This window comes from Lycium barbarum, chromosome 8 (assembly GCF_019175385.1).
Source record: "Lycium barbarum isolate Lr01 chromosome 8, ASM1917538v2, whole genome shotgun sequence".
Classification (NCBI taxonomy): domain Eukaryota; kingdom Viridiplantae; phylum Streptophyta; class Magnoliopsida; order Solanales; family Solanaceae; genus Lycium; species Lycium barbarum.
The window spans coordinates 6,203,252-6,275,340 of NC_083344.1; the positions used below are offsets into that span (position 1 = coordinate 6,203,252).

General features: G+C 36.6%; 3 protein-coding genes and 1 long non-coding RNA gene across 5 annotated transcripts; all 4 read right to left on the minus strand.

Moving 5' to 3' along the window:
- Positions 1-11,949: 11,949 nt before the first annotated feature.
- LOC132605812 (uncharacterized) lies at positions 11,950-18,637 on the minus strand. The gene is made up of 2 exons (XM_060319055.1): positions 17,331-18,637; positions 11,950-12,223 (listed from the first exon to the last, which is right to left on the minus strand). The coding sequence occupies exons 1-2, from the start codon at positions 18,349-18,351 to the stop codon at positions 12,189-12,191; spliced, it is 1,056 nt and encodes a 351-aa protein (XP_060175038.1). The 5' UTR covers positions 18,352-18,637; the 3' UTR covers positions 11,950-12,188.
- Positions 18,638-19,274: 637 nt separating this feature from the next.
- Positions 19,275-22,005, minus strand: LOC132604967 (uncharacterized). Its single transcript, XR_009568945.1, has 3 exons — positions 21,433-22,005; positions 20,490-20,555; positions 19,275-19,548 (listed from the first exon to the last, which is right to left on the minus strand). It is a non-coding gene; the product is annotated as an uncharacterized LOC132604967 (long non-coding RNA).
- Positions 22,006-29,569: 7,564 nt separating this feature from the next.
- Positions 29,570-38,311, minus strand: LOC132605813 (uncharacterized). 2 transcript variants are annotated; one of them, XM_060319057.1, is made up of 9 exons: positions 38,022-38,309; positions 36,380-36,584; positions 36,205-36,295; positions 35,815-35,960; positions 34,617-34,860; positions 33,125-33,229; positions 32,855-33,037; positions 32,238-32,439; positions 29,570-30,464 (listed from the first exon to the last, which is right to left on the minus strand). In XM_060319057.1, exons 1-9 carry the CDS (start codon positions 38,170-38,172, stop codon positions 29,977-29,979), a joined length of 1,815 nt encoding a protein of 604 aa, XP_060175040.1. In that variant the 5' UTR covers positions 38,173-38,309; the 3' UTR covers positions 29,570-29,976. The 2 variants fall into 2 exon arrangements, with proteins under 2 accessions (XP_060175040.1, XP_060175039.1); XM_060319056.1 differs by having other exon boundaries at positions 36,205-36,584; positions 38,022-38,311.
- Positions 38,312-69,325: 31,014 nt separating this feature from the next.
- LOC132607626 (uncharacterized) lies at positions 69,326-70,897 on the minus strand. Its single transcript, XM_060321718.1, has 2 exons — positions 69,757-70,897; positions 69,326-69,636 (listed from the first exon to the last, which is right to left on the minus strand). Exons 1-2 carry the CDS (start codon positions 70,895-70,897, stop codon positions 69,326-69,328), a joined length of 1,452 nt encoding a protein of 483 aa, XP_060177701.1.
- Positions 70,898-72,089: the final 1,192 nt, after the last annotated feature.

Genomic DNA, 72,089 nt, shown 5'->3' on the forward strand with positions numbered 1-72,089 from the left:
GTAAAAGAATTTAAGCGAACTTGTGTTAGTGGGTGAGGCACAAGGTAAGAATTTTCATTAACCTTTGTCAAAGGGTACTCCCTCCGGTTTAAAATAAGTGTCCAGTTACTCTTTTTCACGCTCTTTAAGAAAACACTGCTAACTCCTACGAAAAAAAAAATGGTATTTTGATGAAACTATTCTTAATTAATAAGATTCTTACTTATTTATCGTCTTGAGTAAATAAGAATAAATATGAAAAAATTAATTCCTTCTTAATTTTGTAAGTATACACTTATTTTGAATAAAAAAAAAGGCTAGATAAAAAATTATTTTGAGCTGAAGGGAGTATATATGTAAACAACATCGTAGAAACCGTGTCACTTACCAATGATGCATCAATGCCCATCTCTCCTTTGCAATTTCATATCGAAACAAATTCAATTATGAACAGCTATTCCAAGCTTTACCATAGCACGGGTGTAACTATTGATAACGTCCAAATCCACCCTATTAATTAGAATGAGCACGGTCGTATGCAAATATAATTTACCCAACTATGAGTCGGGGTCGATCCCACAGAGAACAATATATAGGCGATTAGGAAAAGTAGGAATTATCACCAACAATAGCTATGTCAAACACTTAAACGTTATCTAGAGATAAAATTATAACTAATTGTGAAAACGTAAACTAACCTAGAAAGCAAGTAAAACGATCAATGACCACAAGAATGGATACAAAGGAAACTACGCTCAAGTAACGATCCAATGTATTTCATGATTTACAAATAATTGTGAGTTTATATTACTTAGCCTCGGATAATGACTCTAAATTAGCTTCTTCCGAAGACTAACTAGACTACCTAATTGAATATCCCTAAAGCAATTAGGAGCATTAAGAACACCCGAATATGGCTACAAGTGATGTCGCCTATCCCTAGGTCGATTTCCATTAGATGAGGGTTAACGCCCCAAATTCTTGTTAATTATTCTTTCCCAATCCCGAGTTTGCCTCTTTCGAGTTTAAACCGAAATAAATGGGCGAGTCCTCAGGTTAGCAATTCCCTTAAGACACATTAAAGAGCGAGAATAATTAAAATAACATTAACTCACTTCATTAGGAATAAAAATCATTCAATACATAAGCAAAACAAGAGTTTCAATTCAAACTTTAACAACGTATACTTCCATAAACAAGGTTCAAGTATAGAAATGAAATACTACATACTTAGATATTCAATACATAGTAAGGAATTGAAGAAATGAGTAAAGGGTTAAGAAATTTCTCATCAAAACTTCAAATCTTCAATCCCCAAGTATGGGTGTTGGAACCCTATCTCTCCAAGACTTGTGTTTTATGCCAAAGATGAAAATAATTTCTCCCAAGTCATGCTCTTATAGCTCCCAATATTCCCACATTAAAATATGACCAAAACAACCCCATATTTTCAGATTTGCATATCTGACCCGTTTTTGCACATTTAGCCACTTTTTTCGTTTTCTTCAAGTTGGCCTCATTTGACTTGTTTTCACTTAGTTTCTTTTCCGATCCCTTCTAAATCACATAAACCTATAAAATAGAAGTAAACGACATTAAATGCACTACTTTATTAATCAAACATAGCAAAAATCTAAGATTAAAGAAGAAATAAGTTGGTAAAATTCCAACTTATCAACTATCTAGTATGAAAATAAAGATGGATTGTGCACACAGTTTGATGCCCTCAACTGATTGTGTTGCAATGAACCTTTCATTTGTAACTTTCTAATAAAGTTTTCATTACCATAATTTTGGAAATATTGGCACTGATGAAGCTCCTTCATTGGCACATGACAAAGTTTTCTCATATAGCAATGGAGAACTTGATCCCTGTGTTGTCCTATTTGCAAATCACCAACGCTTCTCTTTTGGCTTAAATGTGATAGTGAACGGAACAAACAAACAAAAAGAAGGAGATTAAAGGAGACATTTTCACGTATGGCATCAGTGGTTCTAGTTTCCGTCCTTTTCTTTTCTCCTATAAGGGAAGCTTGTTCTTTCCTTGCAGTGCAAAAATGAATTACTAAAGAGTTCAGTTTGCAGGTTCACCCCATTCGCTGCAAATAGCTACAAAAGGCGTGGCGAATGAGCAATATTTGAAAGACTGAATGAATTCTTTCTTATTTTTGAGGATGCAAAAAGAAGAAAAAAGACAAGTTTATTAGAAGGGGAATATTTAGGAAAGCTCACATTGTTACGCACCTATATAAGCTCTTAGAATTAAGTAATTAACTACTCATGCATTTTAGTTTTCAAGTGGTTTTTGCTTGTTTACATACGGAAAGGCGAAAAATCATACCAAAGGGAAGAAGAAGAAGAAGAAACCAGGAGCAATAGAACATAAAGATACATCATACGCAGCTCTAAAAGTGAATATTTTCCTTAAAAAATAAGGTTCTTGATATACAGAAAATTTAATTATGTACAACAACAATTATGCTTCAACCCCAAACAAGTTGTGGTTGGCAAAAAAAAATTCTCTCTGTACACAAATTCGTTTATAATTTGAAACAACAGATGTGTTTCAGATCAATTGTGAACGCGATATTCTTTCCCAGTAAGAGCTGAATGAGATCAAAGCCAATGCCTACGTGGAACTATGGAAGTCTTACCATCGTCCTTTGGACTTCATGGAGAAATCAATGCAGAGCTGCTTGAATTGTTTTCTACAAGTGTTCAGGAAGAGGCTGTTTCTCTTCAGATTCTGCCATAGCAGCATTAAAATTATTACGAAAATGAATAGATGTATCAACAAAACAAGATTACCAGACTTCCTATTAGAGAAACTTCATACCATTACAAGTTCTGCAAAAAGGAGAAACGTCAGAAGACTACTGTGCCACAAGCTACGAAATTTCTAATAAATTAATGTTTAACGAGTCACAGTAGCATTCCGGCTCATGCGTCAGTCAACAGATTGGAAAGTGCTTGAATCAATGATTTGGGATCAAAAAGCACACCCGCTTTTGAATCATGGATGGAATCTACAGTGACCGACAAGAACTCAATTTGTCACTTAAATTGAAGAGGATCACCAGCAAAGCTATCAATTGTTGTGGATCTAACGACATTTATGAGACAAATTTCAAAGGAGCACTTCAACAAACAACAACAAACCCAGTGTAATCTCACAAGTGAGCTCTAGGGATGGTAGTGTGTACGCAGACCTTACCCCTACCTTGAGAAGGTAGATAGGCTCAAAGGAGCACTTGGTTTTGGAAATTAAAACGAGAAATCCCATGAACAATAGAAACTGATCAAGTACATAATTGATTTACCAAGACGCATTTCTGATAACCATGAGACAGGAACATACCACATTGAAAATTCCTTGAGAAGCCAGGCTTTCTTTATCAACATGTATTTGGCCATTTTTCGGCACCAGAAGGGTGTTGATATATTTGTTTGGCTGAAAAGAAAAATTAAACCATAATAAAATAAAAAAATTGATTTTCATGACAGAGATTCAAGGTATTGTTTGAGCAAGTACATGATATCTACTGTTGTACATTCAGCTAGTTGCCAAATGAACTAAAAACAAATTAAAATTACAGTGATGAGAACCAAATGATTTTCTGATCAAATAAAAAACAATATGAATTAGTAAGTTTAGAAGAAACACTTGAATGCTTAGCTACTTACAGGATTTTTAAGACAATTATGAGGACCTCCATAAGTTCGATTTAATGCATCAGTAATGGCAGTCACAAGGCAAGAAGCACTAAAGCCACTAGTTTATCGATCATGAGTACCATTCAATAGAAGTACCTGGGAAGAGGAAGAAGAATTGTTGGGGAAGGAAAAGAAGAGATTAATATAATTGATATGAGAAAAACATCAATGACATGAGGAAATCAGTGACACAGTCAAACGAAGTTTGTCTGAGCAAGCAGCATTGCAGCAATCAGTTATTATTTGCATGGCCTAAATTACCTTTGAACAAGACCGCAAAGAGATGGTTTTTCCCCCACTCCAAGTAAAACCTTCAAATGGAGAAAATCACTAAGTAAATTATTTTCCTTCCTTTCTTTTTCAAATATGAGAAGAATGCTAATATAATAGTGATGACAATGTCACGCTTGAGAAGATGAACTCCACTTGAAGAAAACAAATTAGTTTGCCACTATTAGATTGTATCTTCGACCTACATTTTTTAGCTTGTCGTACAAGCAGGATCGACTCGACAAAACCAGATGCTTGCACATGCTTTAATAATGGGGGATGAACAGTATAATATCAAAAATCATAAGAGAAACAACAAATCCTGAGTCATAATAATGCACAATCCAGTGCATTTCATGTCTGTGAACTACTGTGGAAGAACTAATGTTGCACGCTTCTCAACTGTTCCAAGACTGTGGGATTTACAGTGGGTAAGACCTGTACATAGGGCAAAGAACCAGTAAATATTAGCAGTCAGGAGATCATCGACAGAGCTAAAATAAACTTTCCATTAATTTATATATACTATTATTAAAGCACAAAACTCCAACATGAAATGTTCGATTCACCTTCGCTATTGTATTCCATGGTGGATAAAACTGTAATTATAATTAATCTTTAGAAACTTCATTATTTCTTTGTATTCATTATTTGACCTTTTTAATTAAAAAACTACAAAATATTTCCTTGTACGGTGATATTAGGAATGCCAGTAAATCTCCTTTCCCATTTTCCAAGTTTTTGTTTTAGTTTCTCAGGTTACATTTAATTTTTAGTTCTCCAGCAGAGGCCTTTCTTTTACCATCATAATATATATTACCTGTTAGGATATATACTATTAACCATGCGTTTGGATATAGTATTTATTATCGAACAATTATTTATTCATTTTTTAATAAAGAGTTAAATAGATCATGTACTAGTATGTGTGTCATTTACTTATATAGTAGATGATTTAATGTATAGAGTTTAGCTTATACATGGAAGATTAAATCATCAGTTCTTATAAGTATAAAGTTTATGTTCACAATCTAAGATGGAAATTGGACAAAGTCATCAGTAAGATTGTAGCACAAGATTAAATATAATGTATCGTCATTATGAGAACGGTATAGTTCCGACTTCTTGTGCTAGTACATTTTGTATGTATTGAACGGACCAAGTAGAGATAAGTGTTTTTGTATTGGATATATAAAACAAATTCTCTAGTTCATTAAATGTACTTATACTCTTAATCTTGATATAATTATTACGATCAATGTGATTTGTTCATTATTTTGATTTATTAAAAGGTACGACTCAATTGCGAGTCTATGTATTTGTCACGACCCGACTAGGGGCCGTGACGAGTACCCGATACTTGTACCGAGCACCCCTTATCTATCGTATTACCTGTACCTCTTAGCAAGCCGTGTAAACCGAGCCATTTTTTTTTCCTTGAACATAAACTAATAAACTCCGTTATTACCTTGTACAACAATATTAACATGCCAAAACACTATACATATATCTGTACCTGACTGACTGTACGTATCTGTCTACGAGCCTCTAGACATAGTACACTTATACATAGAAAGGGCCGGGGTGCTACCAAGCCCGAATGTATATGCATAAAATAGTACCGCTGGAGTGAGGCTCCGGAACAACTGGAGCGCTGTCAAGTGCGGCTGGTAGAGCTTCTAAGGATCACGTCCACATGTCTGCTGACCTGCGCGGCATGAAACGCAGCGTCCACTAGAAGGGACGTCAGTACGAATAGTGTACCGAGTATGTAAGGCATGGAAGACAATTCAAGCAATAACATAGAGTGCGATTAATAATATCATGGAGTCACAGGACATATAACGAGGCAAGAAAGTAACCTGTACATAGGAAGGCCCCTTTTTGGGCGGCTATCATGCATGGCTTGTCTTTCCCTTTTAAAAACGTTTCCCCTCCATGAACGTAGAAAATAGAACTTATATTATGTCGTATCTTGTCGTATCGTGTCCTATCGTGCCCTATCGTATCCTATCGTGGCATATCAGGTCGTATCCTATCGTGGCATATCAGGTCGTATCCTATCGTGTCTTATCATGGCATATTATATCGTGTAATGTCATGTCTTACTACAGCATGTCGTATCGTGTTATATCATGTCAATGTCATAGTATAGTGTGCCATAGTGTATCATGCCATAGCGTAACTTGTCATATCATAGCATAGCTTATCATATCATAGCATAGCTTGTCGTAGCGTATCATATCATGGCATAGCGTATCATATCATAGCTTAGCTTTCCGTTGAAAATCTTTTCTTGTTCATATATATATAAAAATAGAACATGTCATATTGCCGAGGCGTCGGCAGCCGATCCATTTAGCCATAAATACACATCCCGCGTCCGGGACGATATCATGTCATGTAATGCCAACTGATCAGGTGGATATGCGTGTATAACGCTCTGCCCTTATTCCCATCTTCCCCGTATACATATGCATACATCATGTACATATATCAGCGTCTATAGCGCTCTGAATCTTTTATCATATACATATACTGGTATCATGTACGTATATCAGCGACTATAGCGCTCTGGATCTTTTATCATATACATATACGTGTATCATATACATATATCAGCGTCTATAGCGCTCTGGATCTTTCATTGTATACATATACGTATATCATGTACATATTTTATAAACATATATATATATATATATATATATATCTTATATACATATACATGTCTTATATACTTTTACATATCTTATATACATATACATATTTTATATACATATACATATTTCCATTAGAATGGTACAGTACTTATCGTTTGATAATCAGAACGAGGATCAAAAGTTTCCTTTGGATTCTACTCCCAAAATAAGTCAAACGGAGCAATAGGGAAAATCCGGGAACAATGGGCCCACCTCGGGTCAAATGAGGCGGCGTACCAAATTTACGTACATTATATTTCATGACGTCACTGGTGAGGGTTTTAAGGTAGTCGGGTCATATTTATGCCAGTTCTAGATGTTTAGGAAGTTTCTCCAATATTTTACACAATTTCTAATTCAATTCTACTGAATGAAAAAGGGGAAACTTTAAGTGCGGATTCCGGGAAATAGAGTTGTCCCCGAGGCTCGTACCCAACTTATTACGTTTAAGACATGCCATAGAAGGAAGGGTGAAGCCTTACATACCTTTTCCGCTTCATACACGTCTCCAAAATCAAGTTTCAAGTTCGCCAAAATCTACAATTTGGTCACAATTACCAAATGTTAATTGTAAGACTTTAAGATTTCAATCTTAACCAATACTTGTCTACAAAAATTTGGGCAGCATCTCCCCTATAAATACACCATCCCCAAAATTCAACTTAGCCAATTTTTTTATCAACAACAATCCGGGAATTCAACCCGGCCAAACTATCAACACAATGACAACAACCATGACTACAAAACACAATATAACACAACTAGTCTTCTTTCCAACATAATGCAATAGCTTTCATTCCAACTTCACATTTCCAAACCAATCTCAATGTTTTTACATTCATTACTAATCAAGATCATTACAATATAATTCGGAAGCATTTCGTATCGTTTCTACCAAATATTCACAAGATATACAAAATATACAAACTTTCCACCAAAACCATAATCCATCCAAAACTTCTAATCTTCAATCTACATATTCATAACATATTTCCATCTTCCAATTTCATCAACCATAATCATAATTTGCACCTTAATAATTTCATTTTCATAATTACATAAATCTACCATAAAATCACAAAACTTCTCATAACCACTTAACAACCAATCTTTCATGCCAATATGGACTATTATCCTTCCAAATTCACCAACTAACATAATAATTCACATTTAAAACTCCACTTCTATAATTACATAAAAACTTCATTAAAATCACATAATTTCCTATAACTATTTCCAATAATTTTCCATGCCAACTTGAACCATTTTCTTCCATTTCCAATATAAATTTCACCATAACCACAACTAGAATACAACATAAAATTCAACTCATACTATTTATACAACAATATACATATATGTCCACTTACATATATGCACACCCACTTTGTAAACTTCCATATTTCCATAAATTCTACTCATTTCTACATACTACAACATAAACCAACCTTCATAACATAATAAAAAGGGATTAATTCTTACCTTTTTCTACAATCTTTTTCACTTGACCAAGTTGTCAACTTGAAGAAACAAGTGCTCTTTCTTCCAAAATAATTACACCAAGTTGTAAAGGACCCTTGAATTAGTAGAAATACCACAAGAAAATAATTTTTGGAGAAAGATTTCAAAGGGCAAAAATTTGCAAGCTATGGCCGTATGGCCTTTAAGCTTTTGTTCTTCTTTTTGTTGTTTTTCTCTTTCTCAAATTTTCTTGAAGTTTCTAAGACTAATGATCCCTTCTAGTCTTATTTATCACATGAAAAATTAATTAAGTGACATGGGTTGGGCCAGGTATGGCCGGCCACCCTCACTTTTGGGCCTAAATTCGTTTTTTATTTTTTTGGGCCAACTCGGTTGATCCCGAGTTGGGCCTAGCCCACTGACCTTTCGACCTTAAAACGTTCATATCTCCTTGTACCGACGTCACCTGAGAACCCACGACCTATGGTTGGAAAGCTAATTCAATTATCTACAACTTCTATTTCTTGGTATTTTTCCAAATTCCAAACTTATAATACCTTTTTTGCCCCTAAAAGTCAGATCATCCGAAAACGTTTTCTTAAAAATATTCGTTTGGAGGACTTCCACTTTGATTTGGCCCAAGGGTCCTTCTTGAGTTGTGTTTAACTTCACATATGTGATTCATATGACTTTTCAGATGTCCAAAAAAAATCTCGATGTGTGGGCCCCACCTCAGCTTACAAATAATTCGACGTAAGAAAATACAGGATATAACAGTATTCCTGGTAAATTGGATAATGACAAAATACATTTGTGAAATAATAATTAGTTGATAGAATCTATTTCTCGACTTTGAGACTGATGATATCCCTTTATGAATGCTTATAAGTCTCATGTGAAAACCCTGCAGGTGGATTTAGTATCCGTCACATGATATAAGTTAAGCGGAAATATAAAGGATTCAATTAGTCAATGAATTAAATTGTCAGTAATTTAATTTAATTGATTGGTATCTGTAATCTTAACATGGGGAGTTAAATAAGATTTAATGAAAGATTTCAAAATTAAACTGAGGAGTGCAATTGCAGTTTTTTAGTGGAATAAACTGTAATTTATTGTGGTAGAATTAATTCATTCATATTCCGAATTAATACCACAATTGGAAGTCTCGTTATTAAATATGTGGTCCCTGCTATGCCTAATTATTCTTGAACTTGGAAAATAATATTCTTTGGGGAAAAGCAAGCCACGAGTTTGGACTAGGGTTTGCACCCTAAAACGTGGTTATATATAGTATGCTTTTCAGCCCTAAGAGGGATAGATTTTCCAGAGCCTTAATGTTTGCCCACACAAATATTCACTGTCTAAAGGCTAGTTAGGTTACATAGCAGAAGACTGTTGTTACACCTCGTGAATTTTCGCGTCATCGTAAGCAAACTAACGTGAGTTCAGAGAGGCCATGATACCCCTATAAGGTCAAGGAAGTCTTTTAATAAGTGTTAGACAAGTATTTAAAGGTTTCGGGATCAAGCGAATCGAAGAAAATAGGTTCGTTGAAAATTTGGAAAAAACTTGACAAAATTTTTGACAGAAATTTTGGCCCAACTTGTCAGGGGAATATCTCCTAGAATATGAGGAGTTACGGAATCCATAACCTATGTAACTTGAAGTTCAGCGAGTCTTCTTTCCAATGCAACTAACAGATCGCATTTCTGTGAAGTACGGAGGAAACTACGACCCGTAAAAAAACGTACGTCCCGTACTTTTTGGGCGTATTTTGCAAAAAAATTCCAGAACTTAAAATTTTTGCCCCCCAAAGTACGTGATACTGTTCATCACGTACTTCAAAGTACGTGATGAACAGTAACACGTACTATTCCCGAGATTTCCAGAAATTGGGTCGGTGGAATTTTTTTTTCCCAACTTTTATATACCCATTTCCACGACTTGGGCCTCATTTTTCACCCAAAATCAAACCCTAATTTCTCTCTAAGCTCCCCTTAACACCCATAAACACACCAAATCATTCCAAATCAAATCAAGAGAAGATCAACCTTGAAAACCTAGTTTAATTTATGGGAGTTGGGGTGTTCTTGCTTTCACTTGGAGTTGTGGGGATTAAGTATTAGAGCAAGTTGTGTGAGTTGAAATTCTTCAAAATCAAGGTATGTTGATGTGAAGGTTTAGCAAGTCTTAAAAGTGGAAAGAGTTAAGGAAAAAAGTTCAAATATGAATATTGATAATATTTTGAGTGTAAATTAACTTGAGTTATAATTGTTAGCATATTATGAGTATAATCTTGTTATGAGGGGTAATAATGATGTTGAGAAAGTGTTGTATACAAGAGTACAAGGGGATGTATTGAATTTGTTGTTATGGATTGTTTATGAAAAGAAATTTTGGGATGGAATTGAGTATAATTTGAATATAATCTTTTGATTATGGAATTGTTGCTATCGATATTTGGGAGTTGTTTATCATATAGAGGAAGTGGTTGGAACAAAGGAAATGCTGCCCAATTTTTGTTAGCTCGTAGTCATTTTAGTTTAGACTCAAGTATGCTTCCAATTATCTAATTTTAGTACAAAATCTCTTGAATGTAGAATCGTGAGCTTGGAGGGGGAAACGTTTAGTCGATAAAATTAAAGAGACGTAAAGGTATGTAAGGCTAGCCCCTTTCTTTCAAAGGCATGGCTCCTATACTATGATCCTTTATATTTCCATGACTTCCTCATATCCCAAAGTTGAAGGCTAAGGATTTCTAAGAGCTTCCTATGAGAAAGGGATGAGATATGTTCTATGATAATGACGATGATTATGATGATTTTATACATCGAGATTCTAAACTTATGAAATGATGCTGTAATGAGACTAATGATCATATTGCATGATTTTCTTGATATTACTCATTGTTGATAGTCTCACCTCATAATACTAGTTCCTTCAAGGTGAGACATGGCGATCATGATTATTCCATAACATAATCGGAGGTTACCGACCTTACGTTACTCTGATAGAATTATAGCTTTTAATTGGACTCTCATGCATGCTTATTTTTATGTATGATTACACCGGGCCTAGTTGGCCGGGCAAACACCACTTCGGTGGGCGGCTTATGGATGATGATAGTTACACCATTCCTAGTTGGCCGGGCAGTCACCACTAGTGGGCGGCGTGAGATGATTACCCCGGACGCGGGCTAGTGATGATATTATGTTATGTTTATAAAAAAATATTTTCTTAAAAAGCTAAGCATGCATGATATTCGCCTTAAGGGGCAGTTTGATATACATGTTATCTCTTTCCCTCATGTTTCCTTATTGCTTTACTACATTATGGTTCATGCCTTACATACTCAGTACATTGTTCGTACTGACGTCCTTCCTTTTATGGACGTTGCGTTCATGCCCGCAGGTGGACAGGGAGACGGACCGGATACCTAGGAGCTCTATCAGCAGTCGGATAGGAGCACTCCACTTCTCCGGAGTTGCCGCTTGTTGGTATATTTTTGTGTACATATTTGGTGTCACGACCCAACCCCGTAGGCCGTGACTAGTGCCCGATCTGGGCACCCGAACCCATCTATTAAATATTATCTCAAATTTTATCAACTCATTCTAGTATATGGCGGAAGCCGACAAGGCTTTATTTCAAATTTAGGTAATTTCCAGAAAAATTTCGGCAGAGTTTCCTTTGTTTTACGGACTATCCAATATACCCTGCACGCAGAAAATACCAACGAAAGCCACACAGGGCTAACCAAGCAATATATAAACATATGCGGACCGGCCGCCTCGGCGTATAGGGTCGCCCAAACAACATATGCGGACCGGCCGCCTCGGCGTATGGGATCGCCCAAACGACATGTACATACATTCATACAGAAAGACCCTAACCCACAAACATGTCCACAGACCTCTAAACAGACCGACAGAATCATATGACAGGACAGGGCCCCGCCGTACCCATGAACGAATATGTATAAATGCACTAACAAGTATATATACCAAAAATATAAGCTCCGGGATGAGAGGAGCACTCCGAATAGCAGAAGGGGGTGTCCTAAACAGGTGGATCACCAAGCTGTGCGTCTGTACCTGCGGGCATGAAACGCAGCCCCCGGAGGAGGGGGTCAGTACGAAATATGTACTGAGTATGCAAAGCAGAAGGTACAGAAATAAGTCTTGAACAGTAATTGAATCAGAAGTATGGAAAATAATACATATCCCAAAAATATCAAAATGTTTATTTCCAAAGTATAAATTATGCATAGGGCACAGGAAAATATGGTCGCCCGCCTGTCGATGGCGCCATAACACAGCATAACACCAGAAAGTTTCAAATCTCCGAATCCCCGGCACACATCACAACACAGCATAACGCCAATCACAGCATAACGCCAAACATATGTGGAACCCGGCCCTCGAGCGAGGAGCTCGGTGAACCATAAACACAGCATAACTCCGGAGTATATCAAAGCGCGCACGATAACAGAACCGGCCCGGGAACCGGCGAAAGATATCATAGGGCACGAGCGGAGTAGTGAGGAATCATATGCATAAAATCATTATCATAAATCCAAAGATAAGTAAAATAGTCATATTTGAAATCGGAACAATAATTACAACGTTCTCTTCCCAAAGTTACCGAAAATACATAAAGGGCGTCGCGGTACCCACGGACGAGTATAGACCCGAACTGAGCCCGCCTATGAAAAACATACTCATTTTATATCATACGAACTCCTACGAAAATTTCAAAGCAATCCGAGCTTTTCTGAGGAAGTTATGGGCGTTTGAACTTTTGGAATCGCTAAAGAACAAGCTTTGAAACCAAAAATCAACTTTCATGAAATCTTTACAAATTATAAACTCCGAGGATATAAGGATCAATGTTATGTCATATGCGCCCAAGAATACCAAGGAAACAAATACGAATCATAGACAAGCTCGGATTTGCGAGAATAGAGTTTCCTAGAGGCTCGTATCATGGCCTACTTTAACTAAGGCATGCCAAAAAGAAAGGTTACTTTACATACCTCAAACGCTCTCCAATATGATCCAACTCAAGCTAAGTCCAAACTAGGCTTCGGGCTCCCCAAGGTCTACAAATACGCCAACGAATACCAAACATTAGATAAGGGCATTTAGCCATTCATTCCAACTAATCATTAGATTCTACAGAAAATTCGGCAGCACTTCCCCTGTAACTAGGCCATCCCGAGAATTCAACTCGCTCAAAATCAACAACAACAACCACAATAACCAACCTAGCAGCATCGATAAACAATTCGAAAGGCAAAATAATAATAGTAGCTCTCTTTTACGCCATTCGACAACTTTCCAATTATTCAATTCTATGGCTTACATTCAAGTCACAATATCGTTCATACATTCGATTATCAACCCAAATCCATACTAACACATTTTTTTTTTATGTTGGCCGAAAACAGCCCCCTTAGTCGTGAGCAGCCCCTAAAACCGAAACAACCCTCTTTTCACGTTCCTCGATTTCAATTCATGTTTTGTATCACAATCCACAATATAACGATATCATTCTCATAAAATATACGAATTACATCAAACGTAAAATAATCCTTAAATCAGCCCCTACATTTCTAACATCATTTTTGAGTCATTAAATGCTCAATTCCAACTAAAATTCATAACGACGACAATTAAAATGCTAAGAGATATTAATTCATTCTTTGACACACATTGGGACCATATATACGGCTACACCCACATCTATAAATATACACATTTAGATTGTTCTAATCTATCTCTTCACCCTACAACAATCAACAAGCTACAAGGAACTAATTTATCAACTCAATCACACAACACAATCATACTTCACACGGCCAACACACCCATCACAAAACCCACTTCCAACATACAATATTTCATGATTTCCATCCATATTAACATGCTACCACATGAATAAAATGTTCACAACACAATAAACAAGATCAAACTTACCTTTCTTCTTCAACTCCACAAAGGGGTTAGGGTTTGCAATCTATTGAATGAAGGACTTGATCACTCCAACAATGCTTCCAAGTTACTTAGGGACCTTAAATTAGTGGGTTTGTACCAAGGAATAAATTTTGGAGAGGCTAAAAAAATGATCTTGATTTTCCATGTGCTAGCCGAGAGCCATGGTTGGTTCTTCAACTTCTTGCTTTCTTTTTTTCTAAGTGTGGAAAAGAATAAAGATGACTTAGAGGTCATCCTTTAAGTGTCCATAAAATATTTATACAAGTCTTTGGCCCACACAATGTGTTGGACCAATTAAAATTGGCCACACAATGTGTGGGACCAACCCATTGCACACGGCCACAAAGCTTTATTTTTTTGCAAGATTTTTAATTCCAATTTTATGAATTGTGGTCCCAATTTTCCCTAAGTGTTCAATGCCATCAATTTCATATATAACTTATGTCTCAAAAGAAAATCAACGGTCAAAAGTCCCGACTTCAAATCCCGAAATAATTTTGTCCTTAGCTTATCATAAATAAATCCGGATTATTCCACTGTACAAAAATACGGGTTCTAACATCCTCCCCCCCTTTAGAACATTCGTCCTCGAATGTCAGATTAACCTTACCGGTCATACGACAATTTGGGGGAGTTTCCTTACCAACTATCACAACAATACAATCATTAATCAACGATTCATTTATCAAACAACATAGTTAAATAGAGAATTGGATTACCTGTAGGCTCTGAAAATAAATGAGGATACTTCTTCTTCATATGCTCCTCAGCTTCCCAGGTCATTTCCTCCCGGTTATTGTTCCGCCACAGCACTTTAACAGAAGCCATATCTTTGTTCCGCAACCTTTTTACCTGGCGATCCAATATGGCTATAGGCTGCTCCTCATAAGATAGCTCCTCGGTGACCTGAATGTCCTCTACAGGAAAAACTCTGGAGGGGTCACCAACACATTTACGAAGCATAGAAACATGAAATACCGGGTGTACCGCTCCCAAATCAGCTGGCAAATCCAATTCGTAGGCCACCTTGCCTATTTTGCGAATAATCAGATAAGGCCCAATATATCTCGGACTGAGCTTTCCTTTCTTGCCAAATCGCATAACACCTTTCATCGGTGACACTTTCAGGAACACCCAATCGCCAATCTGAAACTCTAACGGTCGACGTCGCTTATCGGCATAAGATTTATGTCGGCTCTGGGCCGCTAATAGTCGCTCTCGGATCAGTTTCACCTTATCGACCGCCTGCTGGACTACATCTGGGCCAATTAATTGAGTATCACCCACGTCAAACCAACCGATCGGAGATCTGCATTTCCTGCCATACAAAGCCTCATATGGTGCCATCTGAATACTGGAGTGGTAGCTGTTATTATAAGCAAACTCAACAAGCGATAAATGGTCGTCCCAGCTACCCCTGAAATCAATAACACAGACACGCAACATATCTTCCAATGTCTGAATAGTGCGCTCGGCCTGTCCGTCGGACTGGGGATGGAAGGCTGTACTCAGGCTCACCTGGGTCCCCAATCCCTCCTGAAATGATATCCAGAACTTAGCTGAAAACTGGGCACCTCTATCGGAAATAACAGACACAGGAACTCCGTGCAGTCTCACATTCTCCTTAATATATAGCCTGGCATAATCTTCAGCTGAGTATGTAGTCCTAACTGGAAGAAAATGGGCTGATTTTGTCAGCCGATCAATGATAACCTAAATGGAGTCGTACCTCCGTGGAGTGCGAGGTAAACCTGTAATAAAGTCCATATTAATGATCTCCCACTTCCACGTCGGTATCTCCATCTCCTGCAATAGCCCACCGGGCTTCTGGTGCTCAATCTTAACCTGCTGGCAATTTGGACACTGAGCAACGAACTCTATTATATCTCTTTTCATACCGTCCCACCAATATAGGCATCTGAGATCATGGTACATCTTCGTCGACCCTAGGTGAACAGAATATCGGGCATAATGTGCCTCGCCCATAACCTGTCGCCGCAACCCTGCAACGTCAGGTACACACAATCTGCCTCTGTGAAGTGAAACCTCAAACAGAGTCTTCTCCTGTGCCAGAGCTGCATCTCTGTACTGTGCCAAAATAGGATCCTCAAATGGTCCGCATGCTCTGCTTCTGATCGAGAATAAACCAGAATATCATCGATAAATACAATCACAAACATATCCAAGAATGGTCTGAATACCCGATTCATCAGGTCCATAAATACTGCTGGGGCATTTGTCAGCCCAAAAGACATGACTCTGAATTCATAGTGCCCATATCGGGTCCTGAATGTTGTCTTGGGAATATCAGCCTCTCGTACCCGTACCTGATGATAGCCTGACCGCAGGTCTATCTTCGAGAAGTACCTGGCACCCTGCAGCTGATCAAACAAATCATCAATCCTGGGGAGGGGATATTTATTCTTGATGGTTACCTTATTCAACTGCCGATAATCAATGCACATCCGCAGCGAGCCGTCTTTCTTCCTCACAAATAATACTGGAGCTCCCCAGGGTGACGCACTAGGCCGAATGAAACCCTTCTCCAATAAATCTCTCAGCTGCTCTTTCAATTCTTTTAATTCTGCAGGTGCCATTCTGTACGGAGGAATAGAGATAGGTTGAGTGTCTGGCAACAGATCAATAGCAAACTCTATCTCCCGTTCGGGAGGTAGACCCGGAAGCTCATCTGGGAATACATCTACAAATTCATTAACCACTGGGACTGACTGAAGAGTCGGTGCCTCTGCCTCTAAATCATGAACACGGACCAGATGATAAATATACCCCTTTCTGATCATTTTCTCAGCCTTGAGGTATGAAATAAACTTACCCCTCGGCGATACTGTATTACCTGCCCACTCTATAACTGGCTCCCCTGGGAATTGGAATCGGACTATCTTCTTTTGACAATCAACATTAGCATAGCAAGAAGCTAGCCAATCCATACCCATAATCACGTCAAACTCGATCATATCTAACTCTACCAAATCCGCCTTAGTGCAGCGGCCACAGATAATCACGGAACAATCTCTATAAATCTGACTGGCTATAACAGAATCCCCTACTGGTGTAGCTACCTCAAAAGGCTCTATCGGTTCGGATTCTATCCCAATTTTATCAGCAACGAGTGGAGATATAAATGACAATGTAGAACCAGGATCAATCAATGCATACACATCACGAGAGAAAACCAGTAATATACCTGTGACGACATTAGGCGAAGCCTCCTGGTCCTGTCTGCTGGCTAAGGCATAAATGCGGTTCGAAGGACCGCTAGAACCCGAAGCTCCGCCACGACCCCTGCCGCGGCTTGCTGGTGCTGGAGTACCTTGCCCCGCAGGGCGCATCGCCACTGAGGCTGAAGATGAACCACCGGCTGACCCGGTAGACTGAGCTGAACTGCCTGTACCACCTCTAGCCGGACAGTCTCTCATCTGATGGCCCTGACGGCCGCACACAAAGCATGCACCCGTAGCTCGGAAACACTCTCCCGGGTGCTGTCTCCCACAGTAGGAACACAAAGTTCTGGGTGGCCTCATCTGACTGCTGGAACCTCTGTTCAACTGTGAACCTGAAGCCCTGGAGCTCGGGCCTGCCCCTGAATATCCGACACCCTCAGATCTCCTGCCGGTAAACTGTGGGGGTGTACCCCGGCCTGACGGAGGAGGATGTCTGCCTGACTGCTGCTGCTGAGGCTGTCCGCCTCGAGAATTTCCAGAATAAACTGCGAATCTGGCCCTCTTGGGCGGCCTCCTGTCCCGATCTCTGCTAGAATAATCAGCTCTATGTCGGTCCTCCATACCCAGGGCATAAGCCTGTAGTCGGGCAATATCCATGTCTGTCTGCAATGCCACCGCCATACAGTCATCAATCAAATAGCGGTCTAACCCCATCACGTATCTGTGCATCCGATCGGCCATATCTGCTACTATGGCAGGTGCATACCGGGCCAAAGAATCAAACTCCATATTATACTCACGGACGCTCCGACCCCTCTGCTGCAGATGCAAAAATCGGTCAACCCGCGCCCGCCGTAACTCTGGGGGCAAAAAGTGGTGAGTGAAAGCAGTCACGAACTCGTCCCAAGTAGCTGGGGTAGCACCGTCACCCCTGGATAGCTCCCAGGACTCATACCAGTGAGCAGCAACATCCCGTAGTCTATGCGAAGCCAACTCAACAGACTCAGTCTCTGAAGCCCTGACCAAATCTAGTGAGCGCCGCATCCCCCGAATAAAGTCATGGGGGTCCTCGTCGGGCTTAGACCCGTAAAACTCTGGAGGGCCACATAATAGAAACTCTCGAACCCTCAGGCTGTCACGCCTATCGTCATCATCATCATCTCTCCGCCCGCGTCTGCGAGCCTGTCCCGCTACCAGAGTGGTCAATAACTGCACAGCCTCTCTCAGTGTCCTGTCCTCCGCCCCTTGCTGAGGAGCTGGAGGCGCGGGAGCTGAAGCCCCTGGAGCTAATGGTGAAGCTGCTCCAGACTCCTCTGACGATGAAGACGTAGCAGAGTTGGCTGGCCGGGACGTAATATCACGCATCATCTGAGCAAGGGTCCGAGTACCCTTCTGAGCCCGGCTGGTCTCTCCTACTATGCCCTTTTTCTTCTGGGCGGCCGTCGCCTTTTTCGGAGGCATCACTGAAAGAAAAACAACAACAGATCAAAACAGAATCATCCTAATAGCACAGTTCTATCGCACGATCTAAGATCAGAAGAAAAGACAACATCCTAAATGTCCTGCAACCTCCTGTTTATAGATGTGGTGCACCACACACCGATAAACAAGACTCTACTAGACACGATCTGTGGACACTCCGAGGACAAACCGCTCTGATACCACTTCTGTCACGACCCAACCCCGTAGGCCGTGACTAGTGCCCGATCTGGGCACCCGAACCCATCTATTAAATATTATCTCAAATTTTATCAACTCATTCTAGTATATGGCGGAAGCCGACAAGGCTTTATTTCAAATTTAGGTAATTTCCAGAAAAATTTCGGCAGAGTTTCCTTTGTTTTACGGACTATCCAATATACCCTGCACGCAGAAAATACCAACGAAAGCCACACAGGGCTAACCAAGCAATATATAAACATATGCGGACCGGCCGCCTCGGCGTATAGGGTCGCCCAAACAACATATGCGGACCGGCCGCCTCGGCGTATGGGATCGCCCAAACGACATGTACATACATTCATACAGAAAGACCCTAACCCACAAACATGTCCACAGACCTCTAAACAGACCGACAGAATCATATGACAGGACAGGGCCCCGCCGTACCCATGAACGAATATGTATAAATGCACTAACAAGTATATATACCAAAAATATAAGCTCCGGGATGAGAGGAGCACTCCGAATAGCAGAAGGGGGTGTCCTAAACAGGTGGATCACCAAGCTGTGCGTCTGTACCTGCGGGCATGAAACGCAGCCCCCGGAGGAGGGGGTCAGTACGAAATATGTACTGAGTATGCAAAGCAGAAGGTACAGAAATAAGTCTTGAACAGTAATTGAATCAGAAGTATGGAAAATAATACATATCCCAAAAATATCAAAATGTTTATTTCCAAAGTATAAATTATGCATAGGGCACAGGAAAATATGGTCGCCCGCCTGTCGATGGCGCCATAACACAGCATAACACCAGAAAGTTTCAAATCTCCGAATCCCCGGCACACATCACAACACAGCATAACGCCAATCACAGCATAACGCCAAACATATGTGGAACCCGGCCCTCGAGCGAGGAGCTCGGTGAACCATAAACACAGCATAACTCCGGAGTATATCAAAGCGCGCACGATAACAGAACCGGCCCGGGAACCGGCGAAAGATATCATAGGGCACGAGCGGAGTAGTGAGGAATCATATGCATAAAATCATTATCATAAATCCAAAGATAAGTAAAATAGTCATATTTGAAATCGGAACAATAATTACAACGTTCTCTTCCCAAAGTTACCGAAAATACATAAAGGGCGTCGCGGTACCCACGGACGAGTATAGACCCGAACTGAGCCCGCCTATGAAAAACATACTCATTTTATATCATACGAACTCCTACGAAAATTTCAAAGCAATCCGAGCTTTTCTGAGGAAGTTATGGGCGTTTGAACTTTTGGAATCGCTAAAGAACAAGCTTTGAAACCAAAAATCAACTTTCATGAAATCTTTACAAATTATAAACTCCGAGGATATAAGGATCAATGTTATGTCATATGCGCCCAAGAATACCAAGGAAACAAATACGAATCATAGACAAGCTCGGATTTGCGAGAATAGAGTTTCCTAGAGGCTCGTATCATGGCCTACTTTAACTAAGGCATGCCAAAAAGAAAGGTTACTTTACATACCTCAAACGCTCTCCAATATGATCCAACTCAAGCTAAGTCCAAACTAGGCTTCGGGCTCCCCAAGGTCTACAAATACGCCAACGAATACCAAACATTAGATAAGGGCATTTAGCCATTCATTCCAACTAATCATTAGATTCTACAGAAAATTCGGCAGCACTTCCCCTGTAACTAGGCCATCCCGAGAATTCAACTCGCTCAAAATCAACAACAACAACCACAATAACCAACCTAGCAGCATCGATAAACAATTCGAAAGGCAAAATAATAATAGTAGCTCTCTTTTACGCCATTCGACAACTTTCCAATTATTCAATTCTATGGCTTACATTCAAGTCACAATATCGTTCATACATTCGATTATCAACCCAAATCCATACTAACACATTTTTTTTTTATGTTGGCCGAAAACAGCCCCCTTAGTCGTGAGCAGCCCCTAAAACCGAAACAACCCTCTTTTCACGTTCCTCGATTTCAATTCATGTTTTGTATCACAATCCACAATATAACGATATCATTCTCATAAAATATACGAATTACATCAAACGTAAAATAATCCTTAAATCAGCCCCTACATTTCCAACATCATTTTTGAGTCATTAAATGCTCAATTCCAACTAAAATTCATAACGACGACAATTAAAATGCTAAGAGATATTAATTCATTCTTTGACACACATTGGGACCATATATACGGCTACACCCACATCTATAAATATACACATTTAGATTGTTCTAATCTATCTCTTCACCCTACAACAATCAACAAGCTACAAGGAACTAATTTATCAACTCAATCACACAACACAATCATACTTCACACGGCCAACACACCCATCACAAAACCCACTTCCAACATACAATATTTCATGATTTCCATCCATATTAACATGCTACCACATGAATAAAATGTTCACAACACAATAAACAAGATCAAACTTACCTTTCTTCTTCAACTCCACAAAGGGGTTAGGGTTTGCAATCTATTGAATGAAGGACTTGATCACTCCAACAATGCTTCCAAGTTACTTAGGGACCTTAAATTAGTGGGTTTGTACCAAGGAATAAATTTTGGAGAGGCTAAAAAAATGATCTTGATTTTCCATGTGCTAGCCGAGAGCCATGGTTGGTTCTTCAACTTCTTGCTTTCTTTTTTTCTAAGTGTGGAAAAGAATAAAGATGACTTAGAGGTCATCCTTTAAGTGTCCATAAAATATTTATACAAGTCTTTGGCCCACACAATGTGTTGGACCAATTAAAATTGGCCACACAATGTGTGGGACCAACCCATTGCACACGGCCACATAGCTTTATTTTTTTGCAAGATTTTTAATTCCAATTTTATGAATTGTGGTCCCAATTTTCCCTAAGTGTTCAATGCCATCAATTTCATATATAACTTATGTCTCAAAAGAAAATCAACGGTCAAAAGTCCCGACTTCAAATCCCGAAATAATTTTGTCCTTAGCTTATCATAAATAAATCCGGATTATTCCACTGTACAAAAATACGGGTTCTAACATTTGGGGCATGGCGGGGTCCTGTCCCGTCCTTATGATTCCAGTATTCTAGTAGAGGCTCGTAGATACATGTGTGTGGGTAGTAGATGTCTTATGATCTTATTAGTGCATATTCTGTGCATCATTTTGTAGCCTTAAGGGCCTATGTATATATGTATATATATATGTGTGTTTGGGAAGTAAATGAAGGTTGTCTCGTAATGGGTTTTATGATGAGAACGGTGTATGTTCAGATTGAATGTGATGACAAGTGAGTTAGGTGGTGCTCGGTAGGGTAGCTCCGGGTACCCGTCATGGCCCTCTAGCTGGGTCGTGACAACTGCGGACTCTGGAACTGAAGGAAGATCGCGTGGATGCTTGAAGGTTCGATTTGCGGTCGCGGTCACGCTTCAAGAGATAAGTACTGATTTTATGTTTGATTAAAATCTCGATTATGTATTAACTATATCACATGCAAGTTCGATCCTGGCTATTTGCTCAAACTGCGCATGCCTGTATTCCATCATTATCAAAAAGTTAACAGTTAATTTTAAAATGATTTCATAATTTCCTTGTACTACGACAAAAGAAATGCAGTAAATCACATTTCTAAGTTTCCAAGTTTTTCTTTCAATTTTTTCAAGTTTTTAGCACGTTAGAAAAGCAACAACTTTTCAATTAAAAAAAAAAAAAAAAAAAAAACAACAACAACAACCTTTCAATTAATAAGAACAACAAGCAAATTTACCTCATGCAATAAGTTGCTTCCTTCACTGGACATGTAGAATGCCCGTTTTATTCTAGAAGGAAGTGCTGGGGCTGAAGAGGCATCCTGTCCAACAAGCTTCAAAAGGTGAACTGGCTAACTTGGGCAAGACCGACCTCCTGCACACTAGCAAAAAATGAAATAAGAAGTACCCTAGATTTATTGTATACTCATGACTTCCCATATTGTCCTGCTGTTGCATAGATCATACTATTAAACAGAGGTATAAAACTAAAATATCTAGCAAAGGTAAGGACCACGACCATGTTAGTTCTTTGGACTATTGCCTCACATTAACCACCACTCCACCAGTCCCCAGTACATATATGCAGAATACTCACTAATCACTCCAGTCCGAAGTGTCAATCCACCAACTTAATCCTTTGAACTCACTAGGTTAGATCAATTTAACATGATGAGCTATTATGCCGAGGCCCTCTTATACAGAACCCCCAAGTGCCCATATGTACGAAGGATATCCAAAATACTTTATAACATAAGCATTTCATACTCCCTCCGTCCCAATTTACTCTATAACATAAGCATCAATTTCTTTCTTTTATAGAGTAAGAAGGTTATTTTGCAGTCTCACAGACATGAGGCTTCATCATTCAAGAGTATGTTAACCCAAGTAAACAAGTCTCCTTAAAAAGGCAATGTCATACTTAAGCTTTAAAAGTATCTACAACATACAAACAGATATTAAATAGTTCTTATTCAGGTTAGTTACTGAACCTATCAAATGATTCAAAAGTATGTCCCAGATAGATCATCCAAATATATCAAGGGTTTCTGATCTGAGAACAAAATATGAGAACAAGGAAACATCCCATTTCAGCAGGGTCCATGGCAGCTCTTTTTAGGAAGATTTTTATCATGACTATAGTTTATGATTGGAATATAAGTCATTCTGATAAACCTTGCAAGAAGTCTCTGTTTCTAGAAAATTGCAAGGGAAAAATAATAATAAAAGAAACAAAAAACCATAGACATCAAGATTAGGAACTGTCTATACCTTGTCTATAGGTTGCATGGACCCATGGGTTGGATGAGATATTTAATTTTGTCCGCGTATAACAGTTCCGTCCTACACATCAGTTACGTGCAACAAGGAAAAGTGTTAACTGTAGTTGCAAGCCGACATCCATTAACTACATTATTTTAAATTTCGTGTCTAATCAACATAAAAAAGAGATTCATATTTGCCACTAATGGCTTAATGAACAGTGTGTACCACTTTGAGCACAGGAAACAGATTTCATATTTGCCACTTTCTGTTCAAAGCCTTATTTGTTAGAAGGACCATCATCATAATTTCCTATAGAAATTCAACTTCATCACTTCTGAGATAACTACAAGGTGCTATTCTTGGCGATTCAAATATTATTCAATTTATATTACAAGTTACTCCTTGATAATAACCTTCAGGTCATGGTTCTTGGTATTTAGCACTGGTCATTGACGGTCGTTGTTTAAGATGAGTTTAAAGGTAAATTATGGGAACTTCCTCAAGATTACAACCTTTTGAATGGATTATAAGCAGCCACGCCATTGATCAAGCAGATCTCAAAGAAGATGACATCGGTCCTTAATTCCCTAATATGAGCAAGCACAAACATGGACCTGTTCTTTTCATATTGTTGCCTTTCCACGCAGCAATTTGTTGAAAAATGAGCTCGGCAATTTGTTGACCAGTACCTTTATTGAACCTTGGATTTATGGGATCAATGTGGAACTTTGTATTTGTAATACTCCTACTAATTCCCGCAGCCCACCCCTGAACTATTCATATCCATTATGGACAACAGCTTCTATTTAGCTTCACGAGTAAAGAAAGAAAATAAACATCCAATTGACTTTTCAGGCACATATGACCAATTGGAAGTAGAAGAATGATATTACGAATTGCCTGGAAAAAGAAGTTCCTTATCAGGCAGGCATAACACAGTTAAAAGAATAGACCTGAACAAGAAAACACAAACAGTGAATTCCTCATTCTGGTTATGTCTTTCCTAGTTTTATGGATTTATGATTTTCATCTTGGCAAAAATGCCCATTTTCAATTTATTTAGCCACATCTGTCAAATTTTACAGATAAACAACAATTTTAACTATGCTTAGGCCTAGTCTCTGCAATTCTATTTCTCCTCCGTTAGTCCTTGCTTTCTACAAATTTCCATCTACTTCTCTGTATGGTGAGTTGAAAAGCTTTCTTTTTGCGCCTCTCTTCTTTTTCGATCTCACAGTGCCAGATCTGTATGGTCTGCTGAGTTATTCTCTCTATTTATTTTTTCAAAGTGTGATTTTTTTGTTTTGATGGTCTTTGATGGCCTGAAAAAGGTAGGTTATGAGGCTCTCGAAATTATGCATGTGTTCATTTAGACTTTGACTATTAGTTTTGTGGGGCTTATTTTTACACATTTCTTTCTTAATCAAATTTTATTGTAATCACTGCTTGCTGGTTATTGTTAACTTCCTCTTCTTTTGACGAAATCTGTTAGCTTCCCTGTATTTTGGTAGTTTCTTATCACAACCGTTTCTGCTGAATTTTTCCCGTTCAAATGTAATTTTCTTTTCCAACATTGTATTTCCATGTATGTATATATATAATCTCATCTTTTTCCTACTTGATGGCACGCTGGGAATTTATATTTTTATTGAATATGTCTAAGCATTTTTACTCTATAAGTGTTTCAGAAAAAATTTCAAGGAACCAGACTTTTGGTTTTTCCATTGCATGTGTATTGGAGTATTATTTTCTCTATTGCTATAATTTTCTCTGTCCAGATTTTAGGTGCACTCTTCTATTACTGATACTTTTGTTCATCTGTTTTGTTGCATCTTTTTATTTCAGTTTTTGGTGTGTTATGGTAGTCCATTTATGTGCCTGTTCTGTTCAACATTTTGGAGTCTGGTAAGTATTGCTCTTCTATTGGCTTTCAGTTTTCCCCTGAGCTTATTCGTATTGAGGAGGGAAATATATCTCAAAGTGGTTCCTTCATCATTTGGATGGGAAAGAAATTAAGATTTCGCTCATTTATTCTGAATATATGAACCCTTCTTTTTGTCATAGTCATTTTGTTGTTATCTATCCCTGATGAAGGATTTGATTGCTTAATTTATTTCAGGCCTTCTGAATCAAAATTTGGATACACTTTTCAATTAAAAGGTAATATATTCTGCCTTATTTTTATAATTTTATTACAAACAATGTATGTTTATTGAGTTGTTTTGTTTGTGATATATACCAATAATAACGTTTAACATGTTATTTTGGTGGCAATTTAAATTTTGCTTTAGAAGTTTTTCAAGCCTTATTCTTTCTTTAGAAAAACATTCAGTGCCTGGACACTACGTTGATGACTATATTCTTGGACTTATAGAGCTGAAGATTCAATTTCTATTTACACATCGGCAAATTTTACACAAAAAAAAATGGATTTTTGCAAAAACACGTTTGGTACTCGAAGTCAAGGAACGACTAAAGTCGTTATTTTGGATAATGGGTGAAGTTCTATTTTGTGTATTGAGTTCTTCTGGGATATGTTTTCAGGTTTGATGCAAAGGTGGGTTAAAGCTACTTTTTGATTAAAATTAACCCATAACTGGTACTTTATAGTAGGTCTAATGGTATGTTCTTTTCTTGAGTGTGAATGGAATCAAGAACTTCTCCCGTAGAGTGAGGTCTGCTATTTTATTTTGCTCATTTGAAGCAAACTGGGCTATTATAAAAGGTATTCAATACAAGGGGGAATCCCAGTATTTGAAGCTTTGCACAATATTCCTACATGTTTTCATCCAAAACTTGCCCAGTTCCTTTAAATTTCACCTTCCAAGGTTACCAACTATAGAATTCACAATAATTTCTAGGGATGCCTTGTGCAGGAACAAAATATCTACTAAGCCTAAAAGGCCACCAAAGTCCCTTCCTGTAAGTTCTTGCTTTTCGCAATAAATTCTATATTTAGTGACATAAAATAACACTATAATGTACTGCCGTGAGAAATTGAATGACAAATGTAATACATAAAAATGTCTTTTGTACACTGTAATATTCATAATCACTTTAAAATCTTTCAATTTTACTTTGCAGAAGACAGATTAATGTGAAATTCCAGTTGCCGGCGATTTAGCAAAAATCATTAAACATCATATGTGAGCTTCAAGCGACGTTACAATTATGAGAAGACTGCACTCTCCAACAAGGTTAGTGAAGCTTATATATATATATATATATATATATATATATATATATATATATATATATATATATGTCAATTGCTAACAAAAGGGTCATTTGTTACCCTCTTCTTAGAATTAAACCAAATTGTAATTTCTTACAGCAGAGAAATATTTGGAACAGAGATGTCCACAGACGAAAATACTGCAGCGCGTATCGTCAGAAAGAAAGCAGTCATATTTGTCGCAACTACAATCTAAAAGAGCTGAATCAACAAAAGCACAGACTTAGTTATCATTTAAGCATTGCACTATCCTCGGGGGAAGTTGCTACTCAATCTCAAAGACAAACTGCTCTTATAGTTGATGATCCTCTGTTAAATTTCGGAGAAGGTTAGAAAAGTATATTGTTGTTTTACTTCTAAGGGACGTCATATGTATACAAAGCCATCTTTATAGTTCTACAAATAGAAAGAAATAAAATATAGGTCGGAAGGACTACGGTATATGATATGTCAGTAAAACATATCATGACACATTTAACTCTCATGCGTATACCTAGAACCTAGAAACATTTTTACCATTAGCCTTCTCCCACCATCAACTGAAAGCGTAATCACAAGTTTGATGCCATAGCATCCCAATGGACCCCTGCATAAGATTTATATAGTGGCAACACAAATAGAAGTCTTCTATAAAGTGCAGCTTACAACAATGGCCCCAACAACCTCTGAGCGGCTTTGTCTCAAGCATTTTAGTATGATTTCAATTTAATGTCACTGATGACAGTTGTAGTTCAACAGCTTGATAAGAACTAAAACAAAAAAATTAATCACCTTGATGTTGTCAATGTTTTTTAGCACTTTTGCTGTAATTTTGAGTAAATTTACTATTTTCCTCCATAGCTCAGTGATTCCTTAATTTGTTCCAATGTAAATGGTTCTGGATTAGATTTATGTGTCTTAAAGTAAGCGTGCATATTTTCTTGAAGCACAAACACTATAATTTAGTTAAGTTTTGATTGGAGTAAGTTCTGTTCCCTCATTTTACATAATTTTATATGCTATTGATCTCTTCAATCTTCCCTAAAGGACCCCAGTATCCACACATTAATGAGGCGAGAATATATGCTAATTAATCATCCTTTCATTCCCTTTTATCCGCTGGTACATAAGTGAGAAACATCCCATTCTCTCCCAGATCAGTTTTCTGTATGTTTCTCCAGTAAGCTCACTGGAAAAGTCACTCTTAAGGTTACCATTTTCTATCATTTGAGTGAAGGTATGATTTAATATTTTTTTCATCAGAATTTCCACAGATTTATTTGCTGATATTTCATTGGATAACTGCTGTAGTTTTCGTGTCAATAATATGTTATGTTGATCACATAGATTTTGTATTTAACATCCAGTGCATAGATTTTGTATTTAACATCCAATGTGTTGTAGGCTCATTTCCCCACTTTATTTTTCCTCTCAAGTTCTCTGTCACCTAATATTTGATATACCTTTGAATATACAACTTTAATTTATTTTCTCCGGATATACCTTTGCAATGATAAATTATAATTGGCATTGCAGGTGTTGCAACCTTTGGTACTTCCTTTTGTTGAATACATTGTGTTCAAGGAGCAGAGGAAAATTGAAACTTGAAGATAGAAAAGAAATGCATCTTCAAATGCAAGAAACGTATATGCTAATGTATTGGTCAAAACAACAGTGACGTTGTTTAGAAGGAAGTGACAGAAAAACTGGAGGAGAATCTCCAAAAGCAATTGTAGTGATCTTATTTTTTCTATAACTTGGATTCTATACCCCAGATCTGGAACTAATCGAATTGATTATTACTTTTATTTCCTTCTGCTTCATGTCTACTCCAACTACTATTTCAAAGTTATATCTCTCTAAATTATCATACTTAAACTTGTGTGGTTATCGTGAGCTCAAACCTTTAAGACATGTTGGGCCCGTGCTCAGCACGAGCCCCCCCCCCCCCCCCCCCTCTAGTTGTAAAAATAGATGAAAGTTTAGTCGTCAAAGTTGATGCATGTCAAGATTTGGGCTCAACAAAGATATATGGTGCATTCTTTGGTACAAAATTCTTATGGCATTCGTCGAGTTTGGTTAAAATTTGTATTGGTTAAAACGAGTTAAATCAATAAATAACTTGCCTAAATTTGCTTTGGTCATAATGTATAGATAAATTTGAGTTAATCAGTAGGCCTAATCCAGTCACCATACTCAAAATCTTTTTTCAATTCGCTTGTTTGTTTTTTCACTATTTGTTTAATTGGCAAAAGAACTAATAAAGGTTTTTTTAAAATTTTATCATGGCTAATATCTAACAAGCCGAAACCCAAAGTTTTTTTATTTAGCTTTTGACATGTTCACTTATACATGAGTTAATTTGGAGCATAGAGGTGGCCTAAATTGACGCAATTAATCTTTTAAATTGATTAACTGGGACTATGATCAAGTTTGACCATCTTCTTCCAAATTTATCCTTATTGTTCCAATTAGTGGAGTGTTAACTAACTGAGATGTCCAAGGAGAGGTAAATTGTAATTTAAACAGATACTCTTATGATTAGGACTATAAAATACATTTTTTAAAGAACACACAAAAACACAAATAATATGGATCAGGAGGGTAGCTTTTATTTTATTTTTGTTCTATACACATTGTTCTCCTTCTTGGATGGCATAATTCACACTATTAAAAAAACACCGGTTATCAAATACCAATAACACTACTACATAATTATCTGGCCTTTAATGTAAATATCATATGCCAGAGCCCAAGTGCGACAAATGCGGGCGTGCAACATATCCAAGGGAACAATGAAGCATCATAGGATCTTTCTGATAGCCTGCAATTTCATAGACATGTCTATTTCACTGAATCTATCTTTTTGACACATCTCCTCTAGAGTACCTTGTTTTTACTAGTTAACCCGTAGCCGAATGGACATAGGATCTTTCTGATAGCCTGCAGTTTCATAGACATGTCTACTTCACTAAGTCTATCTCTTTGACACATCTCTTCTAGAGTACCTTGTTTTTACTAGTTAACCCGTAGCCGAATGGAAAAAGAGGTTCATATGAGTTCTGTTCTTGATGCATGGGCAATTGATCTACACTTTTAAACCATGTCATGGGGAGCCTTCCATGGAATTCAAAATCTCCAAAAATGACATCAGTGATACCGGCTCCCTCAGTGCCCGGTAACCAAGCACCAACAAAGGCATCCATTTTCTCCAAAAGTGAAGGCTCAATATATAAAGGCCTTCCGGAAATCAATATCACCAATGTTGGAACTCTATCTGCAACCAAGCTTATTAGTTCTTCTCCACCAAGAGGAATTCTGAGGTCTTTGCTATCTCCACCGCTTTCGCAATAGGGAGGTTCACCAACAACTACAATGGAATAAGAGAAGTCTTGACTCGCAAAGGTGTCAGGTGACGGATTTTCCTCATATACCACTTCTGTTTCCCCTCCAACAGCAGCTTTCACAGCTTCCAGAATTGTTGTACCTACGATAAATTATACATTATAAGCAGCAATTGATCCATGATAAATAGTGGTAAACTATAGTTCAGAGATGAGTTACTTAACCTTCTAAATTACTCCCTCCGTTTCAATTTGTTTGTCCTAGTTTGACTGGGCACGAAGTTTAAGAAAATAAGAAGACTTGAATCTTGTGGTGTTAAACTAAAGACGTGCTAAGTACCAAAATACCCTTTTAATCTTGTGGTCTTAAACATGCCATGTGAGATGTTAAAGTTAAAAGAGTTGCGAAATTAGGAAAGAAGCATGCTTTTTTAAACAGACTAAAGAAGACGGTAAGAAAACAAAATTGAAACAGGAGGAGGATCTTACTGGGGGATTTCAGTAAAACATGCATTATGTTATCATCGACCGATTGAGTAAACTAAGCTTACTGTCAAAACTCGAAAGGACTTCCAATCCCAATCCTCATCCTTATTGAGGTTCCTAAGGGCAGCCAAGTGCACTAAGCTCCTGTTTGGATCTATTGAGGTTCCTAGTACAGCAAGATCTTTGAGCAAGGCTTACAAGAGTACTCACAAGCTTACATCTTATCTATCTATATCTCCTACAAAATTATGCTACCAACCAAAAATATCAGGTATTTTTGACGTTATAGCTTAAGATTTCTCATAAGAAAACATACAGGGTTCTTACAAATCGCCCACAAGAAAAGGAAATGAAACTCTTGAAATATTGTTCCTGGCCTTAAATTGTGGTTAATTTTAAAATCATGTAACAAAGAAGGAAAGAAAGATGCTACTCTAAACTAGAATGCTGTGGTTGTATGAAAGTTTAGCAATATTCAAATCTACACGGAGGGGTCTCATGAGTCGATGCTGCTTTGTTATTCCTTTGAATCCAACTAATTAAAACCGTGAAAACCAGAACTTGCGGCAACCATTAAAAAGGGAAAGAAATATGCTAATTTAAACTAGAATGCTTAGGTTGTATAAGAGTGCCAATGTTCATAGATACAACGTGCGGTCTAATGAGCAGTTGAAGCTCTGTCCACATTCCCTTAAACCCAGTCAATTAAAAACACACCATGAACAGATTTCTTGTAAATGTAAGTCACTGATGACATCTTTCCGTATTACTCCCTTTGTTTCATTTAATATAGCGGTGCTTGGCTGGGCACAAAGTTTAAGAAAAAACAAGAGACTTCAAACTCATACCAAAAGTACCCATAAAACTTGTGGACTTAAACATATCATAACATTTCTATGGCTATAAGAGTACGTCGTTTATGGTGTGTTTGGTAGTGGGGAAAACATTTTCCAAAAAATGTCTTCCAACTTTCTCATGTTTGATTGATCAAAATCTTTGGAAAGCATTTCCTCCAGGTAATGTAGTTTCTTAGAAATGAGGGAAATGCCTTCCATAGAGGAAGTACGGAAAACAAGTTCCATAAGTGCATTCCACACTAATTATCTCTCCCCGCCCTTAAGCAAACTCCACCGCCACCCCCACCCACCTCCACCTTCATAGTGTTTGAATAGGTTATATACAGATGCTTTTGGGATAATATTTTCTGCTTACTTACCAAACACCAGAAAATAATTGAGAAAATCACTTGTTTTCCTGAAAAACATTTTCCGTGGAAAACATTTCCCGTCATACCAAACACACCCAAAGGGTAAAATGGGAAGTTCTAAAGTTAAAGGGTTTCCACAAATATAGAAAGATGTCATTCTTTTTGAAACATACTAAAAGAGAAAGAGTGTCATATAAACTAGAACCGAGGAAGTATTACTTACCAATCGTGATTCTGCCGCCCATTCCTTCCCATGTCTTAGTCCACCCTCCGCATTGGAATCCAAGATCGTCAGCATGTTTTCCTGCTACAAGAATTCTTTTTGCTTTCCTGTCTAGCGGAAGAAATGGTTTTGTTACATCCTTTCCATTCTTCAGAAGAACCAACGATTTTCGAACTGCTTCACGTGCTAATTCACGATGTTGCTGAAAGTATTATCAGAATGGTAAGGACTATTACGAAACATCTTTACAAATACATGCACATAGACTCCATCTCTCTCTCTCTCTCCATTCTTTAAAATGTATAATTTTACCGAACAAACAGACTTAGCAATATATCTGCCATGTAACATAGTTAGTTTTTGGGGTTTTTTTCATTTTTGGCTCGACAGCCAAAATTAATTACAGGCGTTAGCCAAAATATACAATACCTAATCACTGATTATGTATGTTTATGTATATGATAAGTACAATCTGTGTATACAATATGTATAATATATGTATATTTATACTTAATATACAAAACCTATACATTTGCTGGCTATCATTCTTTTGAGTGGTCCAAAAATGTAATATCCCTTAATAAAACCTGTCAAAATGAAGGACAAGGTGGACTTACATTACAACCAACGGTATCCAACAATGACCTATCACTCAGAGGGAACTCAAAAGCTCCAGAAACAAACTTAACTCTCAGGATCCTTTCAACAGCATCATCAACTCTGGTCATTGGAATCTTTCCAGATTCCACAAGATATTTAAAATGATCGAGAAATAATTGATACCGAAAAGGAACCATCACCTGCAAAAAATTAAACAGGCAGTAAGAACAAAAATAAGAATAAGTCATGCAAAGACATAATAACTCTCAAAACCGGATTTTATTTACCATGTCAATCCCTGCATTGATTGCCGCCAAAATGCATTGATCATAGTTAGATCCATAAGGATCGGAAAGTCGGTCAAGTGCTTCGGAGTCAGTGATAACAAAGCCCTACAAGAGTTAGGATTAAGATTCTTTTAGTATATGTGATCTTTAACCCAATAATATTCTTAGGAACCAACTTGACAAAGAAGTAAAACATCAGTGCATAACATTTTGTCCAAATCAAGTAGAAATATAAAGGGCTTTTTCATTTTGGCCGTCGGCGAAAATTAATTATGGGAACTAGCCAAAATATACAAACCTATACACTCCTTATGTATATTATATGTATATCTTATGTATACAATATGAATTATATGTATATTTATACTTAATGACAAAACCTATACATTTGCTGGCTATTATTCTTTTGGGCGCTCCAAAAATGTAATTATCTCAAATATAAACAACCAATAACCAAATTCCATGCAACCAGATTCAAATCAAAGCGAGACTTTGTTTCTCTTATCCCCTTACCTACTCCTTTGTAAGTTCGAGCAAAAACATTGAAACCAAGTTTTTGCACTTTCTGACTTGGTGAAGTTTCAACTAAAGTTAGAACCAACTCCAAGCCACATGAACTTTTGTAGCATTTGGATAAGAGAATTTTTTTTTTCTTTTTTTTTTGTTGGTTTACTAGAATTGATGTTGGTTTTATATTTTAGAACATAGTTGGGAGTTTGAATTTGAGAGAGCTTTTGGGTTGTCTTCTCAATAACTACCATTGCAGCCCTATAGTAGTTTTTCAAAGTTTTTCAACCTTTCATTTATGCAAAATTAATGGATTAAAATTGATAAAATATTTTCGTACTACTAAATGAATTCCAAAAAAAAAAAAAAAAAAGAATAAGAAAAGACAGAAAATGGGACAAATGTAGACAATGTGTAAGGCCGTGACAATTGTTTGCTGAGTACAAAGTCCAAAACATGTTTGGCCTTCAAAACAATTTGGTTAGTTTTCTATATTGTTTTTTAAGAAACAGTTTTGAGTACAAAGCCGCATGTTTAATTTGGAATGAAATCCAAATGGGCCCTGAAACTCAGTTCCTTAGAACCATAATATGTCCAATCACTTCCCATACTAAGCATGGTAGGAATGAGAAAAGCATTTGGCAATTTAGAGGAGTTTTATGGTGAACTCATGGCCCGAATGAACCGCAGAGCAGTGAGAGATGGGGAATTTTCATAAATGACACTATTTATGCCCCTAATAACAAATTATGGCGATATTATTGAGTTTACAAAACATAGCAACAGTTTTTTTCTTTAAACCTATCATAGATACATACACTGGACGTCATACGTACATACATACACTGACCGATATAAAATCTGGTATAAAATGACAATCTAGATATTTTTTGTAATAATATGAAGGATTGCTAAAACAGGTAATTAGTGGTCTTAAGTCCGTTATATCACGTAATTTTCCCTTGAGAGAACAGGCAATCCTTACCTTAAATCCGAGCTTCCCTTTTAGAACTTCAGTAAGAAGAAAGTGGCTAGCATGTAGGTGGCATCCATTCCATTTAGAGTAGGATGCCATGACTGTGCAGACTCCCTGAGCAATACAATCAATATAAGGGGCAATATGTATTCTCTCTAGATCGTCATATGATGATATTGTATTTCCCTCATTTACACCTCCATCAGTACCCCCATCTCCAACAAAATGCTTTGCACATGCAACAACCTTGTCTCTGGAGTAAAACGCATCAATTAGTCCAAAGAAATCCATGCCATTAATAGCCTGTTTGGCGAAGCTTCTAAAAAAAATCAGCTTATTTTAAAAAGTGCTTTTCAAAAAAGAACTTTTGGCGGGAAGCAGTTTGTGGTGGCTAACGAATCGGAAAAGCACTTTTGCACAACAATTAGTGTTTTGGCCAAACTGTTAAAAGGTGCTTCTAAGTGTATTTTCTCAAAAGTGCTTTTCAAAAAAGTATTTTTTGAGAGAAGCTACTTTTTCCAGCTTCTCAAAAACAACTTCTCTGCTTCTACTCAAAAACACTTTTTCTTCTCCTAAAAGCTTGGTCAAACATCTCAACTTTGAAAAAATTAGCTTATTTTGAAAAGTGCTTTTTTGGTGGGAAGCAGTTTATGGTGGCTAATCAATCGGAAAAGCACTTTTACACAGCAATTAGTGTTTGGCCAAACTGTTAAAAGGTGCTTCTAAGTGTATTTACTCAAAAGTGCTTTTTAAAAATGTACTTTTTGGGAGAAGCTACTCTTTTCAGCTTCTCAAAAACAACTTCTCTGCTTCTACTCAAAAACACTTTTTCTTCTCCTAAAAGTGTCAAATATCTCAACTTTGAAAAAGAAGCTCTTTTGGCCTTGGAGAAGCTTGGCCAATCAGACTATAAGGCGACAAATGATGCAAAAGTAGAAAGCTATAAAGATATCTAAAGAATGATCAGCAAAAAGATAACAGCTAACAGGTGCTTTCCAGCAGTGAAATCTTTATTTTCTTACTCTAGGAACATTTCTAATTTTCTTCCCTGATGATTTTTTTCTTTTCTGCTTAAATGGAAATATGTGGAAGATAATTTGAATGTGCACATGACAGTAAAAATTAAAGGTTAAACACGAGGGAGTTACATTATATATTTAGAGAATCACACAATTTTGGAATTTGTAATAATGTAAACTTCTACTACCTTCCAGCTAAAAAAGGATAGTTTTTGGGGTATCCAGGAGGTGGTTTCCCTTGTAAGCCTGTGACGACTGAGGTCATCTCCCTAATAAGTTCGGTGTCTTCGCCAAAACTCTCATAACATCTTCCCCACCTGGGGTCTCTACATACCTGTTTCGCATTATTTCAATGAAGAAATCAGTCTTTTGAGACATTTCAACTATTCACACCATTAAATTTCTGTTTAACTTTTACAATCTTCAGGAATTTAAGTTCATTAAATGATTCAAAGCTTAAACTTTGATGTAATATTTTCGACTAACTTTTCATCCATTACTTTACTATTCCCTCACTTTAACTAGGATAACACTATTACATAAGTGAAATTAACATTTCAAACTCTGCTTCAACTTACAGCAACACAGGGAGCAAAATCATAGTTAATGCCGCAGGCCCTGACTTCAAGGGCAGTCACTGCTCCAATCTTTTGAGCCAATTTTGCATCTCTGCTCCACATTATATCTGATTTAGGTTTTGGTCTTAAGAAATAGTTATAACTAAGAAGTTGAAAATAAAGACATAATTTCAACCTGGTGGCTCCAAGGCCAACATTTTGTGGGAAAATGGTGGCACCATAGACATTGTTATTTCCATGAATAGCATCAACTCCATAAAGAAGTGGAATCCCTAGCCGTGATTCCAGAGCAGCCTTTTGGAATCCATCAACCATATCTGCCCAAGCTTCTGATGGGGCATCCTCAAATGGACCACTACCTCCAACACTAAGTATACTCCCTGCATAGCGGACAAAGGTTCACCTAAAATTCAATCAATCAATCAACTACGCCTCAAATTCAAAAAATAAGTTGGGTCAGCTATATGAATCCTCTATATCTGTTGCTCAAGATTTAGGTCCACGGGGATATTTAGCTATTTAGCCTTAGAGAAAGGTGACTTGGTAAGACCAGAATCTGGAACAGGGATTGGATGAAAATTTGCTTTTTCTTTAGCAGGAATGGCGCCACCTTTTTATTTAGCAACTGCCACCCTGCTTAATAGGAATAGGATGCACCTACCGACTGGTGAAAGGAAAGAGCTGGGTCAGCCATCGACAAAGGAATGCCCAACTCTACCCATTCATCAAGGGTTCTCTAAGTTCCACACTTAGTGGGGGAGCCAGAATTTTCACTAAGCGAGTTAAACATATAACGAAGTAAACACATGAATAAGTCAAGGCAATTCAACATCAACTATACATATATAAAAGAATAATTTTGACCTTATATAGACAATGTAAATTTTCGACAAAGGGGTTTCATACCCTGGCTCTGCCCATGCCCACGCTTATCCTAAATGGATACTAGTTTAATCCCAACTAGTTAGTATTGTATGATATGACCCTTAGGTCTAACTTAACCCCAAAAGCTACCTCATGAGGGGAGGATTTCTCAAGTCCATATAAGGAGGTGAATAGTTCATCCTCCATACAATGTGGGACCCTAACTCACTCTAACACCCCCGCACACCCAGGCCACCAACTGGAGCATGGACCGGGGCCCCACGTAGAGATGGATGTGGCTCTGATACCATCTAAGATATGTCCATTGAGCCTAACTCATCCCAAAAGCTAACTCATGAGGAGAATATTGTCAAAGTTCATATAAGAGGCCCACTAGTCCATCCCCAAACAATGTGAAACTCTAACCCACTCTAACAAATATCGCCAAAATGAATCATTACTCTGATGTATTCAGGTTCATTTTCAAATTCAGGTTACTCTGATGTATCCTACATGACTAGTGATGGCAATGGGGTAAGGCAGGGCAAACTCTTAAGGTGGCAGGGTAGGGGAAGACATAAAGGGGGCAGAGCAGGGCAGGGTCTGGAAAAAACAGGCCAAACTACAAAATGTAACAAGGAACCAAGAAACTAATGTGGATATGCATTTAAATATTGTTTGAATTTTCAACATTCATTGCTACTTGCTTATTTAACATCTAATCTAACAAAATGTCAAGTATCAATATTATAGCACTAGTTTGCTCCTATGTCATTTAGGAAATATATATATATTCTTTAAGTTCGCTCATATCGAATAAACTTGGTACTTCTAATATATAAAGTTCAGATAGAAAATTCTTATAAATTAATAGAATCCTATAAAATAATTAATGAAGAGAAAAATATATCAAATAAATTGAGACGGAGGGGATAATAAATAAAGGGTTGTACCTATAGAGAGGTCCCTAATAACAGAAGGAGTAGCGACAGTGCGTTCAATTTGAGTCATTTGACCAATCTTTTCTTCAACTGTCATACGAGAAAGCAAGTCTTTTACTCTTTCCTCAATTGAAATTGATGGGTTCTTGTATATGCAATCCATTGCTTAAATTTCTAAGGAATAATAGTAACAAGTAAAGAAAGTGTGAGAGTTTTCTTTGATGTTTGTGATCGATTTATAGACAAGTCAATGACTGTGCAGAGAGAAAAAAATGACTAAAGAAGAAAATGTTCAGTGGATTAGTCATAAGGGGTCGTTTGGTTTGATGGCAAATTATGCTGGGATAGTTATGCTGGTGAGCCGAAAATCATTCCGAAATAACCTCTCTATCTTCACGAGATAAAGGTAAGTTTTGTGTATACTCTATCCTTTTCAAACCCAACTTGTGAAAATACACGGGCTATGTTGTTATTATGATTAGTTATGCTGGGATTAGTTATGCCGATGAGCCGAAGATCTTTCCGAAACAACCTTCCTATTTTCACGAGATAAAGGTAAGTTTTGTGTATACTCTACCCTGTTTAAACCCAACTTGTGGAAATACACGGGCTATGTTGCTGTTGTGATTAGTTATGCTGGTATTAGTTATCCTGATATATTATTTTTTATGAATTGTTTGATTTGTTGTATTAAAAATACTCCCTCAATTTCATAATAAGTGGTGTTTTAAATTTTTCATTATATTTCAAAATAATTAGTGTTTTAGGATTTCAAGAAGAAATTAATCTTATTCTTCCAAACTTACCCTTATTTATAATAAAAAATTATTAAATATTTTTTAGGCATTAATTAGGAGTAAATTAATAAAAACACTAATAATTTTAATGATAAATTTCTTAGGATTGTGCATATGCTAAACTAACCGAGGGAGTAACATGCGTTGCCTATTTTCTAAAAGAAGTTGTACGGACCATAGGGGTATTTTTATCATTTGCATTGTTTTATTCAAGAATAATTAATTCCGGCACTATTATATCACCATGTGGTAAAAATAACTTATTCTAATTCTATTTCTAATTCAAATATAACTTATTTTAGAATTAGTAACCAAACAAGAATTTGAGAGAAATTTTCACTCCAATACTAAGAATTAATCCCAATTAAGTCAATAAATAAAGGTTAAGATATAAATTTGCTTAAATTTCTGCTCTTTCTTCTATGAAATGACAAGTGAAAAGTTTAAGTTTTAGTCTTTGATGTTTATAACAAGTGAAAAAAAATGATATTTTTGTCTTCAATGTTTTGTAATCGATTTATAGAGAATTCAATGACTAATGAATTCAAAGTTGCTGAGAAAAAAAATGACTAAACAAGAAAATGGTCAGTTGATTAGCCTTCCTCTCAAGTTACATGGTGTGTTTGTCCTGTACATGCCTTGTTTATATCTTACTAGCTCTTTTAACTATTACTTGTCATGTTTCACTTTTCGAGAATCAATTTTGATTGACATTTGGAGTTAAATTAAATTAGATTAATTCAATAATTTAAAATTAAAATGTTCAAACACTATACACAATAATTTTATCTTGAACTTTTAAAATGAAAATAATTTGAGATATCTATTTTTAGAAATCACGCTGATAATTTGAGACCCACTTTAAATATTGAAAGTGTAAGAGAGGGGAGGGGGAGTGGTTGAATTGTAACTTTTTCGATTGGTTGGTCAACTGTTAACTTAGTGAATGCTAAAGTAAAATGCAGAAGGTAAATGACACCAAATATTTTATACTAGTTCAGATTCAATGTGAATCCTAATCCAGTTCCCTTGGTTACAAGGGTGTTCTCTGCAGCTCTTTTGTGAAGGTTTGGTACAATGATTATTTGAATGGAGCTCCTACGTCTACACTCAAAACACTCGTAATCTTTTGATACAATGCCTCACAAACTATACAATGAGTCCGTTTGGCTTAGCTTAAAAAAAGTGGCTTATAAGCTGGTTTGACCAAAAAAACAGCTTATAAGCAAAAAAAAAAAAAAAAAAGGTTGGGCCACCCCAGCTTATTTTTTTTTGGCTTATTCTAAGCACTTTTTTAGCTTATAAGCTGTTTTGCCAAATACCTAAAAAAACCAAAAAACAGCTTATAAGCTGGTTTGACCACTTATAAGCCAATCCAAACGGGCTCTATATCTCTACTTTCTTTTTGTTTACACTATAGATCACTTAGAAATATAATGTTTATGAAAAGTAAAGCAGAGAACTTGAGAGAATGAGACAAAGGTATAAATCCTTTGTCTAGTAGAGCTTCCTTAAATAGCCAGTAGCTTGATGTCGTTTTTGGCTCTTGAAATCAGAGAAGCAACCCAAGAGATTTTATCCTTGGAAATAGGAATATTGAGGATCCTATATTCCAAGAAAAAGTTATAACTGTTGGAGGAGATTCTTCGTTCCATGTAAATCTGCTTTGAGTAGTAATCATGTTCCTTCAAAGGAAGGAAAATCTCCTAGACTCGTGCTTGATTTGAGAGCTTTAAACTTGATTGAAATCTGTGGAATATCCTTCCTTGGACGGCTGTGCTTGATGTAATTCCTCATAATAGCAGTTATCATAAATATGATATGATCTTGTACTAATCTCCTTGATAGCTTTTCTTCCCTTATTAGCTGCAATCACCTTCAATTATGGCTTGATTGAATGTTAAGACCTGATTGTAGTTGTCATAAATAATTGATGAGTTTATTTGTGGAGTGATTCCCTTGATATCTTTGCTTCCCTTATTTGGTTTTATTATCATACCTACACAAGTAAAATTATCATCATTAAAACTTGACACTAACAATCCCCCCTTTTTGAGGATGACAATTTAAGAAAAGGTGTAGTCAACTTCCCTGTCGATATGGTGGATGCTCCGCCTGAATAGGGGGATGCTCCCCCTGAATAGTTGACTGTTGTTCTCCCCCTTTGGCATCACTCAAAAAACATATCAAGCAAACAAACAAACAGCAATAGACATAGAGACCGATAACTAGTAACTATGTAAAAGATGTAGAGCATAAAAAATGCCGAACATATCAGCACAAGAGTAGCAAAAGACACAGCAACACAAAGGGACTTAGTTCCCACAAAACACATTGTTTAAACAAGCCAAAAACACACAAAATAAAACTACTGCTACTCCTGGCGCTTGAACACTGGGCGACGAAATAAGCCAAAGTATTAACAATAGCATATTTCATATCAGTCAAAGATGGAGTTAGACTTTTAGGCATCACACCAATACTAGCTTGGAGCTTTGTTAACAGTTTGACCGCCTTCTTTATCACAGCATCCAGCTTAACCCTTAGCCTAGAGACATCACCACCAATTTCCTTAGTCGAATCACAAGTCTTCTCTACTTGATACAAAGTGGATGCCATTAAGTCTTTGATGGACTCAATTGTGTCATCCATAGCAAAAAGTTTGAAAAGAAGTTCAGCATAGCATTCAACAGAAACAACAGAGGGATCAGATTTTTTGACTTTGATAGAGGGACCAGGGTTAGATTCTTCATAGGCTTCCTTGAGAACTCAGGATTCATTGCTTAAGATATAACTCATGCTACCAAACGCTCTAGAATTGTAACCTTGTTTAACATGAGTAATGGGATATTCAACTAAGTCAATTTTGTGGACTTCAAGTATGTAAGAGATGAGCATACCATAAGGAAGGCTAGAGGGATTAGAGGCACACTCAATCATGAAGTTGATAACTATAGAGGACAGATTGATTTTTTTTTTATTTTTTTTTGAAGAGAAGGCAGAAGGCAAATATGGCATTACGTTGAGAAATAGTGGAATAGGACCCAGCACAAGGGACTATGGTAGTTGCAACCATATGGGCTAGCACACGAGCCTCGAAGATTTGTTTAAAGGGCCAATTTGAGCAGGGACAGAGGCAGAATTTGAAAGATCTTTCTTAACTTCATCAAAAGACATTTCAAGAGACTCAAGCTAGGAATTTTTTGGTAATTCAGAGAAATCAGAGCAAGTACAACCAAGAACGGAATCAAGAACAGAGCAATTTAACATAATATGGGTACCAAGAACCATAGTTTCGAGTTCATTAGGCTTAGTGGAACGAAGATTAGCATAGAACATTCGAACAGGGGTTTCATAAATATGAGCAGGGGTTTTGAAAAAAATTTCCCAACCTTGATAAATAATGAGATGTTTTACCATGTATCAGAGAGAAAGCATGTGATCAAGATCAATAATCATACCAGAAACAATTGTTTTGTCTTCGAGAGACACTAACAGATCCCGATGTTGGTCATTATAAAAAAAATTGAGAAGATCAAGAGATTTTCAGAGATAGTCTTGAGTTTCTTTGGGGAATCGGAGCATGCAACATCATCAAGATTGAAAAGAAGAATGGGGTCAGATGCGTCAGAAGATGAGGAGTTGCTGGAGTTATCAGAGTCAAGAGGAAAGGGAGATGAGCTTTTACCTTTTCCTTTGAGTCTAGAGCTTTGACGCGTAGAGACAAGTTGAGCTTTTTGAGTTTTTGCCATGATGATAGAGAAAAGGAAGGCGGAAGATAGGGTGGAGAAAAAAAATATGGGAGAACGAAGATGAAAAAGGAGATGTATGGAAAGAAGAAAGGGTTTATGGGGAAAAGAAAAAGATAGAGTAGGACGATATGATAAACGTGTCAGTCATAATGAGAAAGGAAAGCTATTATGGCAAGTTACTTAGATTAGAACGAAAATTTTGACACAGATTCATATAAGATTTCAAATAAAGGAGGTTGTAAAAGAGGTTTTCAAAAAATAAAAAACACGAATAAGGAAGTAAAATTTAGACAGATTGAGCAATAATTCCCAAAGATTCTCTTAGCATGCAAAAACATTCTTCAAGAAGCGGTTTAGTAAATATATCAGCAGGCTGATTTTCAGTGTGCACAAAAACTATTTCGATGTCCCCTTGAATAACATGATTTACAATGAAATGATGTTTAATATCTATATGCTTAGCCCTATAATGATGCACAGGATTTTTGGACAGACAAATAGCGCTCGAATTATCACAAAAAATTTAATAGGTTTAAAAAACAAGTCATAATCACTTAATTAATGAGACATCTAAATTAATTGTGTGCAACATTGAACAACAACAATATATTCAGCCTCAGTAGTAGAGAGAGAGAGAGATTGGTCCCTGTTTTTTTCTATTCCATGAAATGAGGGATTTTCCTAGAAATTGGCAAGTACCACTTGTACTTTTTCTATCATCCTTATCAACTGCAAAGTCTGCATCTGAAAATCCCTTAAGTGTAAATTGTTAGTGTTTGGATACCATATACAATAATTAGTTGTTTCATGGAGGTATCTTGGTAATGCGCTCCACAGCAGTAAGATGAGATTCCTTGGGAGCTGCTTGGAATCTAGCGCACTTGCATACACTAAACATAATATCTGGTCGACTGGCAGTTAAATAAAGCAATGATCCAATCATACCACAATATTTAGTTTCATCAACAGGTTTTCCTGCTTCATCCTTACCAAGAGTGCAAGTAGGACTCATTGGAGTTCCCATAGCTTTTGAGTCAGCCATCCCAAATTTTTGAACAAGTTCCTTAGCATACTTGGCTTGACATATGAATATCCCTTTGTTAGATTGATGAAGTTGAAGTCTCAAAAAGAACTTTAATTCTACCATCATTCTCATTTCGAACATGCTTTGATAAGATCAGAGAATTCCTTACGCATAGAGGGGTTGGAACTTCCAAAAATAATATCATCAACATATATCTGAATAATGAGATTTCCTATAGAGGGTCGTTTGATAAATAGAGTTGTATCAATTTTTCTAGAGAAATCATGACTTACCAAGAAGGAGCTTAAGCAATCATACCATGCCCTAGGGGCTTGTTTAAGACCATATAAGGCTTTAGTTAATTTAAAAACATGGTAAGGTAATTTTGGATTTTCAAAACCTGGAGGTTGTTTGACATCCATTGGATAAAGTTTGAATTTTTTTAAAAGAAGCATATGCAAGCAAAATGCTGATAGATTCTAACCGGGCAACAGGTGCAAAGGTTTCATCATAATCGACTCCTTCCTGTTGTGAGTATCCTTGAGCAACAAGTCGAGCTTTGTTTCTAACCACTTCTCCGGCCTCATTTAACTTGTTTCTGAATATCCATTTTGTTCTAAGGATTGATGCATTTTCAGGTTTAGGAAACATATTCCACACTTTGTTCTTTTCAAACTGGTCAAGTTCTTCTTCCATAGCTTTGACCCAGTGTTCATCTTTATGGCATCAACAACTTTCTTTGGTTCATATTGAGAAATAAGAGACAAATTTACATTATTTTTATTAGATGCTCTAGTTTTCATTCCTTTATTGATGTCTCCAATAACAAATTTCTTGGGATAATCAGGTTCGCTTCTCCACTTATTTGGAACTATCCCCACTGTAATATCAGGCGACTTCGATATCTCAATAGTCGACTCAGCAGATTCATTTTCCTCAAAAGATTTTGTAACCACAGCAGCTGGCAATTGACTGTCTTCTTCATCTATAATTTTTCCTTTCTCAGCCATGTGATTAGTATCATCAAATACAACATGAATAGATTCTTTAATGGATAAAGTACGTTTATTTAAAACTCTATAAGATCTACTAGTTAGAGAATAACCAAGAAATATACCTTCATCACTACGAGGATCAAACTTACCAAGATTGTTTTTTCCATTGTTGTGAACGAAACTCTTACATCTAAAAGGATGAAAGTAGCTAATATTTTGCTTCTTACCAGTCCATAAATCATAAGGAGTTTTTTTTTTTAGAATTGGTCTGATCAGGCACCTGTTTAAAATATAGCAAGTTGTACTTACTGCTTCAGCCCAAAAGTGATGTGGTAAATCAGTTTCTACGATCATTGTCCTTGCCATGTCTTGTAGAGTTCTATTCTTTAGTTCAACCACACCATTTTGTTAAGAAGATCATAGTGAGGAGAAGTTATGTATATCCTTCTTCATTGCAAAACTCCTCAAAAGGCTTTGTTTGGAAATTCTCCTCCATGATCACTTCTGATAGAAGTGATGTATTATCCTTTTTCACGCTGAACTTTCTCACAAAAAAACTTGAAATTCTTTAAAGTATCATCTTTATGAGCAAGAAATTCTACTCAAGTGAACCGAGAAAAATCATCTATTATAACAAATACATACATTTTTCCTCCAATATTAACAGTTCTAGTAGGACCAACAAGATCCATATGAATTAGCTGCAAAGGTTTTGAAGTAGACAATGATCTTTGGTGTAGTTGAGTTTTGGTAATCCCACTACAAGATCGTGTCTTGCCAATTTTTCTATTAAACGCATACTAGCATGACCAAGCTTCTTGTGCCACATCCATGGGTCTTCTCCCATTGAAGCCAAGCATATATGACTTGTTGGACTATTGATAGAATCCAGTGTATACACATTTTTGCTTCTGCTTACACGAAGAATTTCTCCCCTAGTGGAGTCTTTTATGATACAACCTGTTTTTCGAAACCTTAGCTCAACTTCTGAGTCGCACAGTTGACTTACGCTTAAAATATTGTATTTGAGTCCCTTCACTAGCCAAACATGAAAAATGTCACAAGAATTATTGAAAGCAATAGTACTAATACCAATTACCGTTCCAGTGGAGTTACAGTCAAAACCTCTTTATAATTGCCATTCGTTATAATACTATTTCACTATAACGGCCTGATTTCTCCGAAACCCATTTTTCATGTTATATTTTACTTCTCTATAACAGCATTCTGCCTCTAACAACAATAGCATCCATTATAGCGGTACATTCTTTGTAAAATTACCTCTTTATAACAGCCATACTCAAATAGCGTGTAATAATATTTTGTAAGAAATATATTATGTGACAACAAAAGTGTCGATGAAGAGCCTCAACCTACTGCTACTTAGAGATAGAAGAGTCAACTATTAAGCACTTAGACAGCCTTCAATGGAAAGCTATTGAATTACATTTTGCTGAAAGTTTGAACTCAGTTCAAGCATTATATTATCATGAAGAGACTAGAATTTAGAAACAGCCTATAATTGTAGAGTTCTTACGTCAAACTTGAAATATTTAAATTCTCAATTAATTTAAAATACATATGTTTCATAGATTTTAATTCTTTATCTGTGTGGTACAACTAGTTATGGATTTAGTAGTAATTTATTAGTCTTTTCAATTTTTAATTTATGAGATATGAAAATCAATTGAGATTTTAAAATTTACAAGTTTATTGTTTTCGTTTATAACATAAAAAGTACAAAAAGTTAATGGTTTGCGTACTTTTGTTTATAACAGCTAAATGAGATCTAAATATCGAATGTCAGTATACATGCATAACAGCACCTCACTATAGCAGCCATGTAATTTCCGGACAAACGGTGCCACTATAGAGAGATTTGACTATATATCCAAATGTTACTAATCCTCCATCAAAGTAAACGACTGATTTGAACAAACTTTTGTCGCTTGTCATATGTCTTGAACACGCACTATCTAGATACTTTTGGTGTTCCTGCAAGACAACTTGTGTACAAAGGTTTAGGTACCCAAGTGTTCTTGGGTCCTTGATTGTTAGTTTCAGAACACATATTATTCTTGGGTTTCTATACCCAACTAGGAGCAGTTGAAAAGCGAAATCTACAGTTATAATAATCATGACCAGTTCTTCCACAACAAAAACATGTTTGAAAAGGTTTTCCTTCAATATTACAGATTAGTTGACTTGCTCACATTCTATTTGTTGCAGACTTCCTTTCAGTTGACTTGAAAGTTCTAGTCGACTGATCTATCTTTATATGAGTGGTTGACTTACCTTTTAAATTATTGGATATAGATATGGGCTTTTTCCCAGTTGACTTATTTGTATATGTTGATTGGCTAGGCTTGATATAACTATGACCTGAAGGTTAGAGTAAAACATCTATTTTAGATTGTAAATCATAAACTTCATTTTGAAGAGAATTCTTTTCTTTTTCACAAACTTCCAATTTTAATTCCCATTCATTTTTCTCTCTTTTCAATTTCCTATATTCATCAAAAACATTATTTAGGTCTATAAGAGTTTGATCTAATAGTTCATCAGTTTCTTCACATTTGGAGCAAGGATAAGAACTTACTTCACTGGTTTCTCCAATAGCCATGAAACACAAATTTTCAATCTTCTCATTTTCTTCATCTGAGATTTCATCTTCACTCCAACTACTGAAAGCCCTTAGCTTTTGATAGCTTCTAGTTGGTTTTATTTTTGCCTCAGGACACTCAAATGCAATATGGCCATATTTTCCACATTCATAACATTTTTCATCATTCTTTTGTTGAATAGTGGAAGTGTTACCTTTTCTGAAATTTGAACTTCCTTTTCTATTGTTCCTTGATATTCTCATAGCTTCTTCGACATGTCCAGAAATCATGGCAACTTCTTCTTCTTTAAAATCATCATTATCAGATTCTTCAACTTGAGCCTTGAAAGTGTAACGATCCGCCCAGTCGTTATTTAATATTTCGTAAAACCAAGGATTGTAAATAATAAGCTCCATGATGTGTTTTAAGAGTTAAGAGTGGGAAAAATCAATTTCGGAAGGATTTGGAAATTTCGGGCCAGAAAATAAAGCGGACCGCTATAGAGGTACCACTATAGTGGCTTAGCGACCGTCGTAGCGGTCCACGCAGAATAGTAGCCCAAATTTCTATACTTAGTCTATTTTTCTCTCATTTTTCAACAAAAGACTTTCAAAGCCTGCTCCTAGGTTTCCTCATGAAAGAAAAAAAAACCATTGGCCCCAAGAAAAAGAAACCTTTCTAATTTCTTTTCCACCCTTCCCTACGAATAATATTCGCTCATGGATTCGGATGAAGGCTAAAAAGACGAGCAATTCATGGAGAATCAAATACCTGTTCGTCAAAGAGTTAGGCTATGGTTTACTTTAGTTAGACTTTAATTAGTGAACCGTATATACACTTAGAGTTGACGGGAGAATGCATGCTTAGGTCCTTGGACACGGAGTTTGGATGGACGGACTTGTTAATGTGAATAAAATATGGTGTGATGATGGCTATAATAATAATGATTTAGTTTAATAGAAAGTGATGTTGTCGCTACGGAGATACCTCGTGTTTTCCTTATGCAACCCTAGAAGGGGTGAATTTCGTTTGTATATCTTATTTTGTTGCATGTCCATATAATTGTTTCCTTGAAATTAAGAGGTCGTATTAAAAGAATTATATTGAGTTGGGTTGACATTATGCCCATCAAGGGCTGGGATTATGATTGATCTGTCATGTAGTTTTGTGCATTGCACTGCATGGGTTAGGCGGAAATACAGGTAACAGGCAAGGCTGAGTATGGGCATTGTGTTGTCTGGCCTTTTGGTTGTTGAGCTGAGTACGTGAACTACATATATGTATATGAATTGGATCTGCGACCAAGGTTCGTTCCGGGGCGGAGTTTTGTGCTCGGATCCGAGGAGTATTTCAGAACGAGTGGTACATTGACACCATGGGTCCCCTGCAGGTCATGGCTACTGAGCAAAGACCTCATATAGCGTGTATGTACAGTGTGTTTGGGGCCTGCATCACATTTGCATTGCGCTACATCTCATGATATATGTTATACATGTGTGTACTACTGTCGTTAACATTGCCCATTTATTCCATGTGTGTTGTTGAGAGTCTGGTGGAGAGGTGGTCACACAAGGTAAGTGTAGTGCTGGTTGTCAGATAGTGATTTATTTTCCTAGATACGTTGTATTATAGTAGTGATGTGAGTAGGTGAGCTCTCTTAACAACAAGGGTAAAAGTATAGTATACAATGACGCGGAGACTAGAGTTACTAGGTTGTGATTTGGTAAAATACCTTACATTTGGGGAATAAAAGAAGTGAGCTTCGAGAGTAAAAATGGTAAGGGGGCGGTGTGGTAATGATCTGTATTTAGAATCTTGAGGTTCATTGACTTATCTGCTTATCTTATTGACTTTATGTTGTATTGCGTGAACTAATCTTAGTCGACCTATGATGCTTACCAGTACGTGTGGTGTACTGATACTACTCTTGCTAAATTCTTTCTGGGTGTAGATGTATTGCAGGTCATAGCTGAAGTTTCGCCGCGTAGATTTACCGTTATTCTCCTACAGCTTCGCCTATCTCACTCCCGGCGGAGGCTGTGTCATTTATATTGTCTTCCTATATTTTAGGAGCTCTTGTACCTGTCTAGACTAGGTCCCGGGGATTTATTGCGGATTTTGTCGTATTGAAATGAGCCTGTAATAAGTGTCTATTTTAAATTCTATTATTTTTTAGGATGGTTGTCATATGCTTTTGAGTGATTGGGTTTATTGGTAAGGGTTCGCCTACTAATTCGTAATATGGTAGGTGCCCGCACGACCCGTGGGTTGGGTCATCACAGAAAGCAACCACTTTTTTTATTTCATCCTTCTGATATCTTTGAATATGATTCTTTTTCAAATGCTATCAGATTTCCTCTTAGTTCATCATAAGTGAATTTGTCTAGATTTCAATCTTCCAAGACGATTGCCTTGGTTTCCCAAGTCTTTGATTCTAACAAGCTTTCTAACTTGTTTGTGTGTTGGTGTAAGTTACTTCAAGAGATTTGAGTTCTCCAATTATCTTGCTAAATCTGGTGAACATTGATTCAATGTTCTCATCATCCTTCATTATAAAAGCTTCATAGTCATGTCCCGGTGCATCAATTTTGGTTTCCCTTACTTTTGACGGTCCTTCATAGGTAACGTCAAGCTTATCCCACATTTCTTTGGTAGTGTCATAGTTGGATATTTTTGCGTAGTCTTCTCCACTGACTGCACAGTAAAGCAATGTTATTGCCCTAGCATTTTTTTGCAGTGATTCCTGTTGTTCTTTAGTAAAATCATGTGATTCCAAATCAATTTTTGATGTATCTGTGTCCTCCTTATTACTAGTATCAACTTTTGGAATAGGTTTAGGCCCTTTCTTGATCACAATCCAAGCTTGATAATCTGTTGATTGCATAAAGATTCTAAACCTTTCCTTCCAATGACAATAGAGTTCACTATTGAAGTATGGTAGTCTTGTTGTGGAGTGCCCATCTTGTAAGATTGCTCCAGGAATTTGGTATCCAGCCATTTGATCTTTTCTCACATGCGATTAGGCAACTAAATGTGAGACCTTGCTCTGATATCAATTGAAAGTGGCGGGGGGGGGGGGGGGGGGGGTTGATTGGCTAGTCGACTATGTAGGACCAGTAGTCGACTGTTAACTCAATGAATGCTAAAGTAAAATGCAGAAGGTAAATGACACTAAACATTTTATACTAGTTCAGATTCAATGTGAATCCTTGTTACGGTTCACTTTCACGCGGGTGCATAAAAGCTACTTCGAGGTTGTTGGTGCTCTAATTGAATTTTATATTTTTTAGAGTCGCCACCTAATTTATTTAAGGAAAATTAGGAAAACTGGGTAAAAGATTTTTCAACCAAGAGAAAAATACTTCATGTACCAACAAAGTTCAAGGTAAGGGTTTGGTGATCCCCTAGAGAAGGTTTTACGCACCTAGTATTAAAGATCTGTAGAATACGGTTGACCTACGAGCTTCAATGTGTGATTACTGTATTATTTGCTTGAAAAGTATTTATATCTCCGCAAAAAATATCATTTATCTTTACCACAAAACTCAAAATTTTGGCAAAAAATCCCCTTAGGAAAGGGGGGTTTGGGTTTGAAAATCCGTATAAGGGTTCAACTCACTTTATCTCCAGACTAAGACACACCCAGGATTTCTCCCAAGTAGAGTCGCTACTATTTTAGTCCTAATAAAATGAGTTTAGTACTTATAGGTTTTATACATATATATGGAAAATATGGAGTATATCTCCTATTTTTTGATAAGTATTTATAGGAATTAGAAAGTTTTCATTAAGTCCATTTTAGTGCATTAAAGCTCAATAAGTCAACATATACTCCATACCAAATACATCTTATCCTTAAGCCCGGTCCAGGTAGATTTCCCTCTGATTTTTTCCATAAAAATTTTGGGCTTTCGGCCTAATTTATCAAAATCATTTGAATCCAAGTATAAAGTCCATTTTTCTATTGCCAGCTTTAATCCCCAGAATTCCATCATTTATTTCCTGTGTTTGAAGTGATTCTTGTTAAAATAATTTTTCCAAAACAATTTTTGAGTTGCATCCGTATTTCCTTATCAAATTTAAAATTTTAGTAAAAAAAAAAAAGTAACTCTCGGTCCAACAGCAGGCTTAAGGCCCAAAACAGTTTAAACATTGTCCTTTTATTACCAAATTCTACAAAGGGGGAGGTGGCCCAAACCGTTTATCACTTGGTCACTTTTTTTAAAAACCATTCAATCTTAATTAAAGTGTTGAATCAGTTTTTAAAATCTTAGCAAAATGAATTAATTACCAATTTTCATGCAAAGTTAGGATTAACCGAATTTTGAAAAGGTTTAGGCAACTTCCTAAATACTGAGTATTGTTTCCTAAGTTCTAAATACACATAGGGTTCCAATATTTTCAAAGTTATATCACACAAATAGAATAAAAATGGAGAAGTACCTAAGTCCACCAATTGTCTATTTTCACCCATACGTGGGCCTTCAATAAATATTAGATTCCCCTTTCATATTTTTCTCCCTTTCCTTAGGTCCGGACTTGATTCAAAGAAGGAGTTAGGCCTCAGGCCCAGAAGGCTAATGCAATGGAAGGCGGCCCAAATGGCCCATGCAGTTTTACATGAGACACAAAAAAGAAAAGAGAGGATAAGGATTAGAAGGTATCTAGAGCTACTTGTTTAACATGAACTAAGTATATGCATTTGTACAAGCGAATGTACACATTAATATACTTAAACAATGGATATATACAAAAAGAAGCTGGCCAGCCCAAGTTATAAAACAAAGAAGGGTTTTAAAAAAATTAACATGGCCTATTTTGAAAAGAATAGCAAGAGAAGAGGCCCAAACAGAAACGAACTCATAACACATACATGAGAAAAGCCCGACGAAGCAAACAAACATAAAACAAGCCCAACTCAAACCATTATGATGCACAAGTAATAATTCTAATGCCACATAGATGATATACCTCATGTATAGTATATCCAAACTCCTGTATGCCAGAGGTATACAGGAACTGTATACATCTAGTATACTTAGGTATATCTCTTGTGTACTCAAACAAAATCAACACTAGGATTCAGACAAAACAGGTTCCAATCCATTTGGCATGCCATGACACTATCTTAAGATGTACAAAGATGAATTTCATAGAAGGGAGCATAATATTCAGAAAAATCATATGCACATGAAGGGGTTCACACTTAGTCAACGTCGTACATTAATCACGCTCAAATTTACCAACAGAAACTCACAAAGAGAAGGGGAATATAAGTAAAACATCCACAAACAAGAGTATTAGGTAGAACCAGTTGAACGTGAGCAGCCAAACATAAGACAAGTTCTTTTAATCTTTTCCCTAACATATGGGCATACATATCAAGTGATTTACTTTTATGTGGTCACAAGAAGAAACTAAGTAGGCATGGTTTCACATAAGAGACTTAGCAAATACCAACATTTTTTTTTTTAGATTTAAGCAAGTATTTCTAGTGAATAAGCATGTAACAGGTTCATGTGATATTCTTAAAAGACAACAACTACATGCAGTAGTGAGTAAAACAAGTTCAAATTCAACAGAAAATGCTCATTTTTGACATACAATTGACATTTTTAGCATCAACTCATAGAGCCAAACAGAACCCTAAGGGGAACATATTAAGCCAAGTATGGGTGTGCTAAAGCATACATTGTTGTGCAGCTTGATACAAGTGAAATGGGACAGAGAACATGGTCATATGCTGGCCTCATGTGACAAACTTAATTCCTTTTAAATAGAAGAAGCAAGTAATACATGATTTAACCCAAATGGAGGGGACAGTATAGCTAAGCAAGTCATAAACCTTAGATATACATAAATAATCATTATAAACATGCAAATCACCTTTAAGCAGGCATAGACATGTATTTAATTCATACAACAACGTCACAAGTTAATGTAGCTTCTGCTAACCACAAAAGAACTAAAACTTGTAAGCAGGTTTGCCTAAGACATGTGATTGGTTATATACAGGGCAAACAGAAGGAACCTTAAGTCAAAACAACCTTGTTTAGATTAGAGATAATATGTGCATAATTAAGCAACTACTAATTAGTTAGGCATAATCAATAGACCATACATTCATACTAAACCAATGTGATTAGCTGAAGCTTGAACATTATTCACAAAGACTGATCACACATCTTGACAAGACAAACATATTTAACTTCTCTTAGACCAATCAAGCAGTTAACCAAAGTACATAAGAACATTAGGCTAACACATAATCAACTAAGAATCATGGTAAACTATCTAGTTTTGAAAACAAGACTATAGACATGCTAAAATAAGGCACTGAACTATCTATACTAATCACATGATTAATAATGGGATTATGCACTACTGTACACTAACTAAAGCAGGGAATGAACCAAACAAACTGCATAAACCTAAACATAGACAAAATTAGAAACAATAAACCTAATCATGATCAACTAAGCACATAATTAACATATAAACACATTGAACAACATTAAAAAGTAAAGACAAAAGGGAAGAATGTTACCTTTTTCATTGCGGCCTTAGAAGAGTTTGGACTTGAAAGCTCCAACACTTTACTCCGAATGCTCAACCACACTCAGAAAAAAAAAACTTTAAAACTTTAACTAAATCGAAAATTTAAAGGTCTTAAGCAAAATTGCTAGAAACCCTAGGTATTCCAATTTTTTATGTGCAAGTGATATTTTTAGTTGCCTCACTCCTCAACAATGTGATTTGGGGGTTCTATTTATAGAACCCCAAAAATCTCAAAACCCTAATGTCAATTTCAATGTGGGACTATGCAACTTTTCAGATTTGCTTGCTCTCAAAACCCATTTAATGGTTGAGATTCAGTGAACAAGCAGATAAGTGGTCGGATTTGACTAAAAAATTAATCAATCCTTTTGGTTCCTCATGAACCATTGATAATCGAGAATTTAAATTCGAGTAACAACAAAAACCATTAAGAAAATTCAATCCTTTGACCGTTGATTTGCAGAAGAAAAATAAAGAAAAAACGAAGCAATACCTTGTTTGGTTGAAACTTGGTAGAGAGAGGGGGTTACCATTAAATGCTTACCCCAATCGACCATGCTAAGGCTGAAAAAGGCGACGTACGCTTGTTGCCATTTCAGGCAACAATGACGCAAGAAAGAGGAGAGAGGGTGGGGCGGCTAGGGTTTATTTCAAGGAGAAACCCTTCTCTCGCACATAAGGGGTCGTTTGTCCTTGTGACAGAAAAATGAAAAGGGTAAGGGGATATTACCCCTTTAATTGCGGACTTGGACCGGGTCAGTTCCTTAATGGATTGGGCCAGGCAGAAAATCAAAGAAGAGGGAGGGGTGGCATATATATACTCATATATACATGATATAGATGTATACACATGTATATGCGTGTATATATGTGCAAGGACTTGACACAGTTTTAATAAAATGGCCACAATTAAGCGAGTCAATTAATTTAAACCCCCTTAATTATGGTCAAACACAATTAATTAATCATCTGAACAAACTAACAAACATGGCTAATTATGCAAATGAACTTAAGTTGCGAATATAGTCTTGACTTTAAACCATGAAATTGATTATTTCAATTATGGTCATAATTTGACCAATCAAACAATTAAAAGACTAATTTTGCAACAATGACCTTAATTAACTTAAGCCATGAATTTGGCTATTTCAATTAAGGCCAAAGTTAAACTTAGCCAAGCAATTAAAGGCTAATTTTGCGATGATGACCTCAATTGATTTAAACCATGAATTTGGCTATATCAATTAAGGCCAAAATTAACCAACAATTGATTGTTTCAATTATGGTCCCAATTAACCATTTTGTGAGAAATTTATGAAATTAGCCATAATTAAGCACTCGAGTTATTATGATCAATTCAAGAAATTGCACAAAAATGCAAAATTTAAGAATTGAGGTATTTAAATGATTAATTCATTTAATTAATCAGATTTCTTGAATTGAACAGAGTAAAATGCTTGCTAATTGATTTTCTGACAATTTTAACAATTAAATAAATAATTATTTTAAATTATCTTCTTGATTAAATTTACCAAATGCTACATATTAGTTGCAAAAATGTAAATTGATTTTTAAATGATTTATAATATTATCAAAGTTATTTTTCCAAATGAAATGGCAAAATATTATGTAAATAATTTTATAAAATCATTTTAATCCTGTAGAAAGTACACATTTTACTCCCTTGATATCTAAGGACTATGGGTAATTAGAATAAATTTTGGAAGGTCAAATTTTAGGTTTCAACAATCCTAATCCAGTCCCCTTGGGTTGCAAGGGTATTCTCTGCAGCTCTTTTGTGAAAGGTTTGGTACAATGGTTGTTTGAATGGAACTCCTACTTCTGCACTCAAAACACTCGTAATCCTTTGATACAATGGCTCACAAACTATACTATATTTCTCCTTTCTTTTTGTTTACACTATGGATCACTCAAAAATTCAATGTTGATGAAAAGTAAAGCGGAGAACTTGAGAGAATGAGACAAAGGTATAATTTCTTTGTCCGGTAGAGCCTCCTTAAATAGCTGGTAGCTTGATGTCTTTTTTGGCTCTTGAAATCAGATAAGTAACCCAAGATATTTGATCCTTGAAATAGGAATATTGAGGATCCTATATTCCAAGAATAAAGTTGGAGCTGTTGGAGCAGATTTTTCGTTCTATGTAAATCTGCTTTGAGTAGCAATTCATGTTCCTTCAAAGGAAGGAAAATCTTCTAGACTCGTGCTTGATTTGACAGCTTTAAGCTTGATTGAAAGCTGTGGAAATATCCTTCCTTGGACGGTTGTACTTGATGTAATTCGCCATAATAGCAATTATCATAAATATGATGTGATCTTGTACTAATCTCCTTGATAGCTTTTCTTCCCTTATTAACCGCAATCACCTTCAATTATGGCTTGATTGAATTCTTCCTTGTTAAGACTTGATTGCAGTTGTCATAAACAATTGATGACTTTATTTATGGAGTGATTCCCTTGATATCTTTGCTTCCCTTATTTGGTTTTATTTCCATACCTACACAAGTAAAATTGTCATCATTAAAACTTGATAATAACAAATATAGCTTTAATTATTTTCGCGTCTATTAAAAAAAACACTAAATATAAGATATGATTGACTAAATTATCCTAATTTATGTAGTAGATATTTGTTTAGAATTAAGTAATTAAAAATGGGAAAAAAATAATGCTAAGGGTATAACCGATTTTTTCTTCAAAGTGTCATGCGAAAAAGCAAGTCTTTTACTCTTGCATCAATTGAAACTGATGGATTCTTAAATTTCTGTTCTTTTTCTTAACAAGTGAAAAAATGTAGAGAAAAAAAAAGTGACCAAAGAAGAAAATGGTCAGTAGATTAACCATTAAGTCTCAATTTAAGACTAAACTATACTCTCATCCCATTTTTAATATCGTTTTAACTCTTTTCTCGCCAATTAAGAAAGTTAATTAATATTTTCTCCGTTCATTTGTGCTTGTTCCTAGACAAAAATAGATGTTCACTTTTATTTGTCCAGTTTGAAAAATTAAGTGAAAACTTATCACTTAGTTCCTATTTTGCTTTTATTACTAACCACTATAATCGTTGCACATTGAGCCGAGGGTCTTTCGGAAATAGCCTTTCTATTTTCCGAAATGGGGGTAAGGTCTGCGTACACTTTACTCTCCCCAGTCCCCACACCGTGGGATTTCACTAGGTATGTTGTTTTTGTTATTGTATAATCGTTGCCTATTGCATTTCCCAAAATATTGAATTCATTTTATTAATGACTATTTTTTAAAGGGTGTGCCAAGTTAAATCTGGACAAGTAAAAACAGATGGAGGGAATATAAGATATAATTTAATAAGTTATCCTAATTTATTAGATTTTTTTGAGAATTGAATTGTATTAAAAGAACTACGTACTTCTTTATTGTTAAGATTCACATTAGAAAAAACTGTCAACTTTTGTATTGAATTTTTAAGTGACAAATTATTTTGAAACAAATTTTATTTTAAGTGTCATGCAAGAGAGCAAGCCGTTGACTCTTGCCTCAATTGAAACAGATGGGTTCTTGTAGATGCAGTCCATTCTTAAATTTCAGTTCTTTTCTTCTAAGGAACAACAAGAAGTGAAAAAAGTTGTGATTTTTCTTTGATGTTAGGTGTTTGATTTATAGAGACGTCAATGACTAATGAATATAAAGTTGCTGAGAGGAAAAATGGTTAGTGGGTCAGCTATAGAAGACTAAAACTATACTCACCTCGGACCCATTTTAAATTTCGTTTTAATTCTTTTCATGCCTATTAAAAAAAATATTCCCTCCATCCATTTTTATATGTTCATTATGTTAAAAATATATGTTCACTTTTATTTATTCAGTTTAAAAAATCAAAACATAATTTATCACTTAGGGACCGTTTGATTGGTGGGATAAGAATAATAATCTAGGAATATTTCATGAGACTATTTATCTTGTGTTCAATAATGAGAATGTGTCCACATATTATTTTATCCCAGCAAAATAGTGGGATAAGCTACCCCATAGAAGGTGGATAAAATAATCTCATGGAATAATGCATTCTCAAAATATTAAATTTATTATATTCAAAGGGTGCAATACTAAACTTATCATTTTAATAATTACTCTATAAGGGATGTGTCAAATCAAATATGAACAAGTAAAAATTGACGGATGGAGTATAAGATATGATTTACTAAGTTACCCCAATTTATTACACATGTTTTTTTGTAGAACTGAGCAGTATTAATTAGTGTTATGAGTATAATAGAAATAATTATCAACTTTAGTGTTGAATTCTTAAGTAACAATTATTTTGAGATAATTTTTTTTACTCAAGCGACAATTAAAATAGAAGGGAGAAAGTAGTTCAATTATTAGTTCTGACGGACAGTTATCTAAAGGATTAGCTCCATAACATACTTCTACCTAAAGTTTTGGGTTATTATATAGTTAGCATAAAAGTTAAATTCAATCATTAGCTGTAAACGGACAGTTATCTAAATGATTAGCTCTATATAATATAGTTCTACCTAATGTTTTGTGTTATTATATAGTTAGCATATAAGTTAATTCAATCATTAGCTCTATCATACTATCATTATCTAAATTTGCTAACAATTTTGTTTTTATGCATTGCAATGTTTATTTTACAGCCTTTAATTATATTTAATTAAAGTGTTAAGTTACATCATCATTTTTTTGTGATTGCCCTTCAAAAGGACTACTTTTTAATTTTTAACCCTCAAATTGGCGGTCTTTAATTTTTGGCCTTCGCCTAATATTTAAGGTTCTGGATTCGAACACCAACTCAATAAAAAATAAAATTGCAAGACAGAGTTTTGCACTCTGGGCCGAATAGGCCTAACTCTGGGCCGAATAGGCCTAACTTTGCTACAAAACTCTTCCTTGCAATTTTTTTTTTTACTGAGCCTGGATTCAAACACCAAACGAAAGACAAAAATTAAAAACCACCAATTTGAGGGCCAAAAACTAAAGACCAGTGCCTTTGAAGGATGATCGTGCAAATGACCCTTACATCATTAGAGGCTCTCATAGATCCAAGATGGGGCTTAGGCAATCTGGGCAATTTGAGGAACTTGTTTATATTACATACTTCGGAAGAGACCCAATTAAGATGGGGCTTCGATTACCTAGGCCATATGAGGGACTTGTTTCGGTTATATAACTATAACTATGGAGGCAATTGATAAGTTGGTATTTTACCAATTTATTTATGTTTTAATCTTAGGTTGTTGCTGTATTTTGATTGAAAAAATAGTGCATTTAATATTGTTTAGTGCATTTAATATTGTTTACTTTCATTTTATAGGTTAATATGATTGAGAAGAGCCTTGGAAGAAACCAAGTGAAAAACAAGTCAAAAAGAGGCCAAATTAAAGAAATGGCAAAAACTTGTGCAAACTGTCCGGTTTTGCAAAAAGGTGGTAGTTTTGCAAATCTGAAAACTTGGGGCTTATTTTGTTATTTTTGGACTTGGAAAAATTGGGAAACTATAAAAGCAAGACTTGGTGAAATTATTTTTCATCTTTGACCATTTTCAACACAAGTTTTGGAGACTAGGATTCATCAACTCACACTTTGGAAGAGAAGATTTGAAGATTTAGATGAGAAATTTCTTACTCTTTTACTCATTTCTTCAATTCCTTGTTATGTATTGAATATCTAAGTGTGTGGTACTCCATTCCATTCCTGAATCTTGTTTATGGAAATATTCTATGATTAAGGTTTGAATGAAACTCTTGTTTTGCTTATGTATTGAATGATTTTTATTGCTAATGAAGTGAGTTAATGTTGTTTTAATTAATCTTGTTCTTTAATGTTTCTTAAGGGATTAGCTAACTCTAAGACCCACCCATTTACTTCGATTTGAGCCCGAAAGAGGAAAATTGAGGTTGGGAAAGATTAATTAACAAGAATTTGGGCTTTAAAATCCATCTAATAACTTGAGTCAGGAATAGAAAAGTTAATTGAGATTCAATTGGTTGTGCTTGATATCACACTCTAAGGCTTGGAAAAGCTTAGAGTGAAATTCACTGATTTGGTTGGAAGACTTTCAATGAGATTTTAGAAACCATTATCTATTTAGCATAAACTCACTCGTAGTTGTAAAATCGTGAAAAACATTGGATCGTTACTTGAGCGTAATTTCCTTTGTATCCATACTTGTGGCTATTGATCATTTTACCCGCTTTCTAGTTAATTTTATCTTTGTTAGTTGTTAAAACAAAAATCAAATATTGAAAAGTGTTTGGCTTAGCGTAGTTGGTGATAATTCCTTACTTGTTTAAATCACCTAGTATGTTGTTCCCTGTGGGATCGACCCAGACTCATAGTTGGGTAAATTATATTGCGACGACCGTGTACACTTTCTCTTTGAGGAGTGGATTTGGACGTTATCAATTTTGGCACCGTTGTCGGGGAACAATTTAGCGTATTTGAGTTAGTTTGGGATTTAAAGCTTACTTGCTTTGACCCAAATTTGTGAATATTTGTGTAGTTATTTTCTTTGACTTTGTTTACTTTCTTAATTTTTGTAAATGGCATCATATAATAAAAATTGGTCAGATGGTAGTTGTTCATACTTTGATGACCCTTTCCTTATGGTGGAGGACCACACTCATGGCAAAATTGTTTGAATTCTTCCGGGGGCGGATTGTGCGCACAATCCCAAACCTATGAGTGGAGTATTTGCGATAGGTGTGGTGGTCAAAATGGTCATTGGGCTAATTGTGCTTATTTGTCCTTCCCTTCCCCGAACCCCCACTATGACGATTCTACTTTTGGTTTTGATGATGATAAGGATATGGAAGTGGAGGAAGTCTCAAATGCTCAAAATAAGAGGATAATACTCATGTTGGAGACCATCCTTGAAAAAGTGGAAATGCAGAACTTAGCAGTTAAGGACTTGAAGCAAGCACTTAATGACTTGAGTCAAGCAATTAATTGCAACGATAAAGCTATTCACACCTTGGAGGATCAAATGAAATTATTAGTTGAGGCTCATAATGCTCACCAACTTGAGGGTGTTAAAAGTAGTCAAGAAAGGTCCATATTTGAAGGAGAAAGTGAGCTTCATTGCGAGAAATCAAAAATTGAACATCCGCCAACCAACTCTATGCTTATTGGAGATGCCGGAGAAGAAAGGGAATTAGAGTCAATCGTTGTCATGGAAAATGTTGAAATTGACTCTAGTTCATTTGCGAGTGAGGATGTCAAAGATACTGTAAGTTTAAAATTTGAGCGCATTAGACCACATTCTAACCATTTTTCAACATTGTGCTTGGAGGGTGATATGAAAATTGAACCACCTGAGCCTATGAAGGAATTTGGTGATGAAAACCAACATGTTTTTATTTTGAAGTTTGTTATGCCAAGAAGACAAAATGACATTCCTCACTTAAACGCCAAAAAGTGCAAAATGCGATACTCGAGAGTTGGCCTCCTTGCTTTCCTACCACTGCCTCACGAGCATCACCGGAATCTTGATTCAAAGTTGGGGCGCAAATTCATATCTTCCAAATGAAAGGAAAAGTGGTAAAGTTGGTAACCGTCGTGCCGTGACGTTAACTCAAGTGCTTCTTGGGAGGCAACCCAAGGCTTTTGTTTAATGTTTGTTTATGTGTGTAGGATGCAAGGTTGCAAGGAAGTGAAGGGGGAAACAAATACAAAAATGGACTCTTGGAAAAATTGGAAAATGAAATAAGAACCAAAGGCAGGGGTGAATTTGCGGCCTTGATGCGGCACCGCATCTTTGGATGCTGCGAAAAGTTGCGGCCGCATCTTCACCCCACAAAAAGGCAGTGACCAATGTAAAAACATGAAGTTTGCGAGCAAGTTGCAGCTCCGCATCTCACTTATGTGGTCGTAACTCTGCTCGCCTCTATCAGCCATCGCCACATCAGGTAAGTGGAATTTGCAGAGGGAATGCGAGGCCACAAACTTGAAATGCGATCGCATTTCCTGCGTAAATTCCAAAGGTATATAAGGTTTGTTTTGAAAAGCCTTTTTCATTTTTTTCCCTCTAAGTCTCAAAGCGTCACTTTTCCCTCCTTCTATCCCCAAGCCTACATTATTTTATTTTCTTTCTTAGCTTCTTTAATTAGTCTTATAGTTTAGGTGTAGGTGCTCCTTTGAGGAAAAATGTGAAAACTTTTGGCGTGTTTGGTACTAATAGAGTTAGTCTCTTGCATGTGAAATGTTGAAATGTGAATACTCTTCCAAATTTTTTGTGAAAGTTCAAAAAAAAAAAAAAGCAAGGTGCATAGGAAAGTATGATCTTTGTGATAACTTTTTGGCTCATTTTGTGACTCTTTACCTACTAGATCAGTTTTACATGGGATGATGAGATATTGCTCTATTTGTTCTTGCTTAGGAAGTGAAATTGATCCATCTTGACTAGTTCATATGCCATGTGTGGTGAGTGTTTGTTGAATAATTATTATGCTTACTTTTATCATCTAGAACTTTACCAGTTAGTCTTTCAATGCTAATTTTGATTATGTTGGTTGGAGAGATGACCTTGGGCTATCTTTGTGATTTTTAAAAAAGCCTTTTTAGCCTTTCGAGCCTACCATTGCATAAATAATATCATTAGTAACCCCACTTGAGCCTATGACCTTTTCTTTGATTGCCGCATTATAAACCTTTACCCTTTCTCATGAAAATTCTCTCTTTTGAACCTTTCCCTCCTTGAACATTAAATTGTGAATTTGAGGCCGAAAGCCTAAGTTGGGGTTGTTAGTGTTGCTTGAGAAGTGTTGAAGGTTGGTGTTGTGGAAAAGTCAAAAGAAATGAAGAAAAATTGAAAATACAAAAAGGTTGCAAACTTTTTGTGCAAAAAAAAAAAGAATTCGAAAAGAACAAAAATATTAGAAATCAAGAAAATGGTTGCACAAAAAGAAGTTTGGGGAAACTAGTATGCAAAGGAAGGATTGATGTTTTGAACTGAAGAGGAAAGTGGACAAAAGGTATTGTGTAGTGTTCAAAGAGGGCGTAGTCACTTGTATCCCAAATACTTATCCTACCCTTTCCTAAGCCTACATTACAAGCTTAAAAAGTCCCTATGTGATCTCCAACCGAATGTTCTTGAGTTAGTGATGATTGAAAATAGAGGCAAGCTTATGGTGTGATATTTGTTAGCACTAGAATTTCTTTGTTGAGTGTGAGTGACTTTGTGTATATGTCCCTCATGTTGTTGTTGTTGTGAATATAGTGATTTTGGAACTTTCTTTCTTGTAAGGGCATATGGATTACGATATATTGGTGATGTTGAAAAATTCCAACTTCATTCAAATGAGCATATCTAGTAAGTTAGTGGTTTTGAGTCACTTATTGAGGCTTGAGTGATGTCGCTTGATTGTTTTGCAACTCCATTGCATTCTTGAAATTGTATTTTGAAATGAGGGAGTTATTTGGTTGAAGTTTCACATGCTTGGATCCTAATTACTTGTACCAATCAAAGTCATGTTTTTGTGCTTAAAGTGGACCATTTTGACTTGGTATGATGTTGGTGCACTTTTGAATGGAGTCATTTGAACGAAATTGTATGATTTGATTTGCTTGAGGACAAGCAGCAATTCGCAGGAATGTCCTTATTTCAGGGTGGTTTTTAATTTTTGTCCATTAAATCGGTGGTCTTTTGTCCTTCGTTAGAATTTCTTGGTTTCAGGTTCGAATTCCCACATAGTCAAAAAAAATTTAAAAAAAATCGCAAGGTAGAGTTTAGATTCACAAGGCAGAGATTTGCATGCAAAACTCTGCCTTCAAGCAGAATTTTGCTACCTTCAGACAGAGTTTGAAACTCTTCCTTGAGGTAGAGTTTGCCTCAAAACTCTGCCTGAAGGCCTAACTTTGGCCCGAACAGGCCTAACTTTGCTATAAAACTCTGCCTTGCGAAATTGTCTTTTTTTTTTTTAAATTGAGTTGGGGTTCGAACCCCAAACCTCATGGTATTAGGCGAAAGGGACAAAAATTAAAGACCACCAATTTGAGGGGAAAAAGTTGAAGACCAGTGCATTTGAAGGGCACTCTGCACAAAAAATGACCCGGATTGTGCCACATGTTGAGGGCCGTGTATGGAATTGGCCGAACCAGATTGCATGTCTTATCATTTTTTTTACGTGGATTTCCCTTCATACGGACTGGTCTTTAATTTCTTTCCCTCAATTTGGTGGTCTTTAATTTTTTCCTTCACTTAAAAGGTGGCCGAAAATACCTCAAGGTTTTAGGTTCGAACCCCCGCTCAGTAAAAAAAAAAAAAAACTACAAGGCAAGGCTTTTGCCAAAAATCTGCCTTATGCGGCTGACTTTGCCTTAATGCATAAATAAAAGTCTACCGGAGACGGCAGACTTTGCATTAGGCATAAATAAAAGTCTGCCTTATAAGGCAAAGTCTGTCGTCTCCAGCAGACTTTTAGTTATGCCTTAAGGCAAAGTCTGTTGTCTCCGGCATAGGTTCTATGTAACTTCACCTGAATAGGCATAGGTTTGCGAAATTATTATTATTTTTTACTATAGTGGGTTTCGAACCCACAACCTCAGGGTATTTTCGGCCACCTTTTAAGCGAAGGGCAAAAATTAAAGACTAGCGAATTGAGGGGAAAAAAATTGAAGCCCAGTCTGTATGAAGGGTAATCGTGCAAATTGCCCTGTCTTATTGGTTAGTTCTTGCTTCTGAGAGTTATAACTTCTGAGTGTTAGAAAAGTAGAGAACACACTACTAAAAAACTGCCAAAATTCGACGAACAAAAATCCGACGGGAAACCGACGCAGTGTGTATTTCTATTTTTTTTATTTTTTTATTAAAAAACCGAAGGACACCGTCGGTTTTTTTCGCGAAATTTTGAACTTATATTTCCACCAATTGTTTTTGTTTTTTACAAAAACCGACGTGGATTTTATTTTAAAAAATAAAATTTAATTAATTAAAAACCGACAGACAACGTCAGTTTTAGTTTTAAAAAAATATAATATAATTTATAATTTTTTTTAAATATTAATAAATGAATTTTTTTAAAATAAACCGACAGACTACGACAATTTTCTAATATATTTTTTTTGGTCAAAGTCGGGTCAACACTTTAAGAAAACCGACGGACTGTGTCTGTTTGTCCGTCGGTTTTTTTTCTTAACATTACCACCCAAACGGGTTTTCCATTTCATTTCCCATTCCCCCCCCCCCCCCCCCCCCCCCCAAAAAAAAAAAACCCCCCACTTCCCTCTTAAACAAAAAACCCTACGCCGCTGCCACCCCCGCCACCTGCTAGTTGCCGCAGACCTCCCCCGCCACCTACGCAACCCACCCCGCCTACCCCAGCCCCGTTTTTAACTTCTAATTGGAGGTTAGTTTCTTTTAAATTAGGGCTTTTAAAATTCTTTCAATTTTTTTTGTTTTATTTGTAGATTTTAGGCCTAATGTTAGTCTACTTAGCTTTGTTAAACATCATTAGTAATGTTATTAATGTTAAATTTGTGAAAAATATAAACTTTCTTTGACTAGTTTACTTTTCTTTTTCTTTTTCTTTTTTTTTTCGCTTGAGATTGTGCTATATTTTATGTTCATTGTCAATGTATTTGTGTTAGCTTAGTTATCAGTGTTTGTAATATTATTGATGTTGAATTTGTGCAAAAATGTATACTTTATTTGACTAGTTTTTTTTTTCGATTTTTAGAATTGGTTGGGATTGTGCTTTTTGTTAGAATCCATTAGTAGAATTGTTATTAAGCATTCAAAATTAGAATTGATTGAGATTGTGCTTTTCAAAGTTAGAATTGTTATGTTATAGTATTTCAATAACCTCAAAACTAAATGTAGACAATAAAATTCGCGTCGAAAAAATAATAATCAAGACAGGAAAATATCGCAACAATCGTTGTATTTGATTTCAAATATATGAGTGTTACAATCTCTATGATTCCTCTGATTCGTCTTTTCAACAATAAATTCAAGGGCTTTTGAGCTTTATCTTGAACTTGATGGTTTTGATCTTGACTTGTACTTGAATTCAAGGGCTTTTGAGCTTGACCTCGAATTTAAGCTGGATTTGAATTGATTCATCACGAACACTTTGATGGCCACCACGAACAAGTGAATTTGATCTTGAACGCCTTGATATTTGATTCGCCTTCATTCTTGATCTTCGGATATTTGAAACTTTTAGAGAAATGCTTGCAGCTTGTAGAAAACTTGTAGTGTTTGATCCACGATCTCCATCTGGCTTCTTGTTTTGAATTTCTGTCCCTTTTATGGATTATGAAACCCCTATTTATAGTTGTAGGATGGAGGAGTTGTGATAAGGACAGACTTCTTTCGACCAGTCAGATTTAAGCTGACATGTCGATATTTGATTGACCGGAACATGTCGCTTGTACACATGGCGCATCTTCATTGGCCTTTGGTTTGACTAGGCATGTTGCATCATTTTGACACATGGCATAACGCTATAGGCTCCTTTATTTGACTTGATGTGCCACGTCATTTGACACGTGGCACAAATTTGGGCCTCTTGGATAATATGACAGCTTGGGCTTGACAAATTGGGCTCATAATTTGTTGCTCAAATCAATGGACTAGCCCAACTAAATTGGACCTTTAATTAAATCCGTATTTATTGGACTTAAATAATTGATCCAAATATACTAGCCAACAATATTTATTTGGACTAACATATCTTCGATTTAATATAATTCGAATTTCTTGTGAATTGAAATTTAATAAAATTTCGTTATCCACAAATGCCCCCTACTTCAAGACTTGTCGGGGTGTATAAAACTTTTAAGGCTAGGCTTGAAGTATTTGACTTATGATCTTTTGACTTGAAGTGTCTGTGGCACGTTAGAATACAAAATGATTTCAAACATTTGCTACCTAATAATAGTAATTATTATTATAATAGCCATGATATGCTAATCCTCTCACATAGACTAAATTAATGCCGTGAAGGCTTAATTTTTCTTGTATGCAAACATAACAAAGAGCCTGTTTGAATGGACTTATGCTTATAAGCTGCAAACAGCTTATAAGCTAAAAAAAATAAGTTGGGGTAGTCTAGCTTATTTTTTTGGCTTATAAGCTGTCTTCAGCTTATAAGCTGCTTTAGATAAGCTAAGTCAAATAGGCCCAATTATTTTTTTGAGCTTATTTTAAGCACAAAATGACTTTAAGCTGGCCAGTCAAACACTCAAAAAAGCTTAAAACAGCTTATAAGCAACTTATAAGCCAATCCAAACGGGCTCAAAGTCCAATTAGAATACGGACGTAGTTTCGCCGCCGTAATTCATTAAACCCAAGAAACCAATTTCCCACATCGTTAATCACTTCCTAATTAGCTGCCTTTCATCGACTATAAATAGCTGTACGTGCTACATTGGAACCCAATTTTGCAAGCATCACGATGAGGTAATTCATTCTTTTCCCATATTTTGTTTTATGGTCTCTTTTCTTCTCCCTTTTTTTGTTGTAGATCAGAATGACGTGTTCTCGTTCAAAGGTTCTTGTTTAAGGGGATGGCTCTTGCACAAAGAAGGTAATCTTATGGCGCAGAGGGATATTTACTCTTCCCCGCCTCAAGAATGGTAAGGTAATCTTACAGCGCAAAGGGATAGATACTCGTCCCTGCCCTAAGAACGGTAAGGTAATCTTATGGCGCAAAGGGATGGATACTCGTCCCCGCCTCAAGAACGGTAAGGTAATCTTACGGCGCAAAGGGATGGATATTCGTCCCCGTCCTAAGAATGGTAAGGTAATCTTACGGCGCAAAGGGATGGATACTCGTCCCCGTCTCAAGAACGGTACGGTAATCTTATCGCGCAAAGGGATGGATACTCGTTCCCGCCTCAAGAACGGTGAGGTAATCTTAGGGCGCAAAGGGATATGTTCTTCTTCAATAATGATGGAGTATCCATAACGACGGAATGCCCATATCGACGGAGTGCCCTTATTGACGGAATGCCTATATTGACAGAATGTCCTTGCCGATAGAATGACCACTTCGACGGAATGTCCTTATCGACGAAATATCATTATATACGAAATGTCATTATAGACGGAATATCAAAGGAAAAATCCATGATGCCAAATGTCCATATCGACGAAGTATCAAAAGGCAAATCCACAAAATAATCAGCTTAGGGTGCGAGAGATGAACATTGTCTCTGACGCCTTAAGACTGGAAATTTAGAATGCCTCAGCTTGAAGACCATACTTGGCGAACTTTGAATACTTCAACTTGCCACGTGATGGATTTGAAACCCCCGACTTGAAGACTCGACAGATTTGAAGACTTCAACTTACCGACATGGTGGATTTGAAACTTCAACTTGAAGACTTGTTGGATTTTAAGACTTCAACTTGCATAGATGGTGGATTTAAACTTTAACTTGAAGAGTTTCTGTATTTTAAGACCTCAACTTGCAGATGCATACTTCGGACTTCAACTTGAAGAGTTGGCGCATGTGAGAACTACAACTTGAAAACTGACGGATTTGAAGACTTCAACTTGCTGATTTGACAACTTGATAAGATTACAATCATCCCGCCATAGAAACTCATTTTCCATGGTGATTTTCCCCCATTAAACCGATAATATTTGGCGAAGGTCCAAATTTCAGTGGAAGGATGCTTGTAGATTTGGTCTTTATATGCCTAGTCAGGTGCATTCTCTTCCATCATACTTCACTTGAACAACACTCAGAGTGGTATTTTTTAAAAAAAAAACTCATGAGACTGAGCTTAGAATGAAATTCTAAGCGACCTACGTACCTCGGTGAAGAGGATTAAGTCATTCCGTAGTTCAGAAAAATGAGTTTTTTTTCTTGTCTCCTAACTTTTGCCTAGGCCGCCCCTTGCGAGGTTTTCAACCTAGCGACATTTTTTTGTGTCCTAACTTTTTCCTAGGACGCCCCTTGTGAGGTTTTCAACCTAGCGGACATTTGTTTTTGTCCTAACTTTTGCCTAGGTTGCCTCTTGTGAGATTTTCAACCTAGCGGACATTTTTTTTAGGCCGTGCACAGTTTATACTCTTGCAGGCCAGGAGTTACATGCAGTTTATGCTTGTGCCTTAAGGAGCGTCATCTTGCTTCAAGGATAGTACTTCTTCAAGAACTTTGCGTTGATAGAACCGATCCTCATGCCATCCACATTAACAAGCTTGTAAGCGCCACTTGAATACGTTTCTTGTACGACATATGGTCCATCCCATTTTTAGGTGAATTTCCCTCTAGACTTATGAGAAACGATGATGGGTCTTCTTACGACAAGGACTTGATCTCCCACTTGGAAGGACCTCAAGCGAAATTTTTTGTTGAAGGCACGAGATAGACAGGCTTGATAACATTCAAGATTTTGTTGAGCCTCCAGCCATTTCTCATCAAGTGCTTCTAACTCTGCAAGACGCAATAGAGCATTTTCCTCTTCGGTGAGCCCTTCTTGAATAGCAAGTTGTAAAGAAGGTATTTGGCGCTCAAGTGGTAGGACTGCTTCAACTCCATAAGCAAGCGAGTATGGGGTTGTTTGCATTGGTGTGCGGTAAGTCGTCATATATGCCCATAAAGCTTCTTCCATTCGTTCATGCTAATCTCATTGGTGTGCGGTAAGTCGTCCTATTGAACGCTTCAGCTAGACCGTTGGCAGCAGCATGATACATAGAAGATTTACGCTGCTTGAAACTGAAGAGATCACAAATCTTGTTCATCAATTTATTATCAAATGGCTTGCTATTGTCTGTTATTATGTAACTAGGAATGCCAAAGCGATAAATGATATTTGCTCGGATGAAGTTTGCAACATTCTCCTTCTTCACTTCTTTAAGAGAGACAGCTTCAGCCCATTTTGAGAAGTAGTCGGTTACAACCAAGATGTACAAGTGTGCACCAAAAACTTTCAGCAACGGACCAACGACGTCCAACCCTCAAGCGTCAAATGGCCAAGATGCGACGGTCGGGTGTAATGCTTCAAGAGACTGATGTATAAAATTCGTATGAAACTAAGAAGCCTTACATCTTCGAGCATAGTCCAAGCAATCTTTCATCATCGTTGGCCAATAATATCCCATCCTTTTTATGTGGAAGTGGAGCTTTGGTCCAAATTGATGTGATCCACATAATCCTGAATGTGCTTCTTGCAAAGCTTGGACTGCTTCATCTTCCCCCAAACATCGCAAGAGTACCCCCTCAAAAGATCTTCTATATAAAGTATCCTTGTAGCAAAAGAATCGAGATGCTGGACGATGAATTTCAGTTATTCTTCTTGAGTCTTCTGGCAGTATCTCATAACTCAAGTAGTCAATGATGGGTTGTCGCCAGTCTTCCTTCGCAACTTCAGAAACAGCTACGAGATGCTCAAGCTCATTTTTCGCGCCTTCATCCTCATTTGGCGGAGGTACTACCCATTTCTGGTAGATAGTCACTTGTGTTTGATCTGGCAGAGTTAACGTTAAAGCTAGAGCATCAGCTTTCTTATTTTCCTTCCTTGGAACGTGCTTAAGAGTCATATCACCAAGCCATCCTATCAACTTCTGAGCATAACCATGATATGGGAGTAATTCAGGCTTCTTGACTTCAGAGCTTCCCAAGAGTTGATTGATCACCAACTGAGTGTCACCAAAGACTTGCAACTGCAACTGTTTCATGTCGACAGCCATTTCGAGTCCAAGTATTAGTGCTTGATATTCAGCGACATTATTGGAGCAACGTTGTGTCAAAGTAAAGGAGTATGGTAGAACTTCTCTCTGCGGAGTAACAAACACCACACCAGCACCAGCTCCATCACGTTGTGCAGCACCATCAAAGTACATTTTCCACGGTGGTTGAATTTCAACGACCATTGAATGTTCATCGGGAAGTTCATCAGTTAGCTCCCAATCATCAGGTATCGGGTGATCCGCTAAGAAGTCCGCCAATGCCTGTCCTTTTATAGCCTTTTGAGGGATGTATGTAATCTCAAATTGTTGAAACTGGAAGTACCACCTTGCTAGTCGATCACTGAGGACTGGTTTTGACATCACAAACTTGATGGGATTTTCTCTGGAAATAAGGTTAACACTATGAGCTTGAAAGTGGTGCTTCAGCTTTTGAATCGAGAAGACTAGCGCCAAACACAACTTTTCAATTGGCGTGTAATTCAGTTCATTTGTTGTCATCATTCTGCTTAAGTAGTAAAGAGAATTTTCCTTCCCTTCACTATTTTCTTGGGCCAACAACGCTCCAACCAACCTTTACTGTGCCGATTAGTATAGTATCAATAGTTTTCCAGGTACAGGGGCTACTAGAACTGGAGGCTTCATTAAATATGACTTGATATTCTCGAAGGCATTAGTACATGCTTCGTCCCACTTGAAAGGGGTTCCCTTCTTCATGAGATGACTGAATGGTTGGCACCTTCCAGTTAAATTCGAAATAAATCTCCTAATGTATGCTAGCTTCCCTTGCAGACTTTTTAACTCATGAATATTTCGAGGCTTGGGCATTTTTAAAATCGCATCAACTTTGGCTTGATCAATTTCGATTCCTCGATGTCGAACAATGAAACCAAGGAAATTTGCAGAAGTAACTCCAAAGGCACATTTCAACGGATTCATTTGAAGTTGATATCTCCGAAGTCGCTCGAACACCATTCTCAGGTCTTGCAAGTGGTCGCTCCTCTTTCTTGATTTTACCACCAAATCGTCTACATAGCATTCGACATTTTTGTGGAGCAAATCATCAAAAATATTCTACATAGCCCTTTGGTATGTGGCACCAGCATTTTTCAAACCGAAAGGCATCACTTTGTAACAATAAATACCCTTGGGTGAACGAAATGCAATAAGCTCTTCATCTTTTGGCGCCATGCGAATTTGGTTATAGCCGGATGAACTGTCCATGAAAGACATTGCTTCATAACTAGTGGTAGCATCAATCATCAACTCTGAGACGGGAAGCGAGAAATTATCTTTGGGGCATGCATTGTTAAGATCCCTAAATTCAACACATACATAAAATCCTAGAAAACATTTGAGACATGTCAATGAATGGGCAAAATAAATGCATCAGTACAGCTATATCAAAGAAACACATATATCTATAGAAGTATCACAAAAAACGCCACAGCTTCACCCCCTGTCAACTATGCCTTATATATTCATGAAGAATGAAAATGAGTGCAGTGCATAATCAAAATGAAATAATAGAACTCTGTAATGTCACAAAATAGCTATATAAATATATTATACTCATGGCATGTATAGGAGTTCAACTAAAAACTATCGTTCTATCCCACCTTGAAGGAACAATTTATAAGGTGAGATCAACAGCAATGAAATTAATCGAGAAAATCATGAAATAGCTTAACAT

What these genes read in the sequence shown, in the direction of transcription:
- LOC132605812 (XM_060319055.1), bottom strand. Translation starts at nt 18,351, where the DNA reads ATGCGGCGCTCACTAGATTTGGTCAGGGCTTCAGAGACTGAGTCTGTT. An exon ending in TTCGCCTAATGTCGTCACAG is followed by an intron (nt 12,224 to 17,330) that starts GTATATTACTGG and finishes TCATGCCCGCAG; the next exon opens with GTACAGACGCACAGCTTGGT.
- LOC132605813 (XM_060319056.1), bottom strand. Translation starts at nt 38,172, where the DNA reads ATGGATTGCATATACAAGAACCCATCAATTTCAATTGAGGAAAGAGTA. An exon ending in TATTAGGGACCTCTCTATAG is followed by an intron (nt 36,585 to 38,021) that starts GTACAACCCTTT and finishes TCCGCTATGCAG; the next exon opens with GGAGTATACTTAGTGTTGGA. An exon ending in GGGCGGCAGAATCACGATTG is followed by an intron (nt 30,465 to 32,237) that starts GTAAGTAATACT and finishes AATTTATCGTAG; the next exon opens with GTACAACAATTCTGGAAGCT.
- LOC132607626 (XM_060321718.1), bottom strand. Translation starts at nt 70,897, where the DNA reads ATGACAACAAATGAACTGAATTACACGCCAATTGAAAAGTTGTGTTTG. An exon ending in CTTGGACTATGCTCGAAGAT is followed by an intron (nt 69,637 to 69,756) that starts GTAAGGCTTCTT and finishes CGTTGCTGAAAG; the next exon opens with TTTTTGGTGCACACTTGTAC.